Source organism: Henckelia pumila, chromosome 1, assembly GCF_033568475.1.
Source record: "Henckelia pumila isolate YLH828 chromosome 1, ASM3356847v2, whole genome shotgun sequence".
NCBI lineage: Eukaryota > Viridiplantae > Streptophyta > Magnoliopsida > Lamiales > Gesneriaceae > Henckelia > Henckelia pumila.
In genome coordinates, this window is record NC_133120.1 from 117,560,581 (window position 1) to 117,622,792 (window position 62,212).

At 34.6% G+C, this 62,212-nt stretch overlaps 2 protein-coding genes and 1 long non-coding RNA gene across 3 annotated transcripts; 1 reads left to right on the plus strand and 2 right to left on the minus strand.

The window, feature by feature from the left end:
• Window positions 1-3,594: 3,594 nt before the first annotated feature.
• On the minus strand, window positions 3,595-8,196 carry LOC140879939 (nicotinamide adenine dinucleotide transporter 1, chloroplastic-like). The gene is made up of 9 exons (XM_073283934.1): window positions 7,923-8,196; window positions 7,730-7,825; window positions 6,579-6,685; window positions 5,676-5,724; window positions 5,408-5,520; window positions 4,906-5,000; window positions 4,612-4,700; window positions 4,438-4,532; window positions 3,595-4,270 (listed from the first exon to the last, which is right to left on the minus strand). The coding sequence occupies exons 1-9, from the start codon at window positions 7,990-7,992 to the stop codon at window positions 3,869-3,871; spliced, it is 1,116 nt and encodes a 371-aa protein (XP_073140035.1). The 5' UTR covers window positions 7,993-8,196; the 3' UTR covers window positions 3,595-3,868.
• A 27,117-nt stretch (window positions 8,197-35,313) lies between these two features.
• Window positions 35,314-38,527, plus strand: LOC140874785 (probable leucine-rich repeat receptor-like protein kinase At1g68400). The gene is made up of 2 exons (XM_073278180.1): window positions 35,314-36,736; window positions 37,713-38,527. Exons 1-2 carry the CDS (start codon window positions 35,401-35,403, stop codon window positions 38,378-38,380), a joined length of 2,004 nt encoding a protein of 667 aa, XP_073134281.1. The 5' UTR covers window positions 35,314-35,400; the 3' UTR covers window positions 38,381-38,527.
• Window positions 38,528-45,204: 6,677 nt separating this feature from the next.
• Window positions 45,205-47,020, minus strand: LOC140876162 (uncharacterized). Its single transcript, XR_012148691.1, has 3 exons — window positions 46,880-47,020; window positions 45,498-45,722; window positions 45,205-45,416 (listed from the first exon to the last, which is right to left on the minus strand). It is a non-coding gene; the product is annotated as an uncharacterized lncRNA (long non-coding RNA).
• Between the last annotated feature and the right edge of the window lie 15,192 nt (window positions 47,021-62,212).

Here is a 62,212-nt window from a genome sequence, read left to right on the forward strand (position 1 = left end):
TTTTTGTTGAGAATTTACCCAAAAAAAATACAAATGGACGTCAGCCGGTACCTTAGCTTGCACAATGCACACTGGTGTGCAGAATATCATTCTTACATTCGTGCATGCGCACACACATATATATATAAGTTATTAAACGAGTTATTTGCATCAACCACCCCTATGAAATATTAAAAATTCATACTTCTCTCATGTGAAATTTTAATAGGCGTCTTCAACCCTGACCTTTTAAAAAATTAGCACACTCGCCCCTTCAGATCAGTGATTGTTGCGCACGCGCCCCTCAATCGACTGGGCAAAAATTTTGATATTTTTTTTGCGCCAAACCCCTGTGAAATATTAAAAATGCATATTTTACCCATGTGAAAATAATTTTTAAATCTATTCAATCCATAATACACAATTTTTATTAAAATCTAATTATAAATATTTAGCAAATATTTTTCGTTTTATTAATTTAATTTTTTATTTTTAATTTATAATGATTATATAATTGTTTTTTTAAAAAATATTATTATTTTATCTTGTTATCATTATTTTATTAAAATTTCTTTTTGTTTCCAACTTTTTCATTAAAATGCATTCATAAACTAGATTTAAATACTTAAAAATACAAAAATATTAAATCAAAATGATAAGTGAATGATAAGTATAAAAAAATTTTAATTTTATTTATTTTAATTTTTAATTAATTTATTTTTAAAAAAATAATTATTTTATCTCATTATCATTATTTTATCAAATCATTTCGTATTTTCAACTTCTTCATTAAACATGATTCATAAATAAGGATTTAAATATCTAAAAATACCAAAATATTGAATCAAATGATAAGTTCATGAATGTTACTTTTTCGATTTAGAATTATATAAGCATGTTATTTTTTTTTATTATTTATTACAAATTGTGCAATGCATATTTTCGAAAAATTAAATTTTGGTTCAATAATATATAGTCCTCAATCGAAAAAATATATGTTTGAACTTATCAGTTTAGTTCAATTTTCGGTACTTGAAATTATTTAAATATTTGTTTATGAATGCATGTTTAATGGAAAATTTGAAAATATGAAGTGAATTTAATAAAATAATTATAACATGATAAAGTAATAATATTTTTTTGAAAATAATTAATTAATGATAATAAATTTAAAATAAAAAATAAAAATTTAATAAAACAAAAAATGTTTTCTAAATATTTATACTTGGATTTTATGAAAAATTGTGTATTATGGGTTGAATAGATTTAAAAATTATTTTCACAGGGTCAAATACGAATTTTAATATTTCACAGGGGTATTTGGTGCAAAAAAAATATCAAAATATTTGTCCAATCACATGAGGGGCGTGTACGCAACAATCATTCATCTGAAGGGGCGAGTGCGCTAATTTTTTAAAATGTTAGGGTTGAAAATGCCTATTAAAATTTCACATAAAAGAAGTGTGCATTTTCAATATTTCACAGGGATGGTTGGTGCAAATAACTCGTTATTAAACTAAACAAGTTTTGTTATTAACTGATTTATAAATCTCGACTTACATACTTTGAAGTGTGTTAGTCGGAGTGCCGTGATTTATAGGTCAATTGTTTTGAAATTTTTTCTGCCCCGAGCGTATCAGACCAAATTGAAGATCACAATCACGTACATATCCATAAATTTGACTTTAAAATGTTAAAGTATTTGAATAAATAGTACAAATAGTGAAATATTGGGTGGCAGTGATGAATCTGATAATGCCAAATAATTTATTCCATCAGCTATAAATGCACGATAATTATTATTATAATACAAAAATGTCGGATTTATCCGGCACAAAAACTCTATTTGTCATTAATAATACATAAATAAGTAATATAATATAATAAAAAATAAATAAAAAATGATAGTAAATATAGTATTGCATTTTATTGATAGATTATAGTTTATTTGATTTGATTGATTAAATTTTATATAAAAAATGTGTAAGTTAAATGATTAATGATTTGATTGATGTAAAATTAATAATTAATAAATGGATAAATAATATGGCGAGAAGAACACGTGATTGAATGAGATAAATTATACATTGATTAATAGTACAGTGTACCAAACGGTACCTAAGTTATACAATTTCACGAGTTAATTTTGATCTCCAATCAAACTCAACCAATATAAAAATATTTTTATATTGGAAGTATTACTTTAATTCCATTTTAGATATTTAGGGATATGGCGAATATAAATTATACTTACTTTTTACTCATACCTAACCCTATCCATGGAAATTATTTGTGGTATATTTTATGTAATTATTGTAGGATTTTGTAATAAAATTATATTTGTTTAAATTCATTGAACATAAAATTCTAAAGAGACCAGCATTGACTTGAACACTTAAGTGGAGAGTGGAAGACAATCAAGATTGGATCTCAATTATATTTATGACACTTTAAGACCCACATCAAGCTGCTGGTACACTTCTGTTTATTTTCTAATAATAAATATTAATAATAATAATAGTAACATCAACAACAATAATAGTCAAAACAATGAGTTACTAACTCCCTAAATCGCGTTAAAAAATCGTTACATGAGGAATCATTTTGAAAGAAAAAAAAAAAAGAAAAAAAAAGAAAGACTTTAAAATAAAATTATATTTAGAAAAAGAAGAGAGACTGACCCCTAACAATAAAGACTAAAATAAGAAAAAAAAAATGTTTAAATATATAGATACATTTTTTTATGACGATAAAACTCACCACCGTTATTATTATTCGATTCGTATTTAGTAAATCCCAAATGACGCATAGATATACATATTTGTTTATATACGTGTAACACATTAATTTCAAGTTTTTTTTCACCATATTCAACTGGGCTCACTCAATTATTTAAACCGGATATTATATAAAACAAGCCCTACCTTTAATCTAATGCCACCCAGTATTCCATGAGTGGCGTATTATTTTTTAATTGGTCAATTTTGTGGGTCCCAAAAACTGACACGCTGCATTGAGGTACTACCCTCATTGCAGCATCGATTTTTCCCTAAGTTGGATGGCGCTCTGCCGACGAGAATACTCCATTGGATATTCTTCTTCCTTTTTTTATTAAGGAATATTACATTTTCCCTTTTTTTTAAAAAAAAAAATCCATATTTTCCACAGTTTAATTAATTCCAAATCCATAAAAATTTGTTTGCTTGTTTGTTTGTTCCATTATTAATTTATTATACTTTATAAACACGTGTCTTCAACAGCATAAAATCGAAATGCCACGTGCGTATGTCTGTGTGTGTATATATATTTATATATTCCAATTTAATTAAATATTTGTATACATGTTTTATTATTTATTAAACATGACAATACAACTTATTCTATTTATTAGTAAATAAATTAATTGATAATAATTGCGAAATGGTTTAGAAGTTTTGAGAATTCGAAACTGAAAATATGGATAAGCGACACAGATTCTTAATTTTATCAAGTGAATGAAAAATGCTAATCAAACTTCATTTACTTTTAGGAATGTAAGTAAAATCTTGATAACATATTACATTATATATTTATTTAAAACAATACATTCAGCCAAATTTTTGAATAACACAAATGTAAAATTAAAAAAAAAATGACATAAACAATTCAGTATTGGGAAAATTTTAAGACGAGTCAGTCGGCTACATGTATAACAAAAAGAGTTCTCCTTTGCTGACCAGCAAACACGACTGAAGCTAACAAATGGCGAAATCTTCAAAACAAGAAAGAAGCAAACATACAACACATTTACCAGTGGGGGCAAAAGAATTTAAAATGATTCAAGCTGTTGCTTATTGAACTTTAATCTAACAACAATTCTAACCGATCATGTGGTGGCAGCAAACTCGACTCAATGCTTTGCAGTTAGATTATCTGGTTTACCCTGTTTATGTAGAGGAATACACGGAGTTCTATGATTAGGAGATGGGTTCAGGGTTTGGTGTAAAGTCTTGTTCTCTCCTGGACTTTCAGATCCTTTTTGGGATTTGGTTCGAGTATCAGGATTAGAATTCGGTTTTGAATGTTTTCCATCAGGAGGCGAAAAATGTAACAAGAATCTATGTATCATCTCGTAACTGGTAAATGTTATCACAGCAGATGGAGTTGTTCTAAAGAGATTAATAGCACAACCTCGATAAAATCCGGGAATGCCTTCCTTCCTTGATATCTGTTTAATGCAGTCAATGACACCTGCGTACTGCAATTCAGAATTCCGAACTTGACCTTGTTCTTGTAGCCTTGAACGAACAACCTGGTGGGGAGTTGATGTGTTACAAAAGGACAATAACTGGAGGTCATCTGACAAGATTAAAATCGAAAGAAACAGACCTTCCAGACTCCAGACAACAGATCATTATGAAAACCAAATTGTGATGGCAATTGAGAAATTTAGATCGTGAGGCGAAAAGAGAGTCATACCTCATGAGGGTAAGTCAATAAAGAAGCAACTACTTTTGAGAATGACGAAGCAATCGCCAACTCCCATAGGCTGAGCTCGTCGCTGCTTTTATTATCTTCAAATTTCGGGAAATTATTAAAAATTGTTGGGAATAACAGCAGAAGAAGCAGCAGCATAAATGTTCATGATCCTACCTCGGTTTGCCAAGTAGAATTTTATTCTTTCGTACGTAGGGAACTGGATAGCAACATGACTGATCCCAACAAGAGAAGGAAGAAGGCCACTGCAAAGGAAATTGAAGGAAAAGATTCATATACACAATGGACTGTTCATCTGAAAACTAACATTTCTTGCTTCCTTAAGACAAATCAAAATTATTGTGTCAAAGAGTTTAACCAAGAAAGCTGAACACAACAACAAATTGTTCAGTGACTCCTCAATGACAATAATATTTGTTAAATGCCTTGGTCACTGAAGCAAGAACTAACCTATACCATCCTCGAAATCCTTCTTCATGTACAATCCGTCTCAAAGCAGAAACTATATTTGTATAGGGAACCACTCCTTGCCTCATTCCCTGTGTCTAAACAAACGGATGAAGTTTAAATTAATTCAACCAAACCCAGAGTTAAATATAACATCTGAAAAACAGAGTGTAAGTTAACCAGTCAATACCTATGCGGATAGCAGTTCACACATGAAGTATTAAATCAGATGTCCTCAGAGATACCATATAAAAGTTCTAAACTTGAAAAAGGGTATTGTACCAAAAATTACCAAACATATTTAGATACTTAGGTGAGTTGTATGAATCATAAGGTGATTTAGGCAAACTATGAATCATAAGGTGATTTAGGCAAACCATAACCAGTTTTCAAAAACTTAAAAACAACGATTTTTAAATTACCGTTAAGCATGGAAAGATCCAAAAGACGACAGAGATTGTCAAAATCTCCTACGCAATTAGGTTAGGAGGACATTCCAGCGTACCTGAAGTCTTGTCTTAACAACCCATAACGGATTTGTTGCAATAGATGTTGCAGCACCTGCTCCCGAGGCGGCTATCATATTTGATGTAAATGAAAGCTGGTCACTGCTACCCTCTGTATCCATGAAATTTAACAAGCATATGTCTAAAGGTTAAGATGAAAAAGATCACAAGTTTTCAGTTTTTTAAAAGCTTTCACAATCTACAGTTACAAAAAATAAAATAAAAATACAACACAAAATTTTCCGGATATGAAAGTGGGAAACCTACCATATGAATGGAGCAGCTCTTTGAGATGTCCATAAACTGTGAAGTAAACCTATAAAATATTTATATGTTATCATTATGGAGGAAAAATGATAAATGATGGATTTTCATGTGTTTATTCAACTGGAAAACACTAAACCACTCTAAGTCTTTAGTATGAATTAAAACCAAAATTTGTAATGCATTTTTAGGGTACATTGAAAAAAGTATTTTGCTCATTTCATCAGTTGTAAAACCATGCAGAAAAGAAGTCTATTAGCTGTATCATAAGAAGGAAAGGCAATTAACCTATCTGAGGGATAAAACACAAAAAACTTTAGAAGTATTGCCACTCACTGAACTTAAATTCCAGTCATCATGAGCTTAATATGGAAAGACGACATTTTAAAAGGCAGCCCAACACATGCAACTGTTACCGTCTTATGCATTCACAGTAAAGGACGTTACTAACCAAGCTTTAAGATATACTAATAACCTATGTATTTCAATTTTTAGGATTAACCGTGTAAAAAGTTTATGCTAACGGGGGCTTATGTTTATAAATGAATCGCGATAGGATATTAATATTTAAAAGTTGAGGTGTTATTGATGAAGTAATGTCACGCGACGTAATAATTATATGAAAATAGTGACTATATATGAATAGTTGAAAATAGCAGAGAGAAAAGATATGGTTCTGACTCACCAAATATAATTTGTATCAAGAAAAATTCATTTGAAATATAAGTGGAAGCTCCATTGAAAAGCCTAACCGACCCAAGTTTTAACCTCTTGATTGTGAAAGAAATCAAAATGTTGTCTAGGTCATTTGGAACCATACCAATCAACTGAGAAAAATTATCTGAAATACAATGTAAAATGGAGGTAAATAACCCCAAAGGCAAATGCATTTAATGCAGTACTCACAGCCCAATTTGGAAGTAATGCTGCTAGGGTCGGTGTAAGGCCACGGTAAAGTCCCCTGAAACCTTCATTTCGGATAATGTTTTGCAGGATTGTCAAAACAACACTTCCTGATTGTTAGGTGGGAAACGACGAATGTTAGACGCTTCCCTGGTACTGAAGCAGAGTGAAAAATGTGTAATATAATCTAACAGAGCTTAACCCTTTTAGATGCAGTGTCAATTGTCAAATGCAATGCATGCAGAGACTTAAAGCTTATGGTGCATGGCTATTCCTACTCTTGATTTCCTTTATAACTTAAGGGGCTTATAACAAAAGCTCAACTTTTCCACGAAAAACATTGTAAACGATAATGATAATACGAAAATAAGATGTAGGAAAACACAACTTGAGTAAAACACTTCGTTTGACACATGAAGTATTCTTTGGCTATTTCAACTTGATCTCGATACCACATTTCGGTGAGTCCAAATATGTTCATGCAACAAAAGGATTCAAAGCATATATTTATAAAGTTTGATCATGGCCGGTGGCCCAGAGGGGGGATTAATAAAATGTTTATGCTTCAGATTCGACGTGGGCCAAGATTGATTATGCTGCACTTCACCTATTAAACTCAATTACTTAAAAAGAGGAGCTTACACACGTTTATTTTCCTAAAGTATCGACAAATAGTGACCGAGTATGGGTACACACACTATGCAGACAATGGAGGAAACCAAATAAAGTCCTTGTAGCTATGTCGTTCAATTTCACGATGAAGTAACAAGATATCAACGGAGAAAGAATGCAAAAATTAGCTAAAAAAATCCCTCCCTTTCTTCATTCAAGCAAGTTAAAAAAATCAACACAATATGCAAAAACTCAAGAATAATTGCACGCACACAGCGTCCTGTTTCTACCAAACTCAAGAGATCCTACATTCTTTAATCCGATAGTTTAAGATGCAGTAATATTAATAAGCAAGCAAGCGAAAACAATAACACATGGCACACAATATCAAACCACAAAGCTTTGAAATCCACCCCCATCACAAGCATGAAACTCTTGATTCGCAGAACCACGATAAAAGATCTGATGGAAAATTCAGTTCCATCAATCTACTTAAGCAAAAGCTAAAAAGAAAACAGCCTGATCGGCATCAGCACACAAACCTCTGTGGCCAGACGCATGAATTTGAGGCAGGCCATGAACTTGAAGCCTCGTTTTAATCACGTCCAACGGGCACACAAAAGTCGCCGCAATAGCACCTGAACCTCGAAACAAAAAAAACACAAATCAACAAACCCCCAATGTTAAAAAAATATTAAAAAAAATCGTAAATTGGGCAAAATCGCAGTCAATTACCAGCTGCGGCGCCGGCGGAGGCGTCATACAGGATCTCTTTGCAGCTCCGGCAGCCGCCCGCGGCGGCCATATCAATAGTTACTTTCCAAGATTCCAATTCCAAAGGGAAAAGAAAAAAAGCTACCACGCAATCAAAATCTGACAGTAGAATTAAATAATTCCAGCTAAATGCGCTCGTAATTGTTGAATAATGCAATATCGAGTCGCGGACGGGATTGACACTCCAGTTGAATTGAACAAATTGCTTCAGCAGCTTGCTTTTATGACCGCCCCATCCCCCATTCCCATTCCCATTCCCATTCCCTGTGTATATATATATACATACATACAACTTACAAGATTCAGAATGTGACTTGCGAAGCCTGATTAATATTTTAATTCTATTTTATTATTATTAATTAATAATTTCATTTTTTTAATAACGATTTTTTTATTTAAAATATATATAATTTATGCTTTTCGCAAAAATCGATCGTCATCGAGCTACTTGATATGATACCGATGACATACGTTGAACAAATAATTATCATTGAGTGTGACAAAAAAAATATTAAAAATAATTGGGGAAATGAATTTCATATTTTTGACTATTTCCTGATAAGTGATGAGCCAAACTTGCGCGGCTTTTCGGTTTTCATAATGGAAACACTTTCCACGAGATTAATTAATCTCAAATGAGTGTTAACTATTGACTAGATTAGTGTTATTAAATTAACACCTGCTGATTAGTTGTTCGAGTATATTCAAATCTCTACTAGTGTCACGTGGCATGTCATGTGTGGATATATATTAAAGTTTTTTGTGTTTTAAAATTTTTTGTATAAAAAGTAGTATATTATTTTATTAAAATATCGTATTTACAGATTATATATGATTTTATCGAGATAATTTAAACTTTAAGATACAACCAGATAGGGGCGGAACCAGGATCACGTAAGAGAGAGGCCAACAAAAAAGAAATTGAAAGCGTAAACACAAACAGATAGATTTTTTACTTTAAAAAAAATATTATTAGAAATGAAAAAAGAAAAACATGAGAGGGGGACTAGACCCAAACCTCTCTCAAGATCTAAGCAATTAAATAATTTTCAAGTGAGTTCTGATATAAGAAAGTTGTCGAACATGATCAAAATGCTCAAATTGGATTTGTAATTGCAACATCTCATGTTCAGCAAAGTTTTTTGGATAAAACTTAGTAAATAAAACGAGATTCATTGCATTCAATTTTCTGCTAATTTATTTAACACTATCTACTCTATCTTTATCAATTAAATTACATTATGATTCATGAATATAGTAAAAATACATTGCTATCCACAAATATTTTCGATCAATTATTCAACAGATAGAAATAGTCAAACAAAAATAATCAAAGACGCAAAAATTAACAATGTTAATTTCATTTTTTACAATAAATTTTAGTATTTCTAACATTGATATCAAATTAATGTGTTGTCCCATAATTAAATGAAACAAAGATTTAAAACAAGAAAAAAAATTAAGAGAAAAATTAAGAAATATATGCTCTCAAGAAACCAAAACCTAATTTTTTTGATAATTTAAAATACACGATATGAAGAAAAAAATTACACAAAAAAATCTGAAATCATTTACGAAATGCCCTTAAATTTTTTTTTAAAGGCAAAACGACCTTAAATTAATCTTAATTGGGTGTTTTGTGTCACTGTGTTGGTCGTCCACTCGAAAGAGTCGAAGAGAAAAAATTAATCAAATATTTCATAAAAAAGAGAGTTTGATCGCCACTTAAAATAAATTACCTTATTTTATTTGAGAAGTCAATGTATTATATATTAAAAAAAAATGGAACACGACCCATTAAAAAGAAAACGTGCTTCTCTTTTTTCTTTCTTTGTAGAAAATATTTCATCAAAAAAAACGAATCATATGATTATTTTGTATTTGTACAGTCGCAATTCAACTACCGTCATACTTTCGGTTGAAACTCATAGCATACGCTCTCACGACTAATTTGCTACCCAACCGGCAACCAAATATACTATTGTAGTCTGTAGTGTTTGCAACTTTTAAATATAAGTGATTATGAATTTTTTATTAACAAATTTTTGAAGAAGAAATCCATAATCATTTATATTTAGAGGTTGCAAACACTACCTACATACATACATGTTGATCTACTACTTCTGCAAGCACTCTTTTTCTATTGATTTTTTTTTTTTGGGAGCATCTTCTATTGATGGATGAAACAAAATGTGGTAAGAAGATTGAAATACTATGCAACAATGAATCATGTAATTCTTATGATCTGATGAAGAAGAATACTGTTTTAAATGAGTGGATAGACACACGATCGAGTGCTCAGAACTTAAAACCGATGAAACAATACCGAAATTTAAGGAAATTTTAGGCCCAAAATGCTTGGGCTTTGTATCTTTAAGTGAAGAACTCATCCAAAGCAAGATTTTTCCCATGGATTCGAATATGGACCCATACTTCAAGTCTTCGATTTCATAAAAGGTTCCATATTAAAAACAAATAGTGCTGTAATATTTGGTCTGGATCTAACGAATTCGACCATTGGCAAAGCCCATGTTCAAATTGCGCTGTAATATTTGGCCTTTGGCCCACCAGCCATTTGTATTTTTCACTTGCGTAGAAACCTTCTCCAATCCCAATTTCCACACAAGCAACAATTAATTATTTGATATGGATAATTATATTTTTTTATAAATATTACCATAGTGAACTTTATCGTATCGATATAAAAAATGCCTTTCATATTCTAAAACTCAAGTTTTTAAAAAACCATTAAAATAAAACTATTTAACCGATATATGTTTTGAACTCATGAGGGCCCCCCAACTCTTACAACCCCCAAAGGCCTCGAATATATTTTTTTTGACCGGAAAATCAATTCATGGCTCGCTAAAAGTGCGAAAAAGAAGAAAAAAACCTGTCTTAAATCTTAAGATTCACTCATTTTAGACCAAAAAAAGGTAAAATGCAAACCCATAATTTGAAATAGTACGACATTAAATAATTAAATAATCAGATAATCTTAACTTTGTCTCTTTTGTCGTTGGACCAAATGATTGCCCCTAACAATTAACAACAGCATTTAACAATATTTAAATCCCATTCAACGTTAATTATACTGCACTTGTACTTAGCATTACCAACTTTATTGCATGCATTTTAATTCGCACTCTTTTTTTCAATTTCCCAAGCATCAAGAAATCCCATATTTTAGTATATTTGTTAATAGAAATTCTAAGAAAATAGGGGTTGCACATAAACTATTTGAGGTGTTGTCATAAGATGTTGACCACACCTACAATAACACCTTGAGTAACTTGCAGCGGAATAAAATTAAAGCTTAAATAAAATAAACAAGCAACCAAATAAATAGACTCAATATGATTTAAGCAAGAGTATAAAATACTCTTGCAGCGCCTCAGGGCAAAACTTTACTAGAAAACAAATCAAAGAGTTTTACAAACCCTAACACTATTGATTATTGTAAAATTCAATTTCTCAAAACAATTAAGAAAATAAACCATAAAAATAACTCCTAAAAATTCTATTCAAGAGAGAATAAATAAAATAGAGTAAGGAGTTAAAAATCTTGATGCCAAAAACTTGTATAGTCGAAACACTCTTCAATCAATGATCTTCAAGTGTTCTTCAAGAATCAAGTAACCTTGACCGATTTGAGCTTTCAAAGATCTTCAATCCTTCTGTCAATGTACGTGTATGAAGCTCTTGGGAAATCTCACGGTCTCTCTCTATCTCTCCTTTCTTGTGAACGCCTATCTCAAATAAATAGACCAAGAATCCTTCTTCAATATATTTCCTTGTAGGCGTAGGATTCCTTTGATTTGATTATATCAAATCTACACAAATAAAGAAAGATAAATATTAGATATGATATGTTAAATATTCTAATCAGCTTATCAATATCGCAAATAGAAAATAAATCACATAAATAAAGATTACTTCATGTCCAAGAAAGGTAAAAGATATTTAATAAACTCTTTTTCAAAATAGGATGATTTTAAGGAATAAAATATTCCTTTCAATCTTCACTTTTTGCCTTTCTGGACAAAACATATTTAATTCACAAATATATCAACTAAACTCCCCCTTAATCAAAACTCCCCCTGAATAGATTCTTCCCCTAAGTATATCCAGAGATGTTGTCGCAAGATGTTGGCAACATCTAGCTTATGACACCTTAAATCAGAAACCATAAGAGCAAGGAGAAACACAATCAAGAAATCATATCAGAGTTAAAACCACATAAAAGACAGTTTTGATTATGATCAGGAAAAAACTAAACAAATAATAAACAAAAATCTAAACTAGCAAAACAAACAAAAAAACTAAAAACGAAGATTAAAATTGATTGCTCTCAGATTCAGCTTCTTCTGCTTCACTTTCTTCTCCCCCTTTTTGTTCAAAAGGGCCAGCTCCGCTTAGTAGTGATTCATAGTGAGCCTTTAGCCCTTCATAATAGGTTAGGTCAGCCTTTGCTTGTGCAATCTTCTGCTCAGCATGCACCAATTGAGCTTATATGAAAGCAGGATCAACATCATGAGCATTAGAGGGGAGTATAAAAATAGCAGTGGCAGAGGAGGTGTTGGCAGCACCTGCCACAACACCTGCGGCATCAGCAGACTCAGACCAAGGAAGGTCTATCTTCCGATTTCCTTTGAGCAAAGCAGGTGCGATCTTTAGCAACTCTCCTTGAGCAATAAGTGCTTCATCATCATCCTTCTCAATCTCTTGAGATAGCAGCATAGAATAGATGAGTGATGAATAAGGCAGCTTCAATGTAGGTTGAACACCATCTGCAAAAGCCATGACTGTGTCAAACACGAGCCGGCCGTAGTTGAATGCAATTCCAGTGCCAATAGCATACAAGACAGGGGCTTGATGCTTGGTAACCACACTGGAAATTCCGGATGGAGTACAAGTCTTCACAGCAGTTTTATGGAGGACAGAGTAAAATGAAGTGAGCTTGGCTGCTGACAATTTCTTAGGATGAGCTGGGTAAACAGTGACATGTCCTCCAGTGATGACAGATGTCATCTCATCAGTAGTAGGCAAATAGACTTTCCCATACTTCATGTATCTAGGATCCTTCACAGCTTCAGTGAGATTGCAGTAGAACTCACGCACCAGTTCTCTGCAATAAGGACCAGCAGTAGTAACAGTAGATAGTATGTTCCTTACCTCGAAAAATCTCACCATGTTCTGAGCTCCATAGCTCTCAACATCAATGTTATGCTCCTTCAGAAACCCTCGATCAGCATAGTTCTCCCAGCAATCAGCAATCTCCTTGGAGTAAAAAGCAGATGAATAGGACGAGTTTACCTGGTATTCTTCGCCTAAGGTGTTGTCCAGAGTGTCGGTAACACCTTCCTCAGCACCTTCCTCTTATTGTTCAGAGTCATCAGAATTGGACTCTTCTTCCAACTCCTTCTCAGCACCTGAATCTTCACTCGAATCATAGCTGGAAATATCAGAAGGTTGAGGGCGGTTGTCAGCAAATTCTGCGAGCATCTCCTCGTCTGGTTTATCTTCAGATTCTGGGACAGAAGCAGTACCAGTGGATGTAGGCTTCTTGCCTTTAGAATTCTTCATTTTAGCCATGAACTGGGCTATTGACATTTTTTCTTCATCGGACAGAATATGAGGAACAGTAGATGTCCCCACAACAGTAGGTACAGATGCAGGTGCATCTATCTCAACAATAGTAGCATCAACAAGTGGAGTTCCTGATTCAGTGGACTCGCTCTCAGAGGAATCACTTGATGATTTACTTTCAGCGGCAAAAGGAACCGGAATAGCTTCTCCAGACGGTTCCTGGGTACTTGAATTTCCCCTTTTTCGGCGTACAAGCTTGAAGTCTTCATCAAAGCTCTCATCCCCAGAGGTGAATTCAGTGTTCACCAGAGATGGTCTTGATGGTTGTCCTTTTCCATGGAATCGTTTGGAGGCAGTGTAATCTGGGTTGTATCCAGCTTATCTCTTGGATCGGCGAGTTAAGGGTTTCGTGGGAAACACCTTATTCACCACGCTCATGTCTGGTAAATTCTCTACATCGATGACATTGCCAGGCTCTCCTGGAGCGATGGAGTCCAGAGGCACAGGTTCCTCGGCAACAGGAATGATTGCTTGCTCAACCACAGGGTGTGGTGATGTAGGTGTCGTGACACCTTCCGCAGCATCTTCCGTATATCCCATCTCAGAACGAATATCATGTGAATCAAAACTTTTTCCTGCCATTAGAATGTGAAAGAGTGAACAAAGAAGAAATTTTAGGCAATGGAAAAACAGGGAGTACAGAAGATACAATGGTGCGAAACAAAGCAAGGAGATAATATATTTCCTTAAACAGATAAGCACACAAACATATAAGGCACCAAATCTTTTCCTATTCTAACTCGGATTCTGAGTAGGCCCCAACAGTAACAAAATCTCCAATGGTAACTATGAGGAGAACGGTAACAAATCCGATTTAATTTGGCAAAAAATCTCTTCGATTTTCTCCGATAATTTCGGCTCAAATATTTCACCAAATATTTCCAAATTTAACTCCTCATCAGAATATAACACCACTAAAACAAAATCAATCACATTCAAATTCAAAAATTCAGAGGATATGGCAAAAATCACAAATTTTGTTCGATCAGAATTTTTAACCTTTTGCCTTAGTATATTCACAAATATGCATGCCCTAATTATGTCTAAAAACAGAGTGTGACATAAAAAATAAAATGAAATTTTATGCACAAATAAATGTTGACAAGTGAGGTGTTATCCACGATGTTGGCAACATCTCCCAACAACACTTCAGGATTCAAAAAAAATTATTATATCCAATTCATTATTTTTGCAGAAGTGGTAGCCTGCACACTAAAAAAACGATCTTCAAATGGACCCCTTTAGGTAGCTTTTTACATTTGCTTCTGATTATCAATCAAATTTGATGATTGATTCAATTCAAGCTTCATCATTTTTTTTCTTTTGTTATTCTGAATTTACAAAGTCACTTTTTACTTGGGACAAGATCATGGAATATACGAACGTCCCTCCACTACTTCGTGACAAATTCAAAACTCTTTTTTGATTAATCCACATTAAGCTGTAAAATTTTTTGATGAGAATCCTGAGTGAAAACTAGTCAACACTTACAAAGTATCAACCACATCACAAAACAGAATGAATGCATGAATGCAGTATGCCTAAGATCCTAAAAATGCACATGCATAAAAAGGTGTTGTCACAGGGTGTTGGCAACACTCCTAACAACATCTCGGTTCTATCTATAATGCACACATACTGAGAGACTTCCTTAGACTAGAAAATCTCTCGAAATCCAAAGCTTTTGTGAATATATCAGCTAATTGGTTATTAGTTCCAACAAACTCAATTAAGATTATTCTTTTCTCGACCAAATCTCGAATGAAGTGATGTCTAATGTTAATGTGTTTGCTTCGAGAGTGTTGTACTGGATTTTTGGATATATCAATAGCACTTGAATTATCACAGTACACAATAGGAGTATCACTCTTAACACCATAATCATTTAGCATTTGATTCATCCAAAGGAGTTGTGAATAGCAACTACCAACAACAACATACTCAAACTCGGCAGTAGACAGTGAGACACAATTTTGTTTCTTACTATACCAAGATACTAAGTTATTCCTCAAGTAGAAACATCCTCCCGAAGTGCTCTTTCTCTCATATAAATCCCCAGCCCAATCAGCATCACTAAATCCTACCAAATTAGAATTGGTTTCTTTAGTGTACCACAAACCCAAATTCAAAGTTCCAGCCACATATTTCAGTATACGTTTTATGGCCTTCAAGTAAGTAATTTTTGGGTTAGACTGGTATCTATCACATAGACAAACACTATACATGATATCAGGTCTAGTAGCACTTAAATATAAAAGACTACCAATCATGCTTCTATAGAGGGTGTTGTCAACACCTTCGGCAACATCCTCCCTAGACAGTTTTTCATTAGACCCTATAAGTGTGCGCATGTGTTTAGTGTTGTCATTCTGAAACTTCTTTACAAGATTTTTAGCATACTTGCTTTGACACAAAAATATACCATCTTGCATTTGTTTCACTTGCAAGCCCAAGAAATATGTTAACTCACCAACCATGCTCATCTCAAATGTAGACGACATGCACTTCACAAAATCATCAACAAGTTTATCATTTGAAGCACAAAAAATTATATCATCCACATAAATTTGGCAAATTAATATATTACCTTGAGACTTTTGCACAAACAAAGTCTTATCAACTTCACATCTTTTGAAGCCAATATTGAGCAAGTACTCAGTAAGTCTCCCATACCATGCACGTGGTGCTTGCTTCAATCCATACAATACCTTTTTCAACTTATACACATAGTCAAGATGATTTGGATCCTCAAAACCCTTAGGTTGTTTCACAAAGACTTCTTTTAGGATCCCATTCAAAAAGGCACTCTTTACATCCATTTGAAACAGTTTCATTCCCATATAACATGAAACATCAAGCAAAAGTCGGACTGACTCAATGCGGGCTACAGGAGCAAAGGTTTCATCAAAGTCCACCCCTTCAACCTGTGTATACCCTTGAGCTACCAACCTAGCTTTATTCCTAATGATGTTTCCCGACTCATCAGTTTTATTTTTGAAAATCCATTTAGTTCCTATGACATTTTCATGAGCAGGACGCGGTACTAAGTACCAAACATCATTCCTAATAAATTGTTCTAACTCTTCATGCATAACATTGACCCAAAATTTATCTTTTAAAGCTCCTTCTTCCTTTTTGGGTTCAATGTTTGACACGAAACAAGAGAATCTTACCTGAAAATATGTAGAACTCATGCACAACAAACCTGCCATCTTTCGATAATCCACTTTCTCTTTCCTTCGAGTTTGCAAGTCTCCATGCACATCTCCAATGACCTGTGAGGTTGGGTGGTTCTTTTGAATTCTGCTTGGAACGTTCTTTCCAGCTTCATTTACCTCACTGTTCTCATCAATATTCTCATCAGTAGGCTTTTCAACTTTTGATTCTGGATTTTCTATAGGAGGTGTTGTCAGAGGTATTGACAACACTCCTTTGACAGCATCTAAATTTCCAGAATTTTCAAGCAGATCATTAACTTCATCCTCAGCTGTTTTCTTCTTTAGATCTGCAAAGTCATCAAAAACAACATTAATTGACTCAAAAATAGTCCGTGTTCTCAAGTTGTACATCCTATAGGCTCGGCTATTTGATGAATATCCCAAGAACATACACTTATCACTTTTTGCTTCAAATTTAGCAAGATGATCCCTATCATTCAAAATGTGACATAGACATCCAAAAACATAAAAATATTTAAGGTTTGACCTCTTTCCCATGAGAATTTCGTAGGATGTCATAGTAGTACCATTCCTCAAATAAACTCTATTTGAAATATGACATGCAGTATTCAAGGCTTCAGCCCAAAAATGTTTTGAAATATTTTTCGAACTCAACATCACTCTTGCCATTTCTTGCAAAGTCCTATTTTTCCTTTCAGCAATTCCATTTTGTTGTGGAGTTTTAGGAGCAGAAAATTCATGAGAAATACCTTTCTTATCACACAGACTAACAAAAGAAGAGTTTTTGAACTCCTTACCATGATCAGTGCGAATACGGATTACCTTCAGATTATGTAGATTCGTAATCTTAGTGAGCAGTTTCTTGAAGGCATCAAATGTGTCTGATTTTTCTCTCAGAAAATTTACCCAAGTATATCGTGAGTAATCATCCACACAAACAAAAGAATATTTCTTACCTCCAAAGCTTTTAACATTCATTGGACCCATCAAGTCCATATGTAAAAGCTCAAGGCAGCGTGTTGTCACAGATGTTGGCAACACCTCGTGTGACACCTTAGTCTGCTTCCCTTTCTGACACGCTTCACACACAAATGGAATACCAGATTTTAAGTTAGGCATACCTCTGACAGCATCTAACTTACTTAAGTTCTTTAAAGTCTTGAAGTTTACATGATCCAATTTTTGATGCCATAGATCAAACTCATTCAATTTTGTGTGCCTACAAGCCATCTTGTTACGCCTTAAACGCATATAAATATCGAATTATGAGATTAATGTTTTTAATGCATTAACAAGTCTTATTTCTCTATGTTTTGATGATTAACAAAACTAGGTTAAAATGTTACTAATATTTACATTGAGCTTATTACAGAGTTAAAATTTTCAAGATGAATTAAGACTAAATTCATACTCAAGATCAGAAACAAAATTCGAAGAAGTATACTGCTACGGGATCGGAAGCTCCGATTGGAGATCGGAACCTCCGATCATGATCAGAAGCATCTTCGGAAGCTAAGGGTAGATCGGAAGCTCCGATCATGGTTTGGAAGCTCCGATCTAATTCAGGGAGTTTTATATTGTTCGAAATGAAGAACGGAAGCTACGAAGAACAAGTTCGGAAGCTCCGATCTATGATCGGAAGGTCCGATCCTTTTCTAAGAATATTATATTGTTTGGAAGCAGATCGGAGGCAACGAAGTGAAGCAGATCGGAAGCACCGAACGTGATCGGACATTCCGATCTTGAACGGCCGCCTGATAATATTGTCCGAAAGACTTTTGCTCGACAACACATTTATTGCGCCGATCGGAAGCTCCGAAGTGGATCGGACGTTCCGATCCAGTACACCCGCGTGTCTCAGAATTCAAATTTCGGAAGCTCCGATGCAGGGATCGGAAGTTCCGATCGATGCCGAATTTTCAGCTATAAAAGGAGACATTCCGAGACCATTCAACATATCCCAACATCTTCAAGTCTCTCAATCCTCTCAAGCATTATTCAAGCCATTTTTTGAGCAATTTGTAGCCCCTTTTGAGTGTTCAAAATATATTCACATATCGAGTTGTATACGGGGTTGTAAAATCGAGGGTTGTTTGTTTGTGAGTTGGTTGCTCGGTTTTGTAAACACTTGTGTGTGAAGCCAAGTGTATTTTACGAGTGTTGAGGCTATCCTTGGAGCCCTTAAGGCCAAGAGTGTTGAGTTGTATCGGCGCGGTGATCGTGTCAAGTTGTAAGGCTATCCTTGGAGCCATCAAGGCCAAGACGTTCGAAGTGCTAGTGGATCCTTGGTTAATCGACTTAACCAAGAAGGGGAGACGTAGACGATTTATCGTCGAACTTCCATAAACATCTCTTATCCCTTTTACTGCTTTATTTACATTACGCATTTATTTACCGCACTTATTATTTGATTGTTTAAGTCTTCCGCTTGCGTACTTGCATAATCGCTTTAAATTGCTAAAGTTGCCAATAGAACTTAAATCCCCCCCATTAGGTTCTAACAAGTGGTATCAAAGCCACCTTTTTTACAAAATATTTTCAAAAAGGCTCTATGGCAAATCTAGCGAGCGACTATGCTCAAGGGCAATCAACAAATCGTCCTCCTCTTTTCAATGGCATAAACTACGGATATTGGAAAAACCGAATGTCCCTATATATCCAATCCGTAGATTATGATCTTTGGAAAGTTACTGTGAAAGGTCCCTACATACCTACTAAAGAGGTTGAGGGTGTCAAAATTCCCAAGGGAATGGACAACTTTTCCAAGGAGGACATGCGATTAATTTCTCAAAATGCTAAAGCCATGAATATTCTTCATTGTTCCTTAGATATGAATGAGTACAACCAGATCTCAATGTACTCATCAGCTAAAGAGATATGGGACAAGTTGGAGATATGCCATGAAGGGACTAATCAAGTAAAAGAGACGAATATCGATCTACTCCAACTCAAATATGAAACATTCGAGATGGAATCAAACGAAGATGTAGATACTATGTTCCGAAGGCTTACTCAAATTATCAATGAGCTAGCCCAACTCGGGGAACAATATCCAACCAAACAAGTGTGGAGGAGAGCTCTACGCGCCTTACCCAAGGAGTGGGATGCCAAGAGGACGGCCATCATCGAGTCAAACAAAGGCGACACCGCATCCTACGATCTTGATCAACTACATGGGACTCTAAAAACCCATGAGATGGAATTATCAACAAGGAAGGAATTAAAAAAAGAAGATACCAAGGCAAAAGGGATTGCTCTATCTAGCCAATCCAAAGAAGATGATGATGATGATGATATGGCGCTCTTCGCAAGAAAGTTCAAACGATTCATGCGAGGAAACAAATTCCAAAAAAAGCCGGATAAGGAAGTTACTTGCTACAACTGTCAACAACAAGGCCACTATGCAAATGAGTGTCCTCTTAAGAAGAAAGTTGACAAGGGAAAGAAAAAAGCACTTCTAGCCACTTGGAGCGATAGCGACGATGACGAGGAGGAAGCCAACATCTGCCTCATGGCTAAAAGTGATGACATCGTCTCCGACGATGATGATGAGGTACCTTCCTATGACGAACTACTACATGCATATAAAAACATGTTTGATATGGCTAAATCTCTTAGAAAAGAAAATAGAAAGCTCAAACATGAATTAGAAACTAAGGAGCATGAAAACCTAAGATTAAAGGATGACATAGCTCACTTAAAAAAATCTTTTGATAAATTCAATGTAAGTAGTAATAACTTGAATAATTTACTAAGCATGCAAAAATGTAGTTTTGATAAGGGTGGAATAGGGTATGGTAAGAAATCTATAGATTTCACTAGTCTAATTGCTAAAGCAAAAATGAGATCACCCCCTGCATGTTCTTACTGTTGTAAAATAGGACATGCTAGAAATAAGTGTAGATCCTTAAAATATCAATATGATAAAAAGATCTATATGAAATGGAGGCCTAAGAGTACTTAACAACTCATCAGTTGGCATTATGAGATCATGATCTAAGGGAGTTCATCATAGACCGGTTTAAATTGTCTTGATGCGACTGGTCTTCCTGATGAACGCTGCTCTGTCCAAGAAAATAGGTTTTTAAAGAGGCATAGCCCTACCTACTACTGGGAGCACTCTTAGAAAGTGGCGATGATGTCGCTATGAGAGACTGAACTCTTGGAAATCTATTTTGTATCTTTCTTTTCTAACATTGTGGACCCAAAAGAACTAAAGGGTACCAAAATCTCTTCTTGTGGGGAAATAAGAAAATTGTTCTCCCTAGCATATGGTATCTAGACAGTGGATGTTCTAGACATATGACGGGGAACAAGGAGCTACTTCAATCAGTCAAACCAAAGGAGAAGGGAACTGTAACCTTTGGAGACAACAGCAAAGGAATCATTGAAGGAATCGGCTCAATAGATATATCTGAATCTTGCTTGATTGATGATGTACTCCTAGTGAAAGGGCTTAAGCATAATCTTCTAAGCATAAGTCAATTGTGCGATAGAGGTTATGAAGTCAAATTCACTCCCCAACACTGCACTATATCACTCACGACTGACAAATCCATAAATTTCAAAGGATATAGAAGTGAAAATGTTTACAAGGTTTCTTTAAATAATTTATCTTTATCAAATATTAAAAGCCTTGTATCCTTGAATGTTGATGACAATATTCTTTGGCATAGACGACTAGGTCATGTTGGTCCTAGTACCATAGAAAAACTTTTTAAACTTGATTTAGTTGTTGGTATGCCAAAACTCAATTTAAAATTAGATTCTATTTGTGATGCATGTCAACTTGGAAAACATACAAGGAAATCTTTTAAAAGCAAAAATTTTATATCAACTTCTATGCCCCTTGAACTTCTTCACCTAGATCTATGTGGTCCCTCGAGGAACGCTAGCCTAGGAGGGAAGCTTTATGCATTTGTCATTGTGGATGATTTCTCACGATTCACGTGGACATTGTTTTTAGCCCACAAAAAATGATGCCTTTGATTATTTTAAAACTTTTGTGAAACGTGTTGAGAATGAGAAAAATCTTTCAATAAAGCAGATCCGTAGTGACCACGGAACTGAATTTCAAAATGAGAGTTTTTCAAACTTTTGTGAAGAGAAAGTCATCGGTCATAATTTTTCTTGTCCTAGGACTCCTCAACAAAACGGGGTCGTTGAGAGGAAAAATAGGACACTTGTGAAGATTGCGAGGACCATGATATGTGAGCATTCTCTACCAAAATATTTTTGGGCTGAAGCAATGAACACTGCCTGTTACATTATCAATCGCGTATCAATAAGACCAATTCTCAAGAAAACTCCATATGAATTATGGAGAGGGAGAAAGCCTAACATTTCTTACTTTCGAGCTTTCGGTTCCAAATGCTACATACATAACAATGGTAAGGACAACCTTAGCAAATTTGATGCCAAATCCGACAAAGGTATCTTTCTCGGATATTCTACCTCAAGTAAGGCCTTTAGAGTTTTTAATAAACGCACTTTACTTGTTGAAGAATCTATGCATGTTATTTTTGATGAATCTATGTCTACTATTGTTCGCACTAACATTGATGATGTAGAATTACTCGAAGAAGAGTTGGCTTCCTCAAGCCTAAATGATATAGATGTTTCCGTTGAGGAAACACCACTTCCGAAGGATTGGACGCTTCACAAAGATCATCCTATGGATTTTATTATTGGAAGTTCTTCGAAGGGAGTAGCCACTCGTTCTTCTCTTAATAATATTTGTAATCATCTTGCCTTTGTTTCGCATGTTGAACCTAAATGCATAGATGATGCTTTGTTAGATGATGCATGGATAATTGCGATGCAAGATGAGTTGAATGAGTTTAAACGCAATGATGTTTGGTTTCTTGTTCCTAGGCCGCATGATAGATCTATTATTGGTACTAAATGGGTGTTTAGGAATAAACTTGACGAGCATGGCACTATCACTAGAAATAAAGCTAGGCTTGTTGCTAAAGGATATAGTCAAGAAGAAGGCATAGATTATGATGAAACTTATGCGCCTGTTGCTAGACTAGAATCTATTCGCATGCTATTTGCTCTTGCTTGCTCTAGAAATTTTAAATTATTTCAAATAGATGTCAAGAGTGCATTTCATAATGGTGAATTGAAAGAGGAGGTGTACATTGAACAACCTGATGGCTTTGTTGATGTATTATTACCTGATCATGTGTATAGACTAAACAAAGCTTTGTATGGTTTGAAACAAGCTCCTCGAGCTTGGTATGAAAAAACTATCAACTTTTCTTATTTCAAATGATTTTTCAAGAGGAAAGATTGATATTACTTTGTTTACCAAACATGACAAAGATGATTTATTAATTGTGCAAATTTATGTTGATGACATAATTTTTGGTTCTACTAATGAAACTCTTTGTCAAGAATTCTCTAAGTTGATGCAGGAACACTTCGAGATGAGTATGATGGGGGAACTTAACTATTTCCTCGGATTACAAATCAAACAGTGCAAGGATGGGTTTTTTGTGAGCCAAAGCAAATACATCAAGGAGATTCTAAAGAAGTTTGGAATGGAGAACACAAAATCATCATCTACACCGATGAGCACAGCAATCAGACTCGACAAGGATGAAAATGGTAAATCTGTTGATCAATCTTCCTTTCGTAGTATGATTGGCTCCTTATTATATGCTACTGCTAGTAGACCGGACATTATGTTTAGTGTTTGTCTGTGTGCACGATTTCAATCATGTCCAAAGGAATCACATTTGTTCGCCTTAAAACGCATTTTTAAATATCTTTCAAATACTCCAAATCTCGGCTTGTGGTATTCGAAAAATTCTTTCTTTGATTTAAAAGCATATTGTGATGCCGACTTTGGTGGATATAAGGTGGACCGTAAAAGCACTAGTGGAACTTGTTTCTTTTTAGGAAACTGTTTAGTTTCTTGGTTTTCAAAGAAGCAAAACTGTGTTGCGTTGTCAACGAACGAAGCCGAATATATGGCTGCCGGTTGTTGTTGTGCGCAAATTCTTTGGATGAAGCATCAATTGCTCGACTATGGCGTCTCTTTTTCAAAAATCCCTATTTTCTGTGACAACACTAGGGCCATATGTCTAACAAAGAATCCGATTCAACATTCGCGCACCAAACATATTGACATTCGTCATCATTTTATTCGTGACCACATCGAACGAAATGAAGTTGAACTTCAATATGTTGACACGACAAATCAAATTAACGATATTTTTACAAAACCACTAGATGAAAATACTTTTATTCGTTTGCGTGGTGAACTTGACATGATTGAGTTGTAATCACTTGTAGGCATAAATTAAAATTTAATGTCATATTAAGGGAGAGCTTAATATTAAATTCGAGCAAATTAATTTTGGATAATACAAATCAATTGTATTTATTTAAAATTAAGAAGCTCACATTTTTATGTGAATTATTTGCTTAAATGTTAAATAAAATAAATTTTAAAGAGTCGAAATCATGCTTTCTTCCTAAGGCAGATCGGAACCACCGATCCAGATCGGAACTTCCGATCTGTATCCCGCCACTTTTCAACTTGCGCGGTAATTTTTCCCTCCAAGATGAGGATCGGAACCACCGATCACGATCGGAAAGTCCGATCCCCATCTGATCCGTCTTTTCAAATTACTTTTTACCGCCTTATCTTTAATTACCGCCTCAGGATCGGAACGTCCGAAGCCTGTTCGGAGCTTCCGATCGACACGTGGCCTTACCTCAGTGGACCGCACGATCGGAACGACCGATCCGGATCGGAGCTTCCAATTGTTCCAACCCCTATAAATATCAGATCTCTCAGTCCGATTTCTTGCACCTAAATTTCTTCTCTTTTCTCTATTTCATCCGATTCCAACCTATAAAAATTCCTGTCAAACACCGTCGCGATCAAGCGAGTTCTAGTCGCCCTATTATTATCCGTGATCCTACACAACCAGCTGTTTCTAGGCCCATTCCTGATGATTATTTGCATCGTCATATTCATCCGGGTCGTATCTTAGATACTACCTACTTGGCCCAATCCCATCTCCTTCTGTTGAACTTAATCAATGCTCAACATTGGGAATCCTTTTTTCAGCCATCTGTCCCCGACCGAATCTTTTCTCCACTGATTCACGAGTTCTATGCAAACCTTGAACTTGAATTAGGGCATGGTAATATCACCATTGCCACGATCGTTCAAGGAAGGCATATCATCTTTTCTTCTGCTGATCTGTCCTCCTGGTTTGATCTTCCCAGGAATGGACCCGGTGAATACTTTTCCCAAACTTGGCCACAAAATGATCCAAACTTTGATCGTAATCTCTTTCTTACTACTATTCTCGGTCGACAAGCCACTGCTGCTGACGATCGAATCCATCTCAAGAGTCTTTGTCCTGATTTTCAAATCATTCAAAAACTCATTACCACATCCATAGTTCCCCGCAGTGGAGACCTCTCCACTTGCAAATATCTGAATTTGTATATCCTTTTTCATATCATCTCCTCTCGACCTTTTAACCTTCCGCGCCTTATTATGCAGACTATGCATCACACGGCAACGACGGCTAAAAATGTTTCCTTTCCTTTTGCCCGGTTTATTAACCGGATTTTGAGTCGTTTTGATATTGATTTTGAGGGGATCCCTTCTCTTGAAATCCAGTCGAGTCATATCATCAACCATCAGTCTATTATCAGGATGGATTTATCTTGGAATCCTGTGTATTCTCGATGGGTTGATGATCCTAGTCGAGCTTTTTCTAGATTTTCTCTTATTTCTGATTTTCATCGAGACTTTTCCTCTCTTCCTCACTCTATCCAAACCAAAGGTTTTCCGACTGGTCCTCCCAACACTGATATTCCATCCTCTTCCAGTTTTGAGGCCTTTGCATCTACAATTGGTGATCTTCCTTTCCAAGCTCCTGAGGTTCCTCCTACACCAATAAACCAATTTCCTAGCGACCAACTCTTCGAGACTCTTCATCGCATTGAGACGAGTATGCACTCTCATTTTATCGAGTTGACTGCTAGAGTTGCCTCTCTGGAGACTCGATTTGATGACTTCGCCGCTCGCTATCCTCCTCTGCAGCATGATGATGACTCTTAGATTTTTATTTTATTTTTATTTGTATTTTTTTCTCTTGCTTTGTACTAAAAATTATTATTGTAATGAAATTGTTGCGTAATTTTAATTCTATGTTTCATTACTTTTTGCTTATCACAAAGGGGAAGAATTAATTGTTAAAATATTAATTGGGATAAAATTTGTTTATCTGATAAAATTTGTTTATCCGTTAAACTCTGTTGCTTATAAAAATTGTTTATGATTATCGTATATTTTATCTCCTGTTTTTAACCAAGTTTTGTGATCATCAAAAAGGGAGAGATTGTTACGCCTTAAACGCATATAAATCTTGAATTATGAGATTAATGTTTTTAATGCATTAACAAGTCTTATTTCTCTATGTTTTGATGATTAACAAAACTAGGTTAAAATGTTACTAATATTTACATTGAGCTTATTACAGAGTTAAAATTTTCAAGATGAATTAAGACTAAATTCATACTCAAGATCAGAAACAAAATTCGAAGAAGTATACTGCTACGAGATCGAAAGCTCCGATTGGAGATCGGAACCTCCGATCATGATCAGAAGCATCTTCGGAAGCTAAGGGTAGATCGGAAGCTCCGATCATGGTTCGGAAGCTCCGATCTAATTCAGGGAGTTTTATATTGTTCGGAATGAAGAACGGAAGCTATGAAGAACAAGTTCGGAAGCTCCGATCTATGATCGGAAGGTCCGATCCTTTTCTAAGAATATTATATTGTTCGGAAGTAGATCGGAGGCAACGAAGTGAAGCAGATAGGAAGCACCGAACGTGATCGGACGTTCCGATCTTGAATGGCCGCCTGATAATCTTGTCCGGAATAGTTTTGCTCGACAACACATTTATTGCGCCGATCGGAAGCTCCAAAGTGAATCGGACGTTCTGATCCAGTACACCCGCGTGTCTCAGAATTCAAATTTCGGAAGCTCCGATGCAGGGATCAGAAGTTTCGATCGATGCAGAATTTTCAGCTATAAAAGGAGGCATTCCGAGGCCATTCAACATATCCCAACAACTTCAAGTCTCTCAATCCTCTCAAGCATTATTCAAGCCATTTGTTGAGCAATTTGTAGCCCCTTTTGAGTGTTCAAAATATATTCACATATCGAGTTGTATACGGGGTTGTAAAATCGAGGGTTGTTTGTTTGTGAGTTGGTTGCTCGGTTTTGTAAACACTTGTGTGTGAAGCCAAGTGTATTTTACGAGTGTTGAGGCTATCTTTGGAGCCCTTAAGGCCAAGAGTGTTGAGTTGTATCGGCGCGGTGATCGTGTCAAGTTGTAAGGCTATCCTTGGAGCCATCAAGGCCAAAACGTTCGAAGTGCTAGTGGATCCTTGGTTACTCGACTTAACCAAGAAGGGAAGACGTAGAAGATTTATCGTCGAACTTCCATAAACATCTCTTATCCCTTTTATTGATTTATTTACATTATGCATTTATTTACCGCACTTATTATTTGATTGTTTAAGTCTTCCGCTTGCGTACTTGCATAATCACTTTAAATTGCTTAAGTTGCCAATAGAACCTAAATCCCCCCCATTAGGTTCTAACACATCTCTTCTTTGAGTTGATAGCAGTTATCCGATGACCTTGTACCTGTCATGACACACAAATTTGAATCATCAAAAACTTTGCATAATTTCTTATCAAATTGCACATGCAAATTATCATCACAAAGTTGTCTTATGCTTATTAAATTTGCAGTTAATCCTTCAACATGAAGCACATTGCGAAGCTTGGGCAGACCAGCAACATCCAGAGTTCCTTTTTCAACAATGTTTCCCTTTGAACCTCCACCATAGGTTACTTTTCCACTTTTCTGTTCAACATAGTCAGTGAGAAACTTTTTGGAACCTGTCATGTGACGAGAGCTACCGCTATCAAAGTACCATGCACCTGAAATATTAGTTCTCAAAGCAGTATAAATCATATGACATTGAATATCAGATTTTGGTACCCAAATATTTCTTACATAAGATCTGTTTCTAGGGATGTTGTGGGGAGGTGTTGGCAACACCTTAGGCAACACCTTCGATGCAGATCTATACCTGTAGTCTTCCTGCAGCCTAAAACAATATGGTTTTATATGACCTGGTCTATGACAGTAATGACAGATGTACTTACGTTTCCTTCTAGATTTTGAAGGGGCAGCAGGCTGTGGCTTTGGTTTTGGAGGATCACTTGGTGAGGACTTTTTGCTTGAGCTTTTTGCACTGCTACTTTTCTTGACAAACACAGGACCTTTCGAACTTTCACCAACCTCAAATATGTTGTTTTCAAAACCTAAAACATCCGTACCATCTCTTCCCATCATGAGTAACGAATCGAGCTTGGAAGTGCTTGAATTAAACTTGGCCAATGTAGCATTTGCTTTTCCGAGTTCTTTCTTCACTTGGCTTAGTTCCATGTCTTTCTTACTCAGCATGACTTCCAGTCTTGACACATCAGCCTTTAGATCAGAATTTTTCTTCGAAAGAATAGTATTCATCTTATTCCTTTCAACCCAATCAGTATGAAGTTCTTCAAACATCATCCGAGCTTCTTCCATAGACATTGTCTCTTCACCTGTATCATTATCACACATGTTATCAGTAATGAAGGATTCAAACAAACTGACCTTTGGGAGATGTTGCGGCCAGGTGTGGCAACACCTAAAGGATTGACTTGAAACTTTTTCTTGCTCTTCAGTAGGGCAGATAAGGCAATATGACTTTCTTCATCTTCTTGTTCTTCTTCTTCAGACTCTCCATCACTCAAGGACGTGTTCATCCCTTTCCTAAGCATGTTGGCACACTCATTTGCATAGTGTCCTAAATCTTGACAAGCATGACATTGAACAGTGTCCAACTTCTTTGACACAAACTTCTTCTTCCCTTCCAACATCAGTCGAGGCTTAGGAGTATCAACAGATTTCCTTGGTGATTGTTCTGGTCCAGTAATCCTTAAAGGCTTGTTAGAGAACATTGGAGCCTTGAGTTTTTGATCCGTCTTTCTTGACTTTTTCATCTTCTTCAGATAATCATTGAATTTCCTAGTCATAGGAGAGATCGAATCATCTTCCAAGTCAGATTGATGAACTTCTTGATGAAATTGAACATACTCCTCGTATGAGGGTTTCGAGGCTTGAAGGGCTATTGATTTTCCTTTATCATTATCTTGTTCTGAATTGTTCATCTCAAAAACTTGAAGGATGCTAATCAGTTCAGTCATCTTCATCTTTGAAGTGTCTTTAATTTCTTCAAGCGCCCAAATCTTCCCATTAAATCTTTTAGGCAAGGATCGAAGAACCTTGTTCACCATAGTTTCACTAGCAATAGGTCCTCCAAGAGCATGTACCTCTGTAGCTATCTCCCTAAGTTTCTTATCATAATCAGTAATAGATTCATTCTCATCCATCCTGATATTTTCAAATCTTGCGTTTAACAATCTCAATCTTGTTCTTCTCATGCTATCAGTCCCTTCACAGTGTTCTTGAAGAGCATCCCATGCATCCTTAGCAACAGTGCAATCAGCTATGATTCCATACATCCTCATATCAACAGTTGCAAAAATTTCATTGAGTGCTTTAGCATTGTAGCTTGAACTTTGTGTTTCCTCGGCAGTCAAGTTTCTTCTTGCTTGATGATGTAGTCTCCATCTTCATCTAGCGTCTTTGGAGGAGTCCAACCAGTCAGAATAATTTTCCAAGCAAGAACATCCATAGCCTTAATATTATATCGCATTCTATTCTTCCATAGTGCGTAATTCGTGCCATCAAGGACCGGAGGTTTCAGGAACGAGTTCGCAACAGACGATGAGTCCATCTTATTCCCTGTAATAAAATAAACAAACCAAGATCAGTTCTTAGTGTATCAAGAAATGGCTCTGATGCCACTTGTAAGGGAATAGGGGTTGCACATAAACTGTTTGAGGTGTTGTCACAAGATGTTGACCACACCTACAATAACACCTTGAGTAACTTGCAGCGGAATAAAATTAAAGCGTAAATAAAATAAATAAGCAACCAAATAAATAGAATCAATATGATTTAAGCAAGAGTATAAAATACTCTTGCAGCGCCTCAGGGCAAAACTTCACTAGAAAAAAAATCAAAGAGTTTTACAAACCCTAACACTAGTGATTATTGTAAAATTCAATTTCTCAAAACAATCGAGAAAATAAACCATAAAAATAACTCCTAAAAATTCTATTCAAGATATAATAAATAAAATAGAGTAAGGAGTTAAAAATCTTGATGCAAAAAACTTGTATAGTCGAAACACTCTTCAATCAATGATCTTCAAGTGTTCTTCAAGCATCAAGTAACCTTGACCGATTTGAGCTTTCAAAGATCTTCAATCCTTCTGCCAATGTACGTGTATGAAACTCTTGGAAAATTTCACGGTCTCTCTCTATCTCTCCTTTCTTGTAAACGCCTATCTCAAATAAATAGACCAAGAATCCTTCTTCAATATATTTTCTTGTAGGCGTAGGATTCCTTTGATTTGATCATATCAAATCTACACAAATAAAGAAAGATAAATATTAGATATGACATGTTAAATATTCTAATCAGCTTATCAATATCGCAAATAAAAAATAAATCACATAAATAAAGATTACTTCATGTCCAAAAAAAGCAAAAGATATTTAATAAACTTTTTTTCAAAATAGGATGATTTTAAGGAATAAAATATTCCTTTCAAAAGTGATCATATCGTGAAGCATAATTTTGTGTATCAGTCATGTATTATATCGTTTGGAACTTTGGATCGTGAAGCGAAATAAGAAAGATTTATAATATATTTAATTAATACAATAAAAGATATGAATAACACGATAAATTTTAACTGCCACCACCCGAACACTTTAAAAATTTGAGGATGTAAAATTCTTATTTTTCGCAAGAAACACTTGCAAGTATTAAGATGACAAATTCTAATTTAACAGTAGAAATAGTGAGTTTTTCTTTTAAATATTTCCCTATCATATAATACAATATATGAAATAGCTCATCATATGATTTAGACAATCAAGAGTGTGAAAGATTTTGAAATATTATTGGCAGAAGACATGAAATTGAGTCAATCATAGCTTCATGTGTTGCTTTCAGTTTCGAGGATTCCTAAAGATAATGGACGCTTTATTATGGGACACTAGCAAATCAATGGATCTTCATTATTTCATGGGCTCTGGGATGTGTTAAAGTTAAATATATATATTTTTTTGTTTTATGATTTACATCTTGCCATTTAATAAAGCATCAACCCTTTATAATAACTGATTTGGTAATTTATATGTGTAGATTAAAATATCATTCAATTTTATTTATTGATAAAAATAATTGAATGACAATATAATAATTTACATGACTGATTTTAAATCCAATTTCTCATCTCAAGTCCCATGTTCTCTCCACTTTTCCCACTATCCTTTATTTTCTATACATTATATAAAGTACACACAAGACAAATCAATCTGATTCATATCTATAGTAAAAAATTAATAGTTTTCGACATAAAAAATAATATTTTTCATGGATCGTGCGTGTCGAGTCGGATATTCGTATAATAAAATTGACACGTAAGACGATCTCATATATATATATATATATATATATATATATATGTATATATATATTTAGAAAAATACTCAATCCCAAACCATTTTTCTCTTGGATGACTAATAATTAATTACCTCATAGATAAATAATTGAGGAATTATCATTATTTTGTATATAACTAGCTAGATATTTCTTTAACCAATTTGATATTCAAGAATATAACAAAATTGTTTGTGTGTCGTAGGGTGTAAGAGAAAATAACTAGAATACTTTCAGAATGTATTTTTGTACGCGCGCACACAGACATATAATTAAAAATGTGTAGCTAAATGACATATATATATAATAAGTTAACAGCATATTCATAACTATTTAATAATTTAACAGCCTTGTCCAATAAATATTAAATATATTAATTACTGGATTTTTTTATAATATATAATTTATTTATATGTTGTATATACAAAATAACTAGCAATATATGCAACTGCTCTGAGCACAATAATAATTATGACACCTGATAGATATTACACAAAATATAAATGAGCATTATTGCCAGCTTTTTTCCGTTATCAGTCACAGGTGCACCTCCCTCTTTGTGGTCCATCACATTTGTACCTTTGGGACAAATTTACCCTTTTGTCCATTCCCCCACGAACTTGGCATTATGCCTGTCTCCTGCCGAGCCCGGAGTGTATTATTAGAAGTGATTTTATGAGTGTTTTTGCTTCAATAAAGAGACTGGTGGTCATAACCCAAATTAGTATGGATCATTAGAATCAAGTCTAATATTTAATCGATGAAGTTTATTATTATTTTTTGAATGAAAGATGTATCAACCAGAAAATCAAACAAAAGGGATCAGTGAGGAAATAACTAGAGCTATCATACATGATCAAAATTAGGGATGAGAAAAAATATCAAAATGTCGAAATATCGTATCGAAAAAATACCGAATTTACCGAATTTTCGGTATGATAACGGTATGACATTTTAAAATTTCAGTATATACGGTATTCCGAAATACCGAAATTATTGTTAAAAAATAAAAATATATAATATTTATAAACAATAAATTAAAATTTTTTTAAAAAATATAAGATTTTTTTCGGTATAAAACGGTATATCGGTATACCATAAAATTTCGGTATAATCGGTATGTTATTTATATGTACCAAAAATTTTGGTATACCGATTTGTATGTCATCCCTAATCAAAATACCGAATTTTTGGCATATTGTACCGAAATTTTTTTCGATATACATACATTTTTTCGGTATAAATAACGAATTTTTTTCGATATCTATACGGTATCAATATGGTTTTTTTCATACCAAAATTTCGGAATTTTGCTATCGGTATCGGTATGAATTTTTTTCATACTAATATTTTTAGTACGATATACCGAAAAACCACCCCTAAAAATAACAAAAGAAGGAAGCGAGTGAGCAACACCATTATACATAAGTGTTCATTTTGGCATTTCAAGTTTTCGCTATTAGCTTTTGTTTTTGAGTTGGGTTGACTTGAGCGTCAAAGAGAATTTTGTTGGGTAAACTTCGACGCATCCGACATTCACTATTTTTCTGTGCTTGGATCCAACACTCTCAATCCCCTCGATATTGCACGTTTCAAGCGACGTATTATTTTGGCCACATGAAAGATGACAGATCGTCGTCCATTAGGTTTAGTAGATCTATCGATCTTAATCCTAATCCGGTTCAAATTAAGTCTCAAATTTATTCGATCAAGTTGGATGATATCGACTCCGGAGCCCCTCCATTTCACTTCATAACTCTAGCTACTATTATTGTTTCTTGTATGGGTTTTCAGATATCGGATGTAGCGAGGATACACAAACAAAAAAATTGCATCCTGATTTAGATAGGATGACATACAAAAATAGAATGGAATTGATAGTTTTTTGTTTTTTTTAAAGGGTATAGTTGGGAGAGGATTTGTCATGTCTCTCCCAATTTATAGCACTCCTTTTCATAGAAAGTGGCAAACATGGATTGCCAGTGTCTTCCCCAACCCTACTACATTGAACACCGGTACGACCAGCTTATATGGCTTTTGGTTTTTCATGTTTAATCGTGGAAGAAAAAAAATGATGATTTAATTAATTCCCATATAATTGATTATTTTCATAAATTAAGTACTAATTTTTTTTCAAAATATCGAATAACTTGTCAATTCGATCCTATTTCAATTATTACTTTTTTTTTTGTAATCAGAAATATGGAATAACTTGAAGAAATCAAAGTTTGGAATCATTTTTTATACACATTTGGGACCGTTGGGTTCAAGTAGTTCAATTGATTGGATTATTTTGTCATTTCGATTCATTCATGTCAGTTTGTAAGAATTCAATATTTCATACATTTGGGCGAAAATTAACCACTTGATTGTGAAATATCTGGTATAATACATAAGATATTGTTTTTTTTTTTTAAAAAAAAAACTATAAAAGATAATTTTTTATGATAATGAAATCCACAACCGTTATTTTTTGATGCTCTTTGTTACGTAAAATATTAGTCAAGCACTCACCTATTCCTACAACTAGACACTAAGGCACCGTTTTGTTCACCATATTACTAATATATGTATAACTCATTTCATCTCATCCCACGTTCTTCTCATCATATTATTTATCCATATATTAACTATTTATTTTACATCAATCAAATCATTAATTATTTATCTTATATCAATCAAATCATTAAATTTAAATTACTATATTATCCCTTATAAATAATAAAATTTTTATTTTATTTATTGTTAAAAGGACAAAATAGTTATTTAACATTTTTATATAAAATTTAATCAATCAAATCAAATAAACTATAATCTATCAATCAAATCCAATACTATTTTAATTATCATTTCTTATTTATTTTTATTACATTATATTATTTATTTATATATTACTTATACCATACCCCAAATCAAACGATGCCTAAGAGAAAAACAACATAATTTTAATGCAATAAAGAAGAATGTGGTCTATGTAATGTAATTATTTTCAACATTTAATGCATTAATTCAATAATTAAGTAACGTTATAATTAACTAACATTTCAGTCAGCTATGGACTCCATTTCTCAAGGACCCATCAATAGTGTACAAACTCTAACATTTCATCTCCTCGGCTAGAGAATGTAGGCCGGAGTAAACCACCAAACTTAATGCTCAACAATATGTATGCAGCAGTTTTTCTAGATCCTTCTTGCATGGGCTATGGATATATTGTAAGGGATTCTCGTGGTTTAGTCATTCATGTTTGTGTTTGTCAAAATTTTTTGGAGGTTATCAACCGTTAACTGTGGAAACTCTTTGTATTCGAGAGACTCTTACTTGCTAAAGAACATCAATCTCTCGAACATAATTCTTGAGTCAGATGCGTTGGTAACTATTGATGTTATAAAGACATCGTCGATGGATGCTTCGAGAATGGGTTTGATTCTAAAAGATCATAGATTTTTTGTTTTGGAACTACCTTTGGCTTTTGTTTCTTATCTTTTGTCAACGAACTAAGCGATCAAAAGACGACTAGTTTTTTGAGTAGTTGTGAAGGACAAGTTTTGCTCTGACCTTCTTTAATTTATGATGTATTTTTTTACGACTTAATGCAACTAATCTTGTTTTTATTAAACAAATACTACAAATGTCGTTTTATTCAAAAGCGAGTTTTCTTAACCAAAGAATTTTATCAAAGCATGGAACTGCAGTCAGAAAAAAAAAATTCTCAAAGGAATAATATTTAAGTTTTTTTTAAAATAAAGTGGTCACTTTATTATTTCTTCACTAATCTCACTTTCCATTCTTCACCCCTCTTTCTGTTGGATATAGATATATTATATAGTATGATATCAATATATAAATTCTCTCCACAATCCTCACCTGCAAAACAGCCTTCACTCTCTCTCTCTAACACTCATTCACACAGTCAAGCACACATCTTTACCAACAATGGCAGCAAACCCTTTAATGGCCGCGGCCTTCTTCCTCCTCCTCCTCATTCACTGCGCCGCCGCAGTGAGAAATTCCGACATCCAACCCCTTCTTCTGTTTAAATCCGTTGCTGACCCCAACGACGCCGTTCTGACCTCCTGGAATTCTTCAACCGACCCATGCAGGAGCTCGTGGGTCGGGGTTTCATGCCTTCGTAACCGGGTTACCCGTTTGGTTCTTGAGAACTTCGGCTTCAATGGCACCTTCCCGCATTCCCTCACTCTTTTGACTCAGCTCCGGGTTCTGAGCTTGAAGGTAAACGGGTTCTCGGGTCCCATTCCGGATCTTTCGAGCCTCACCAGTCTCAAACTGCTCTTCGTTTCTCACAACAAGTTCTCTGGCGAGTTCCCGGTTTCAGTCGTCTCGCTCACCAAACTATATCGCCTCGATCTGTCTTACAACAATTTTTCGGGTGGCATTCCTTTGGGCTTAAACCAGTTGACGCATTTGCTGACGTTGAAGCTGGAAGAGAACTTGTTCACGGGTCCTATTTCGGGTTTGAGCCTGCCGAATCTGCAGGATTTTAACGTTTCCGGTAATAGGCTAACGGGGGAGATTCCCGTTTCTCTGGCTGGTTTTTCGGCATCATCGTTTTTGAATAACCCCGTTCTTTGTGGGCCGCCGTTGGAGAAATGTAAAGTGGTCTCCAGCGACCCAAGCCGCTCCGGCGGGGCAATGGCGTCGCCGCTGAGCCCGAGGACGACTGTAGCGTCATCTCCGACGGCAATGCCGATGGAAACTAGGCCACCAATTAAATCTGGAAATAATCATCGGAACAAAATCAGCTCGTTGGCCATAATAGTCATAATACTCGGCGATGTTTTGGTTCTGGGATTGGTTTCCTTGCTTCTGTACTGCTATTTCTGGCGAAATTATTCCCACAAACTGCTTTCTCGAAAGAACAGCGGGTCAGACGCAGAGAAAATAGTGTACTCCTCGAGTCCATACCCAAATCCTGCACAGCAGGGGAATGAGAGGGGCAAAATGGTGTTCTTTGACGGAGAGAGGAGGTTTGAACTGGAGGATTTACTGCGGGCTTCAGCCGAAATGCTTGGAAAAGGCGGATTCGGGACAGCTTATAAGGCTATATTGGATGATGGGAATGTGGTGGCAGTGAAGAGATTGAAAGATTTGAATGTGAATGGGAAGAAGGAATTTGAGCAGCAAATGGAGATTCTGGGGAGGCTTAGGCACTCAAATTTGGTGAGCTTGAAGGCTTACTATTTTGCTAGGGATGAGAAGTTGCTTGTCTACGATTACATGCCCAATGGAAACTTGTTTTGGCTGCTCCATGGTAAGTTTTTCTACCTCTCATACCATTCTGAATGTGCAGATTTGAAATAAATTTTGTTGAGAAATTTGTATGCATGTATTTTAATGTAACTTGCCTGAGTTCTTCTTGAAAATGCAATTTAGCTCTCTTGGTTGAATTCTAGACCTGCTTTGCTTCAATCAAGTAGAGGAAGATGATAGTTGTCTTTCAAAACTTGTTGGAGACTAAGAAATTTTTTTTGTACCTTTTGAATTGATCATACTAGTTAAGCTTTTGGTACTACAAAGTTATGATCTTGATACGTACCTATGGGTCATGGGGAGATGATAAGCTGCTTGATATGATATGTTTTTTCATTTCACTCTCATGTTGTCGAAATTGGCTTTACAAGATAATTGATAGTTGCCACACAGTGTTATGTTTCAGCAATTCAGTCTATATACTTTGGACTCAAGATGTTTCTAAAAATATCCTATTATTAGACTGAACAGTAGGCATATTTCTGTAGGAAAAAAGTTAAAAATTTTGATCGAGGGGTTAGTTGTCTTTGCTTATGTTGTGTAGCTATTCTTGTTCTTTCTTCATGGCATCTTATAAGGTTAGTGTTCCACTTTATTGGGCATCGTGGTCTTGTTTGAAACCCCCCTTGATAGCTGAATCTTGCCTCATTCTTGGAAACTTCTGCTGTTTGATTCGCCTCGCCCTGTATGGAACAATTAAGGCAAGCATTTTAGTTTGTTTCAAAATTACATGTAACCTTTGTCTGCCTGGGCTTGCCTGAAACACCTTTCCTGGTAGCCGTTGATTTGGGGGTTTTATTTATTGTGTGCACAACCCCTATAGTTATTATCCACAGTTATTTGGCCGTTTGTTCTCATGCTTTTTGATGGGGTCGGATATCCCAAGAACCATGTTGCAGCCGTTACTACGTAATAAATGAGATACCTTGGTTCATCATGCATCATTGTTTTTGTGTGTGTGTGTGAATGTTTTACAGGCAACAGAGGGCCCGGAAGAACACCATTAGACTGGACCACAAGATTGAAGATAGCAGCTGGAGCAGCTCGAGGATTGGCCTTCATTCATAACCCATGCAAGTCCCTTAAACTTACACATGGTAACATCAAATCTACGAACATTCTTATCGACAAAGCTGGCAATGCCAGAGTATCCGATTTCGGCCTCTCTGTCTTTGCCTCACCTTCTCTGGTCCCAAAATCCAATGGCTACCGTTCCCCGGAAGCAGCTCTTGATGGTCGTAAACTAAACCAAAAATCTGATGTTTATTCGTTCGGAGTACTGTTATTAGAGCTGCTGACAGGAAAATCCCCCTCAGCTGTTGAAAATAATGGTCCTGCCTCGGGTTACAGTGGGGTTGTTGATTTACCTAGGTGGGTTCAGTCTGTCGTTAGAGAAGAATGGACGGCTGAGGTGTTCGATTTGGAGCTTATGAGGTATAAAGACATCGAAGAAGAAATGGTGGGGCTGTTGCAGATAGCATTGTCTTGTACACAAGCTACCCCTGATCAAAGGCCGAAGATGGACTATGTGTTGAAAATGATAGAAGAGTTGAGGGGATTGGAGGTGTCTCCTTCTCGTGAAAATCTCGATTCGGTTTCAGAATCGCCCTCGGTTTCTGAAGACACTTGCAGAGTGAGCGAATGAACAACTATCAATGCCTTGCCGGATAACTTGTTTCCACTGGTTCGGGGTCGGGTTTTGTGCATTTACTTGGTTTAGATCAGATGTCTAGTTGCATTTGGTTTAGAGCTAGGAAATAATTTATAACTTGGTTTATCAAATTTTTTTGCTCTAGTGTGATATTATATATAATTAGTATTCCACCCGTGCGATGGATGGCGTATTATTTTTATTAATTAGTTGTAAAAAATTAGTGTTTGAATAAATAATTAAAATAAAAATAAATTAAGATTAAATTTAGATAAAAAGATTTGAAATATATGAATTTAAATTTATTTTCATTGTTTAGATAACTTACACACACAAAAAAAAAAAAATTCAAAATCATCTTTATATTAATTTACACTAATGTTTTCATAACCGAACGCTGATCGAATCGGTATTCTTAAAAAAATGATCCGACCGATCATACACTATAATTGAGTTAATCACAATGGATTTCAAATCCTTAGAATATTGAAATCATTTGAAATTCATTGTTTTCAAATCCTTAGAATATTGAAATCATTTGAAATTCATTGTTGTTAGAGAATGTTGACATATATTATAAGCGCTTAAATTTTTTTTTTAAAAAAAACATTTTTTAAGATGTTGAAATAAGTTGTTTACCATCTTATAAGATCAGTTTTTTGAAAAATTTTTTGTTTCACCACTACTTTTTTTTAGAAAGATCTTATTTACTTTAATTTTCCATATTATCTTTGTATATTTTGTTAAATGTCCTTCACCCATTATTTCTTGATAAACAACACAACTATTAAAAGTAAAAATTTAATTTTACTTGATCACAATAAAGTTTATTTTAAATTTTGTTTAAATTCAATCGTATTGTTATATATATTTTAAAATATTTATATAAAATAGTCTATCACTAATAATATCAACTATTTTTATAAAATATCTTCTACGTAGATCTATATATGCATCAAAACAACCACTTTATTCAAAGCAAAAATTAATATTTTTTTTGATAAATAAAAATACTATTTTAAAATTTGTTTAAATTTAATCATATTTTTATCTATATTTTAAAATTTTTAGATTAAATAGTCTATTAATAATAATATCATATTTTCATATAAAAAAAATAAGTATTATCATAATTTATAATTTTAAATTCGATCATATTTTTATTTGTATTTTAAAATTAAATGATAATGTCTCTATTATCTTTGGAAATAAATTTTGAGCAAGACGTTAGGGATAATATCATCCGACCCTCCCATGCGTCAACATCCCCTATGCAAAATCAAAATGCTAATATCTCTTCGAACTTTAAAAATTTTATCTTACAACAATTATATCCAAACATTCACATACTTATCATGTGGACGACTCTTTTATAGATCGACTATTTATTTTATTGTATTTCTAATGTACCAAAAATTTTAGCACTATCCCAAAATTATATTTGGATGTAAAATATTTGTTCATATAAAATAAATTTTCGTGTCAACTATATTATAACAAGATTAAAATAATTTTAGAATTTAATATTTTATATTTTCTTTTATTGCATTTTATTTTGTTTCGTTAAAAAAATAATGGTATTGCAAGAAAAGTATATTATGGGGAAAACATTTTGGTCAAGATTCATCTGCTGCACATCACTCTATGCTACATATATTAAATGGTTGACACATGTATCTTTGATTGATTTAATAAAAAATTTTATTTTATGAATATTTTTATTTTCTATTTTCTAGCAAGCAAAATCTTAGTATTCTACCCATTTATTTCCCTACCTATTTACCAAATCAATCAAAAGAAATTCATATTTCCCATATTTGAAATATTTATGTACACCAACTTAAAACATAATAATTAGAAATTTAAAGTATATATATGTTAGGATCGAAAACGGTGTGTACAGGGGGTTAATACTACTTTTAAATATTTTGAACTACAATAGATCGGTTCTTGAAATATTGAGTACCGATGAATTAAATCGAGTTTGGTTTTCAAACAAAATGAAAGAAACTCGAAATAATATCAACTATTTTTATAAAATATCTTCTACGTAGATCTATATATGCATCAAAACAACCACTTTATTCAAAGCAAAAATTAATATTTTTTTGATAAATAAAAATACTATTTTAAAATTTGTTTAAATTTAATCATATTTTTATCTATATTTTAAAATTTTTAGATTAAATAGTCTATTACTAATAATATCATATTTTTATAAAAAAAAATCAGTATTATCATAATTTATAATTTTAAATTCGATCATATTTTTATTTGTATTTTTAAATTAAATGATAATGTCTCTACTATCTTTGGAAATAAATTTTGAGCAGACGTTAGTTTTTATTTTTAATAGATTTGTACCGGTCAACTCATCTATTGTACATGGTGGGTATGAAGTGGGCATATAGTGTTGGGCACCATAAAAGAACTATCTATATATATATATATATATATATATATATATATATATATATATATATATATATATATAGAGTCAAAACAACAACTATATTAAAAATAAAAAAAAAATTTTGTTTAAATATAATCGTATTTTTATATTATAAAATTTTTAGATTAAATAGTTCATCACTTATAATATCATCTTTGTTTTTAAATATGTGTTTTACATTCTTTAAAAAAAAAAAAGTGTTGTACATATATATACATACATATAGGCAAAACAACCACCATATTAAAAACAAAAATTAAATTTTGTTTGATCACAAAAAATACTTTTTTTAATTTTTTTTAAGTTAATTGTATTTTTTATCTTTAATTTAAAATTTATAACTTCAAATTTCAATATTCTACGATTCATAATATCATTTTTTATTCTCTGACATGTATATGTATATATGTTAAACAATCACCCTATTAACCAAAAACTAAATTTTTTTTGATAATGAAAAATACTATTTTAATTTCTGTTTAAATTAAACCTTGATTTTATCTATATTTTAAATAAAAAAATAATTTTTTTTAATTATGAAAAAAATATTTTAAATTTTGTTTAAATTTAATCGTATTTTTATTTATATTTTAAATCTTTAGATAAAATTGTGTATCACTCGTAATATCATATATTTTTCCAGATTTCAATACTATCTTTATCTATAAATTTAAATTTAATATTATCTTTATTTTTATTTATACATTGACTACTTTTTGAATGAAATTTTGGGCGAAAAAATTATACTTTTCATTTTTTAAGTATATTATATTTTTCTGTTTATATATTTATATATATTTATTTTTAATTTTGATACATGGAAAAATAAGAAATTTCCTTTAGCATTGGAAAGATAATAAGGAAACAATTATATTTTTGAATTTATATCTTTTAATATTCAATCAATAATTTTTAATTTTAAGAAAAATTAAGAAAAGTAATTACAGCTTGTATTTCCTATTTTAACCAAACATATAGGCGAAAACTTTCTAATTTTGGCAACAACTCCGCTTTTATATATACTAGTATTCCACCCGTGCGATGCACGGTGTGTTTTTTTTTATTAATTAGTTGTAAAAATTAGTAAGAATGAGTGTTTGAATAAATAATTAAAATACAAATAAATTAAGGTTGAGTTTGGATAAATTGATTTGAAATCTATGGATTTAATTTTATTTTCATTGTTTAGATAACTTGCACAAAAAAAAAATTTCAAAGTCATTTTATATTTATTTACACCAATGTTTTCATAACCGAACGTTGCTCAAATCGATCTTCTTTAAAAAAAATGATCAAACCGATCGCACGTTATAATTGAGTTAATCACAACGGATTTCAAATTCTTAGAATATTGGAATCATTTGAAATTCATTGTGGTTAGAGGGTGTTTGGGAGATCTTATAAGCTCTTTAAATTTTTTTTGGTAAATATTTTTTTTAAAAAAACACTTTATAAGATGTCAAAATAAGTTGTTTGACATCTTATAAGATGATTTTTTTTAAAAAAAATTGCTTCACCCCTACTTTTTTTAGAAAGGTCTTATTTTAATATTTACTTCTCCATATTATCTTTGTATATTTTGTTAAATGTCCTCAACCCATTTTTCACATTAGCCTAAAAAATTAACAACCACCCATTTTTCGCATTAACCTAATATAATAATAATAATAATTTTATTTTTAATATAGAAATTTATGATAAAATTATAAAATTATTTTTGTGTATATGTAATTACTTACATTACCTTTATAATATTATATTTTTTTGATAATTTTGACAATAAAAAGATCTCACAATATTAAACATATCAACAACTTTAAGTTGTTTAAAAGAAGTTCATCCAAACATCTTAAAAGTTTATTTTTTAAAAAATAATACCTAACTGTATAGACGCTCCTAGAATAGCTTATAGATGTTACAATAAGTTTGATACATGTATTTTTAAATGAAATAATAATGTCTCTACTATCTTTAGAAAGAAATTTTGAGCAGACTTTAGTTTCTATTTTTAACAGATTTGTATGCTTTTGTATAGATAGATTATAAAAAAATTTCATAAATTGTTTATCCCACATAATATCATTTTTTTTTATATTTGTTGCGTATATATATATATATGGTCAAAACAACCACTCTATTAAAAATAAAAAATAAAATTTGTTTGATTACGAAAAATACTATTTAAATTTTTTTTAAAATACAATCGTATTTTTATATAAACTATTTAATCTAAAATTTTTGCAATATCACTCATAATATCATCTTTGTTTTTGAATATGTGCTGCCCATATGTATATCTACATATAAGCAAAACAACCATCATATTAAAAACAAAAATTAAATTTTGTTTGATCACGAAAAATACTATTTTAAATTTTTTTAAAATTTAATTGTATTTTTATCTATCATTTAAAAATTTTAAATTCAATAGTCTATGATTCATAATATCATTTTTTATATGTATATATGCTAAACAACCGTCTTATTAACCAAAAACTAAATTTTGTTTGATAATGAAAAATACTATTTTAATTTTTGTTTAAATTCAACCGTGTTTTAATCTATATTTTAAATAAAAAATTTAATTTTTTTCATTATGAAAAAACTATTTTAAATTTTGTTTAAATTTAATCGTAATGTTATCTGTATTTTAAAATCTTTAGATAAAAATGTCTGTCACTTGTAATATAATTTTTTTTTTCAATATTCTCTTTATCTATAATTTTAAATTTAATATTATCTTTATTTGTATTTATGCATTTACTATTTTTTGAATGAAATTTTATGCGGAAAAATTGTACTTTTTTTTTAAGTATATTTTTCTGTTTATATATATATATATATATATATATATATATATATATATATATATATATATATATAAGAGTTATATTTACACTCCATTTTGTGTTATCTACACTCCACTTCATGTGTAAAAAATGTGTCCAATTTACTCACAAGTGGAGTGCAAATAACACAAAATGGAGTGTAAATATCAACTCCCTATATATATATATATGTCAATACATGAAAAAATAAAAAATTTCATTTAGCATTGAAAAGATAATAAGGAAATAATTGTATTGTTGAATTGGCAAGATTATCTTGAAAACGTGTATAAGCCTTATTTTGGCATATATCTTTTAATATTAAATCAATTATTTTTAATTTAAAAAAAATTATTACAGCTTGTATTTCCTTTTTTAACCAAACATTTTGGTGGGAACTTTCTAATTTTGGCAACAACTCTGCTTTTATATATATATAGATATATATATATAGATGTTATTATATATATATATATAGATATATATAGATATGGATATAGATTTCTTATGTTAGCATTAGTTTTTTTTACAAAAACTTACAATATATAACAGATAACTATGTTTTAATTTTGAACCAAAAAAGTACCGTTTGGTACATGAGATAAAAGTGGGAAGAGACACAAATTTTTACTCATCTCATGTTTTTCTCATTTTTTTGTTAACCCAATGATATCCCATGGTCCGGTATAAGATTAGATGTAGGTTTGATGACAAATACCTCTTCGTCCATGGTATTAGTGGAGGATGAGTGTCATATAAGTGACATTGTATGAAATTGACAATGATAATTAAGAGAATAAACACAATAATCCTACAAAATAAAAAACATACAAAACAACATATTATTCATAACTATGTGTTGCTTATCCATATCTAATCATGTTTTTATTCATCTATCGTACATCTCATCCATGATACCAAACGGTATCATGGATGAACCATGTTAACTCAATTTTGTTTCTAGTGTTTCTATAGAATATAAGTTGAACCAAATAATCATTTTTTAAAAAAATAAATATCAGTTTTTTTAATATTAAAATTTTATTTTAAGTAATAAAAAAAATTATTTTTAGAACAAAATTTTTAATTCACATACAACCTGAAATAAAATTTTTTAATACAGTTCAATTTGTTTTAAATTAGAATAAGAAATAATACGTTTTAGTCTAGTAAAAAATTGAATATAATTTTTATATATAAATTTTAAAGCATTATAATTTTATTTAAATAATTTATGAAAAATAAATATGAAAAGATTGAATTTTATTTACAAAGTCTGTTTGACCGATATTTCATATTTGTAAATAAGTAAACCTAAACATTAAACGATGTTGTTATTTTAACAATTTTTTTAAAGACAAAAATAAAATTTTATTATTATTTTGATATTTATTTTACATTATTTTTTTTCTATATATTCATAAATATAATTATTTTGCTATAATCGTAATAAAATACTCAAACCAATTCAAAACTCATTATTACAATTATAATTATTAAAATCAATAAAAAAAATGACTAAATGCTTAAATCGTCAATTATAATATTTAGAATGAAATAAAATTGTATCATCAAATTCCAAACGAAAACGCTATTAACCATTATATATCATACTTATACATCTTGCAACTCTCAAAAAAGGATGACCGATGACATAAAGCCACAAAATTGTATAGCAAATTCAATCTCCTCCTCTGAAGATACCAAAGACCCAAGTCAAAAAATTTTTCTTCCTCTGCTGCTCCATAATCTAAAATAAAACATAATCTATTAAAATAAAATAAAATAAAATAAAATAAAAGAATGATTTAAACATATATTCAAAACCAACTTGCAGCCTTTTATCATTAATATCTTGTCTCATCAGGACTGTCTCAGTTGTAGTCTCGTAAACCTCATTCTTGTGTTGAAGCCTTTCAGCAGCCAATCTCTCTCTCTCTCTCTCTTAACAAGAAGAGAACAGCAGCAGCAACAGCCATCGCAAACGAGGAAGGAAGTCCTTTGTTTTGTTGGGGATTTTGCAATCAAACACAACATCAAGAAACCCAAAACAATCCTACAAGACACCAATCAATGCATCAACCCACAACCATAAACTAACAGCAGCCATTTGTTCTGTTGGGGTGATTGACAGATTCTGCAATCAAACACAACATCAAGAAACCCAACACAATCCTACAAGATACCAATCAATGCATCAACCCACAACCATAAACTAACAGCAACCATTTGTTCTGTTGGGGTGATTGACAGATTCTGCAATCAAACACAACATCAAGAAACCCAACACAATCCTACAAGACACCAATCAATGCATCAACCCACAACCATAAACTAACAGCAGCCATTTGTTCTGTTGGGGTGATTGACAGATTCTGCAATCAAACACAACATCAAGAAACCCAAAACAATCCTACAAGACACCAATCAATGCATCAACCCACAACCATAAACTAACAGCAGCCATTTGTTCTGTTGGGGTGATTGACAGATTCTGCAATCAAACACAACATCAAAAAATCCAACACAATCCTACAAGACACCAATCAATGCATCAACCCACAACCATAAACTAACAGCATCCATTTGTTTTATTGGGGTGATTGACAGATTCTGCAATCAAACACAACATCAAGAAACCCAACACAATCCTACAAGACACCAATCAATGCATCAACCCACAACCATAAACTAACATCAGCCATTTGTTCTGTTGGGGTGATTGACAGATTCTGCAATCAAACACAACATCAAGAAATCCACCCATCTTATCGAATCGAGAAAAGGCCATGCAGGGGTGATTGACCGAATCGAATCTGCAATCTAACAGATACAATCCTACTAGACCAACATCAAAAGCAATAGACCACCCATCTTAACGAGAAAAGAATCTGCAATCGAACAGATACAATCCTACTAGAAACATCAAAAGCAATAGACCACAGAAATCCACCACAATCTTACTAGACCAATATCAAAAGCAATAACATGAACCAAATCACCAAATTCGCAGAAAACCCCCCAAGACACCAAAATCAATGCATCAACGCAAGAACACCAACGCCACAACCATAAATTAATTGATCGCAAGCTCGAAAAACTACATAACCCTTGCGAGTAGGGGAAAAAAACATACTAGATCTAGTGTTTGGTGCTACCGATCCAATGTAAAAAAATAATAAAGCAAAGCTCAGATCCAGAATATATCCTTACCAACGATAGAATTCCAAGCCCTGGCTGATATAATTATATCGAGAAGAGGAGATAAGAACTGGTAAGCACAGAAAGAGAACGGATTCCAAGCCCTGGATGATATGGAATGCAAATTATATCGAGAAGAGGAGAGGAGATAAAATAAAGATTGAGATTGAGATTCATATAGAGATAAAATATATAGAGATAAAGATTTTGTTTTTTTTTTAAAGGATATTTTAGATATTTCATCTTGATATTCACCAAAATAATTTTAATTCGGTTAGTAAGTTATGTTTTTCTTTAATAAGATAGTAACATAATAAGATAACATAGATAAATAGATTATTATAATTTTGTTACAAATAATTTAAATGATGCCTCTTATTATTTAAATATTATATCGGAATATTTAGTTTTGTAATCAAAATAGTAGCATACATATACACGCACATTGTTGAGGTTATATCAACCATATGTCTACTCCACAATGCAAACGAACGAAAAAAAAAATAATAAATAAATAAATTAGAAGAAGAGAGATTGTCATTCTATTTTTTGGCCAACCAGCCACCTCATGTTCCTACTTAAATAATTATTTTTAAGATATTCATTTTTAAAAAAAACTAATTAATTATATTGAAAGACTTGGGTTTGTTTGCTGATTTTACTTTTAAATTATTATTCCTGTGACATGTTTGATATACACGTAGAATCTAAAATTTTAATCTACTAAATTGCATACAATAAATTTAATAAATGTTAAGATTTATTATTTTAAAGTTTAATTGATTAAAATTCTTTATTTGAATTACGTGTTAATAAAATATTAATTATTTATTTAAAGGGCTTTATTTTACTTACTATTAAATTAATTTTTTTAATTGTGTAAGTTTACTCATTTAAATTATTCTACTATACTACTAATTTGTTTTAAAGATTTTAAAGATTCAAGTATGCTTATTTAAATAATGTTAGTTATTTAGTTCATTCATTTAAATAATATTAACTATTTCATTTACTTATTTAAAATTACTCGAGTTTATTGGATAGTTATTTAAATGATTTTAATTATTAAGCTTATTTATTTAAATATTTCGATTGTATAATTTATTTATTTTAAATAACATAAATTTAGCGGTTAGTTGTCTTAAATTATTTTAAATGTCTAGTTTATCTAATTAAAAACTTTTAAATGTTCGAGTCATTTTAAACGTTTTATTCCACTTGTGTATTTATTTGAATGACTTTTAATCGTTCGTCAAGTTTGTTTAAATTATTTTATTTTAATCGCTCTGTTTATTATTTAAATATTTTATTTATCGATGTGGCATCAAAATATCTAAGTATTGAAAATTAGCATTTTCAAACCCGATAAATAGAATTTAAGTATTTAACTCTTAAATTTTCAAATTTGAGTATTTGCGAAATCTGGGTCTAACATTTTTACGCGCACCATATAAAATACTGCATTTTATATAATTTATTCCTACACACTTAAAAATATGTGGACCGACCCAATAGGGATTTGCACTTACCCAATTTCATCGGCGATTAAAGATTCTACTCATGCCCAATCCCGACCCATATGCATTTCCCCCCATATGCATTTCCCCATCTCGTTTTTCTTTTCCTCCATTTCATTCTCGCGATCGATCCTTTCTTCCTCTTCTCCTTGAACCTTCGGTCGCCGCAGCAGGCCATTTTCCCGGCAAAAACACCCCTCCAGGTGAGCTGCTCGAGTTCCCCTTTTTCCAGCTGAATTTCCACACGACCGAGCTCCCCTTTTTCCGATTTCAGTAGCGAGGCAATAAAATGGCTTCCTTGACCCACCAAGTGGATTATTATGATTGTGTGCTTGTGTCTTGCTTGCATTGCGTTTATTTTGGATTTATCATTAGCAACTCGTTTATTCTTCTGATTTTTTGCGTGCCGTTCGAAGTCTCTATTTTCTCTATGCATCGTTCCAGGCCCATTTTTGTTGTGTCGTTTTTGCACATGATTGATGTGTATTATGCCCCATGTGTTGTATGGGTTGTAGTGTGGTTCTTGGATTTCTTGCCTTGTTGATGTGAATGCCCCTCCCCTGTTCGAGTTTCAGTCGTGAGCTTGGGGTATACGTTGTTTGAGCTTTATTGTTTGATTGGATGGTGATATAGGGGCTACCATGGGTGAGAACTTAGCTCACATGGTAACACCTAGGTTGTGAGAGTTGGCTAGCAATTTGAGGTGAGGGGCGGATGATCGGATGTTGTAGAAGCTGGGTTTTCTGGGAATTGGCATGGGGCAGGACTCTCGCGAGCTGGGTTTTGGCTCGAGTTCAGGGACTGCTTCGAGCAAGGCATTTGGTTTGGGGTGAGGATCAAGGGTCGGTCTTGGAGGGTCAGGGGCAGGGCCTGCCATTTTGAGTCTCTAGGCTCGGGAAAGGCAGTTTTAGTGGTTTAAGTAGGGTCTTGGGGAGGTCAAGTTGTTAGGTTATAGACTGGAAATTTAGAGGAGTTTTGGTTGAAAGTCTAAAAGAGGATCCTAGTGGGAAGGACATGAGCAGAATTTTGCTACGTAACAGGGCTGTCCGGGAAGGGTGTTATAAGATGGGGTTACAATAATGTTTTGGTTAGGGTCACGGGTTTGGGAATAGCCTAGGATGCTAGGAAAATGTCGTTTCAAGCGGGAACTAATTCGATTAAATTTGGGTTGAGTTCTAGGCTATTGAATGTTAAGGTGAAGGACTTTAGGTGTTAAGTGTTGCTGCCCAGAAACACTATTACCAAAAACTATTGGGTAAGTATGGTACATCGAGGATGTCCTTTTAGTTAAGTATAGAGTGCATGGGAACCGTGTCTTCTTGGGAAAGCCGTTTTGTTCAAGGGTTGAGTGAGTTATAAGCTTTGAAAGTGGATTACTCGGGATACATTCTAAGTGCCTAAAAGTAAAATCTGGATTCTTAGCTATGGTTTGCCACCTAAATCACCATCCTTGTCAACCATCTTTCATCATCTATTTGTGAGTCGAGTAATCGAGTAATCATTTTGAAAGAAAGTCATTTTCATACATTCAGTCTAAGTCTTTGAGTCGAGTCAAGAAAAAAAAATATTTTGAACAAGGAGACTTGATTGTAACCAGACGAGCAATGTTGTTTGAGGGATGTCTTGACTCACTTGCCAAACTGACGGGTAGAGCGCGGACGGGAGACATCTCGGAACCCCTACCAAAACGACGGGTAGTGTGTGGCCGGGAAAAATATCGGAACCCCTACCAAACCAGTTATAAAGGGCAATGTCGCGTCGGGAGAGATCTCGTCGTCTTGCCGGCATAGTATACTGCAACCATTGATCGATCAAAACAAAGGGTTACAATCAAGGATCTAAGTTCACAGTTCAGTTTATCAGTTTACATTTCAGTTTAACAGTTCACAATTCAGTTTATCAGTTTACAGTTCAACTGTTTGCAGTTCAGTTTATCAATTTGTTTAACTGTTTAAAGTTCCGTTTATCAGTTCACAGTTCAATTTATCAGTTTACAGTTCAGTTTATCTGTTTACGGTTCAGTTTACCAGTTCACAGTTCAGTTTATTAGTTCTCAGTTCAGTCTTTTCTGTCCACATGTTCAGTCTTGCTATTCATTTACAGTTCAAGTTCAAGTTCAGTTTCAGTTAGATTCAGTCTTGCATGTGATATTTTCAAGATACTCTCTTTGCTAGAGGTTAGGTTAAGGAAATAAAATGTATTTTTAGTATAAGCTATTTTAATTATGTGTGCATGTATATTTATTATTCGTTATTTCACCACATATTCTTGTTGAATCTTTAGACTCACTGTATCTGCTTGGTGCAGGTGAGGATGATTTCCATGCATGGGACTGAGGGGCAGGACCTCCAAGATTGATTGCATCTGACGGGGCACACCCAATGACCGTTGCTTGCTTTATTTTTTCGCATTTGAGATATTTGTAATAATGAATAGTTCACATTTATTTAACCACTAGTTGTTAGCAGGGTGTGCTTCTCTGCGATTGATACTTGACGGCTTATAATGTTTTGGTTTTTTTTTTTCTTTGGAGAGTCTATTTTATTTTGAAATGCTGATTTGAGACGGGTCGGATTTGAGTATTTACAGATAGGTTATGACAAAAGTTTTTGAAAATTTTTTCTATAAACAATTATAATAATATCCCGAAATTTCTTTTTTCTCATTTAATTAATTAAACTACATGTAAGGGTGTTTTCATACATGATTTAGATATATTATTACTTAGGAATAATATCATCCGACCCTCCCGTGCGTCAACATCCCCTATGCAAAATCAAAATGCTATATCTCTTCGAACTTTAAAAATTTTATCTTACAACAATTATATCCAAACATTCACATACTTATCATGTGGACGAGTCTTTTATAGATCGACTATTTATTTTATTGTATTTCTAATGTACCAAAAATTTTAGCACTATCCCAAAATTATATTTGGATGTAAAATATTTGTTCATATAAAATAAATTTTCGTGTCAACTATATTATAACAAGATTAAAATAATTTTAGAATTTAATATTTTATATTTTCTTTTATTGCATTTTATTTTATTTCATTAAAAAAATAATGGTATTGCAAGAAAAGTATATTATGGGGGAAACATTTTGGTCAAGATTCATCTGCTGCACATCTCTCTGTGCTACATATATTAAATGGTTGACACATGTATCTTTGTTTGATTTAATAAAAAATTTTATTTTATGAATATTTTTATTTTCTATTTTCTAGCAAACAAAATCTTAATATTCTACCCATTTATTTCCCCCCTATTTACCAAATCAATCAAAAGAAATTCATCTTTCCCATATTTGAAATATTTATGTACACCAACTTAAAACATAATAATTAGAAATTTAAAGTATATATATGTTAGGATCGAAAACGGTGTGTACAGGGGGTTAATACTACTTTTAAATATTTTGAACTACAATATCTCGGTTCTTGAAATATTGAGTACCGATGAATTAAATCGAGTTTGGTTTTCAATTCACCCGCAACAATGTTTGGCATCTAGTTCCTCGACCGGAAAATCAAAATGTGATTGGAACTAGATGGGTGTTTCGTAACAAGCTCGATGAACATGGCACTGTTGTGCGTAACAAAGCTCGACTTGTTGCTCAAGGATTTAGACAAGAAGAAGGCATAGACTTTGAGGAATCTTTCGCGCCAGTTGCAAGACTAGAAGCAATCCGCATCTTTCTTGCCTATGCAGCTTTTAAGGATTTTAAAGTTTATCAAATGGATGTCAAGTCTGCATTCCTCAATGGTCTACTTCAAGAAGAGGTGTACGTTGAACAACCACCAGGTTTTGTCAATCCTACTCATCCTCAATATATCTATAAACTTGACAAAGCTCTTTATGGATTAAAACAAGCACCACGTGCTTGGTATGACACATTACTAAAATTTTTACTGGAACATGATTTCCAAATTGGAACGGTCGATAAGACCCTGTTTAAATTTGTAAAAGGTGATCATGTGTTACTAGTACAAATTTATGTTGATGACATTATATTTGGGTCAACTAACCCCAAGTTGTGCTCAAAGTTCTCTAAGCTAATGCAGGAGAAGTTTGAAATGAGCATGATGGGCGAGCTAAATTTCTTTCTTGGACTTCAAGTGAAGCAACTTGAAACTGGAATATTTATCAATCAGTCCAAGTATGCCAAGGAATTGGTAAAGAAGTTTGGAATGGAACAATGCTCAACTGCATCTACCCCCATGAGTACATCAATCAAGCTTGATAAAGATGAAGGGGGAATTCCGGTCGAGGTAACCATGTATCGAGGCCTTATTGGCTCATTGCTTTATTTGACTGCCAGTCGACCGGATATTATGTATTCAGTCTGTCTATGTGCTAGATTTCAAGCAGCACCTAAGCAATCTCATTTCATTGCTGCCAAATGAATCATTAAATATATTAAAGGAACTACTAATGTGGGTCTTTGGTATCCCAAAGATTCAAATCTTAATCTTATTGGCTATTCAGATGCAGATTATGCAGGGTGTAGAATTGATCGCAAAAGTACAAGCGGCACATGTCAATTCCTTGGAGATAGACTGATTTCGTGGTCAAGTAAGAAGCAGACATCAATTGCTACCTCGACCGCCGAAGCAGAATACCTTGCTGCTGGCAGCTGTTGTGCTCAAATACTTTGGATTCAACAGCAGCTTAAGGATTATGGAATCCGGTCGAGTGAAGCTCCAATCTACTGTGACAATACAAGTGCCATAGCCATCACTCACAATCCAGTGATGCACTCTAGGACAAAGCACATTGATGTCAGGCATCACTTTATCCGAGATCATGTCTTAAAGAAAGAAATCAAGCTGGAATACATCTCTACCGATCAGCAAGCAGCAGACATATTCACCAAGCCTCTACCGGACGCTAAGTTTTCTTATTTTCGAAATATTCTTGGCTTAGTAGATCTGAGTTAGTATGCATGTGTTTAGGGGGAATAATTGCCATTATGACATTAATAGCTTAGCTTTTACATTGCCATAAATAGTGGCATATCATCCGCCTTAAACTAGTGTCTGACAGGCTTAGTACTAGCAGCCTTGTGCTTTGAACCAGTTGACATTAATTGGGCGCGGTGATTTTTCTCCTCAAAATTTTTTTTGAATTTCAAAAACACTTTTTCATGACGTCACCCTATGGCCCATAGGTTCCTATATATACCTCTTTACACTCGTATATCAACCTTTCACATTTGCTAAAGCTTTCATATTGCACTAAACGCTCCATCGAATTACTCTCTAGATTTTGCTTACTTTCTGCTCTAGTTCCTATCTACAGCTATCATGTCGATCCAGAAGACCTGCCTGGCAATCAACTTTGACTCCGTGGTTAAGGCAAACAATGCAGGAATTACAGAGGTCTTCACCATGCTTGAAGCCTCTGGACTGAAGAAATTTCTGGAATGCAGTGCCATCTGCGATTTGCCTGTTTTGAAGGAGTTCTTCACTACCGCTCAAATCGAGCATGGGACTATCAAATGCGTGATCAAGACAGAAGTCTACTCTTTCAATCAGCAGTTCTTCGCTAGCACTTTTGATCTGCCCTCCAGGGGTTTGACAAAATGCACAGATCTTCCAGACGGTAACTGCTCTTACTGGTTGAAGGAGTTCTCAACCACTGATGCTCCAATCAAACTGCCGGCCCAGAAGACATCTCTCAAAGCTCCATTCAGGCTCTTGACCAACATCGTAGCCAAGAATCTTCTGGCCAAGGCTGGTTCTTACGACAAAGTGACACTGGAGAAATTTCAATACATGGCGTGTATTGCCTCCAAGATCAACATAAACTGGTCAGACATTCTGTTCAATATTCTATGTGAAATGATCAGGGGCAAAGGGCAATCCGAGGGATTTGCTCTGCAAATTTGCCACATTTTGAGCATCCTTGGAGTGGACTTCTCCAAAACTGAGCCTCTGCATCCCACCAAATGGCTCAACAAGTCCACGATTTACAAATTCCTGAACAAAAAGGAGACTGCGGTCGACACCTTGCCCGCTACCGCAAAGGTTATTGCTATCCCAAAACCGCTTTCAACGGTTCCGGTCGTGGCCAAACCAGTCGACACCAAAAAGTCTGCCAAGCGCCAACTGATCATCGAATCTGACTCTGAAGACGAATCACGTGAGAATGTTCCACTGATTCAAGCTTTCAGCAAATCATCTCCTTCTCTATCCAAAGCAGCTGTGTCATCTACGCCTGCAGGCGAGAAGAAGAGGCAGCACAAGAAGCTAAAGTCTCTGTCTGGCCTTGCTCCTACCCTGCCAACGGTCGAGACCACTACCGCTGCTGCTTCTACTGCTCCTCATCCTACAAAGGGTGTGACAATCCGGGAAGGTGCCTTATCAGCTCCTAAGGTCACTCTAGCTGATCCCAAAGACAAAAGGAAAGGTGTGATGATCTACACACCCAAGGCTCAACCAGCAGCTACGATGGAGCTCAATCTGATCATCTCACACGTCCTCCGCACTGTCAAGCGTCACCTACAACGCTTTGACAGATGGCATCACTCCCGCACACTCCTGACTCTGGCTCAAATATTTCCTAAATGGAAATCTCTAAACCTTATTGAGCAAAAGATGCTTCTATTTGCTGATACTAAAGACATCGTGGAGGCTTTGGGAAGAAGACAGCTCATAGACTTGAAGCTTCGAGGAAGCCTGCTATCTCTGTTAATTAATGAGCGTGTCAAGAATTTCAAATCTAAGAGTTCTACCGCTGCCGATGACTTTGTGATTTTGACTGGACTACAGGATAGTCTACGTCAAATCACTCAACTGCTTCAGCACTATCAAGCTCTCAACATTGACAACACACCAGCTTCAGCAGCCTGTTTACAAGCTTATGTGCTGGAAGGACAAGTGATGATGAAGACCTTTCTCACTCAAGATCAGGGTGAGGAAGACGTCTATGCTTTTTCTTCTTCAGATGGGATTCTGACCGATCTCATCACTGCCGACCTCTTTCAATCATCTGCTCTAAAATCGAGTGTGGCAGCCTCTTCATCGGTCGACCCCTCCTCCACCGCAGTCCAAGCAGTCACTCAACCGGAAGTAGTTGTGATTGCTCACTCCTTTCCAGTGACGACCGCTCTCACCTCTCCAAGTCATCCACAAGATGTTTCAGAAGTGGTTGCACAAGAGATACCTGTCACCTCTGTGACAGAGGCTCCTTGCAGTAGTGCAGCAATAGTGCCCCCAATGGAGACACCAAGCACTATTGTATCACCTGCATCTCCAGTACAGCAAGTGACTGATGCTGATCAAGCACATCAACCGTCTCCATCCACTGAAAAGTTTATGGAAGATCTCATTATGGATGAACCAAGTGCTGATCCTGATACTCCACCAACCATATTGGCTGCAGTCGAGACTATTACATCTCCAACTGTACCATTATTGGAGGGTCCATCATCTAGCTCTCCAGCCAGATCACCATCACCACATCATCGTGAGTCTAGCCCGGTTTCACCAAGAAATGACCAACAAGGGCAAATGCTTCAGACTGATGAGTCTTTGATTGACGCCATGGCCGCAGCTCTAGATCATACCTTGATTAATAGGCTACATGAGCTCACGCAAACGGTTAGGTCCTTCTCTCAAGATATAACTAACTCCTCCTTCTCCGTTGATAATTCACGCCAGACGATGATTCGGCATTTCGAGACCGTGTCTCGAGACCTTGCTCGTATGACCACAGAGATCACTAATCATCATCGCACTCAAATCAACACGCTTTCTACCGTCTCTGAACAAGTTGTCCGATCCGAAAATCGCCTTCACAAGCAGTTGAATGATCGGATGGACACTATGCAAGCTACTCTACTTGCTCAACTCGATGCAAAGATTGACAATATGCAATCCTGCCTTGGCACTCAACTCACTGAGATCATCGTTTGACTCAACCAAGGTGATGCCAAAAAGGGGGAAGAAGAGCAACGTAGAGCAGCAGAGGCAAGAAGACGATAAGAAGAGTCCAGAAGAAAGGAAGAAGCCGACAGAAGAAGAAGAGAAGGCGACAGGTGTAATAAAAATGTTTATTGTACTTAATGAAATTCATTCTCTCAATGAAGTTCATTGTACTGCTTTCATATTGTTCTTGGGGCACTTAAGTTTTGTCATCACCAAAAAGGGGGAAATTGTTGAATCCGATATTTTGGTGATAACAAACAACAACTCATTGTATAGGAATGTGCTGCCAACCATTGTATTTCAGGAATCTACTACAACTTCTACCGGAAGCTTGTCAATCGCCCTTGCTCTCGATCGGCTGAAGACACAAGGATAAATCCATCTACCGGAAGCTTGTCAACCGCCTATGTCTCTCGACCGGTTGAAGTCTCAAGCCTATCGACTGGTTATTCAAACCAGCAGAGGACAAATATCCCTACCGGTAGAATGCCAACTGCCTATCAAGATATCTCGAGACAAGTACCTGCACAAGGATAAATCCATCTACCGGAAGCTTGTCAACCGCCTATGTCTCTCGACCGGTTGAAGTCTCAAGCCTATCGACTGGTTATTCAAACCAGCAGAGGACAAATATCCCTACCGATAGAATGCCAACTTCCTATCAAGATATCTCGAGACAAGTACCTGTGACAAGATGTTCTTTGCAGGATCCTTTATTAAAAGCAGAACCGGCGTATCAGAAGATTTGTTGACTCCTGCAAATCAAGACAACAGGTTGTACCAAAATGGCAAAAACACAGAATGACTGCAGATAAAGCACTCGACCGTTTATTCCAGTTTTGGACCCTGGAAGTTGTCTGCAGTGTACGATCCTCATGCAGAATCATCAATGCATTTATGAGCATTAAATGTGCATTCAATGCAGCATCAGAACGTTCAAAATAAAGACGTTGATGATTGACCTATTTAAAGGGAGGATTGCTCAAGAAGTGACATAAATAACAACAAAAAAGGAACAACAACAAGTGATACGAGACAACGAAGAGAGACATTTCAATCACTTGAGTAATATCAGAAGTCCTCATCTGATATACTTGAGCACACTCACAAGATCATTCATCTGCTGCTCAAATAAACCCTCGCTTATAGTTCACGTATCTGATCATCAAGGATCATCCTAGGGTTTCCAAGCCTCTCGACCGCTCTGCAGTCTGAGAAGCTCAACTCAACTATACTCAGTGTTGAAGAGACTTGAAGCTGCTCTGAAAGCTTCCACCAGTCTGATAAGAACTGAGAATCTTATCTGTGTTAATCTAGGAGTTTCGGATTAGGCATTGGATAAGTCCTAAGTCTGAAGTGGGTGTATTACAAGACGTTGTAATAACCAAAGTCTTCTAGTGAATTCCTTCCTAAGTGGAAGAAGGGGAGACGTAGAAGGATTAAGCCTTCGAACTTCCATAAAATCGTGCTTTAGCCTTTACTGCCATTTATCTTACATCCTGCTCATACATTGCTTTATAAACTTTGCATCACTAAAACCTCTGAACTAGTTCCGCACTATTTAAGTTGTTCAAAACGTTTTAGAAGTTGAGAAAACAGATTAAGTGAACTAAACCTCACTTGATCATTTTAAAGAAGAAGAAGAAAAGTTTCAGAGTGTATTCACCCCCCCCTCTACCCTCTGAACCGATCCCAACAAGTGGTATCAGAGCGGGTTCCTTTTTCTCAACTGTTGATCTAAAGTTTTAAAATCATGACTTCTTTGAACAGAATTCCTATGTTTTCTAAAGAAGAGTATGATGATTGGAAAATTCGCATGCAGGCACATCTTGCAGCACAGGATGATGACATGCTATATGTCATAACAGACGGTCCTATCAAAATTATGAAGGTCAACCCAGCTCTAGCCGATGGTGCAGGACAAATGATTGAGAAACCAAGAGCTGAGTGGACCACTGAGGACAAAAAGAAGGCCAATCTTGACAATGTGGCCCGGGACATCCTATACAAAACACTGGACAAGAATATGTTCAGCAAAATCAAGTCATGTTCCACAGCAAAGGAGATTTGGGAGAAGCTCACTCAGCTGTGTGAAGGGAATGACCAGACAAAGGAAAACAAGCTCACCTTGGCCATTCAAAAATATGACAACGCCAAAATGAAGCCAGGGGAAACCATGGCTGAATTTGATGAACGGTTCAGTAGTATCATTTGTGATCTTATTGCTTTAGGTAAAACTTATACTAACCGTGAAATTGCTGTGAAGGTTATGAGAGCTCTGCCCAAAGAATGGGAGATCAAGACAGTGGCCATGAGAGAGTCGAAAGACTTGAGCAAGGTTGAACTGCATGATCTCTTTGCAGATCTTAAAGCCTACGAGTTCGAGCTCAACATGAGAACAGAAGATGAACCATCTACCTCTCAACCAACCAAGGCCTTAACCTCAACCGTGATACGTCCACCGGTCGAGGAAGCTCCAAAGAGATCAGCTGAGCAAATCAGCAATGAAGCCATGACACTCTTTGTCAAGAAATTTGAGTGCACCAAGCCTAAGAGCAATGATCAAAAGCAATTTTCTGAAAGAAGAAGGGGCAAGGAGGACAGGAGGACCCTTAGAAAAGGAAGAGACCAAAGGGTTCTAGTAGCAGACGAAAGCAAAAGCAAGTGGGCCGAGTCTGACTCCGACAACTCCAATACCGGAAGCTCTTCAGATGACAGCGATGATGAAAAGGTGGAATGCCTTATGGCTGACATCGAAGAAGAAGCTGAGGAGGTATTTGACTTTGGCTCACCTGAATTTACTCACAGTGATTTGGTTACTGCTTTACACGAAATGGCTAATGAATACAAAACATTATCCAAGGAGTTCGAGGAAGTAAAGGCAAAAAGAGCCGACCTAAAAGATAAGTCAAGCGAATCAAGCTGCATGCAGCAAAAAGAGCTTGATGGTCTTAAGGTCAAGCTAAGTCTGCTGGCTACTGAGAACGACACCTTGAAAAGAGTATTCCAAGCTACCTTGATTGAGAATAAAAAACTACTTCAAACCATTAAGGCTTGGAATAAATCTTCTGTAACCATTGACAAGATTCAAGAAATCCAAAGACCGGTACATGATAAGACCGGTCTAGGTTTTGGAACAAATGAACAGTCTATGGAGTCCTGTATTCAGTCAAGCCTGGACAAAGGCAATCTTAACAAAATAAGATTTGTCAGGTCCAGCACGATATATGAACACGATAAGTGCAGCTTTGACAAAAATCAAAAAGTATCTAACGAACGAAGTTCTAAGCATAGAGGGCTGGGATATGTGGATCCCCAGATCTCTAATCAAAGAGGAACTTGGATCAAACCTAAACCTAATGAAAGAAGAAAGGGAAACCAATCTAATTTCAAAAGGCCATGGAATGAGCCAAACTACTCTAAGAAAAGATGGTCAAAGGAGAAGCCTTACCAGTACTTTAATTGCAGGCCAGTTCAAAAGAGGTACAGGCTAACTGATAAAAATCAAAAAGGCAAGCAGCACACAGTAACCTCACAAGCACACACATTTACTGCCTATCGACCGCACAGATTTCTGGACACACACACGGGCAAACCTGTAAGGGTGTTCCAGGTGTGGGTCCCGAAAGGGCTAATCCGACCTGGACCCTACTAGATATGGGTACCAAAAGTTCTTCACCCTTTGCAGGTACTAAAAGTTCAAACAGGCGAGAAAACCACTTCTATCAAGGACACTACCTGGTATTTAGATAGCGGTTGTTCACGACACATGACAGGGAATCCAGAACTTCTAACAGAAGTGGTGTTGTGCAAAGGACCAAAGATCAGCTTTGGAGACAACTCCAAAGGTAAAACCATGGGTAAGGGTAAGATTATCCATGGTAACATCATTATTAAAGATGTGTTACTTGTTGACAAACTATGTTATAATTTGATAAGTATTAGTCAACTATGTGACAATGATCATTCGGTCAAGTTTCACAAACACACTTGCCTCATAAAAAATGACAAAGGTGAGACTCTTATGACCGGTGTACGAGACCTAAACACCTACAAGGTAAACTGGTCTTGCTCACATATTTCCTCACCTACTTGTCTTACTGCTCATCATGATAAACATTGGCTGTGGCATAAGCGATTAAATCATCTAAATTTTAAGTCCATTTCTAACTTGAGGAAGCATGATTTGGTTTCTGGACTGCCCGAAGGAGATTTTATAAAAGACAAAGTTTGTCCTGCTTGTCAACTAGGAAAGCAGGTGAGAGCAACTTTTAAAAATAAAGGGTGTATGTCTTCTTCCAAATGTTTAGACTTACTTCACATGGACCTATTTGGTCCTATACCAGTAAGAAGCTTAGGGGGAATGAGATATGCTCTTGTTGTTATAGATGACTTTTCTCGATTTACTTGGGTCATCTTTCTCTCTTCAAAAGATCAAACTGCACCTCACCTGATTAAGCTTTTTAAACGCTTGCAAAATGAACAATCTACTGTGATAGATAGGATCAGGAGTGATAGAGGGACTGAATTTTTAAACACCACTCTTATGACTTATCTAGATGATCAGGGAATCAAGCATGAGTTGTCAGCTGCTAGATCCCCACAGCAAAATGGGGTGGCTGAAAGAAGGAACCGTACTTTAAAAGAAGCAGCCAGAACTATGATTGCTGATTCAAATGTTTCTCAAAGGCTTTGGGCAGAAGCAGTTAACACAGCTTGCTATACTCAAAACAGATCTATGATTAATAAACGATTTAACAAAACTCCATATGAGATCTGGAATGGCACAAAACCTGATATTTCATACTTCAAAATTTTTGGGTGCAAATGCTTTATCCACAACAATGGCAAAAACCATTTGACAGCCTTCGATGCCAAAGCAGACGAAGGAACTTTTATTGGTTACTCAGCCGTTAGCAGAGCTTATCGAGTGTTCAATCAAAGATCACTAACGGTCGAGGAAACCATTCATGTTATTTTTGATGAATCTACTCTTTGTACAGAACAAACTCAAGGGAGCATAAATGATCTGAGTCACAGATTGGAAAACACAAATCTACAGGAAGAGAGTGACAGTGATCTATATCCTCCAAAGAAGGATGATCCAGCTCCCTCTACCGTTTGTGATCAAACAAGGCCAGAAGTGGATCCACCGGTGGATAACGATCCTCCTGCCAATGATGATCCAGTAAACGAGGACGTTCATCAACCAATTGATGACAACCCTTTAGGGAATTATTTTAGGTGGAACAAAAATCATCCACCTGGGTTGGTCATAGGTGACCCTTCTGCTCCTCGAAAAACACGTGGTCAAATGATTAATGAATTCTTGCATGCAGCTTTCATATCTCAGGTAGAGCCCAAGAAGATAGATGAAGCCCTATCAGATGCCAGCTGGATCGAGGCAATGCAAGAAGAACTGAATCAATTCACCCGCAACAATGTTTGGCATCTAGTTCCTCGACCGGAAAATCAAAATGTGATTGGAACTAGATGGGTGTTTCGTAACAAGCTCGATGAACATGGCACTGTTGTGCGTAACAAAGCTCGAATTGTTGCTCAAGGATTTAGACAAGAAGAAGGCATAGACTTTGAGGAATCTTTCGCGCCAGTTGCAAGACTAGAAGCAATCCGCATCTTTCTTGCCTATGCAGCTTTTAAGGATTTTAAAGTTTATCAAATGGATGTCAAGTCTGCATTCCTCAATGGTCTACTTCAAGAAGAGGTGTACGTTGAACAACCACCAGGTTTTGTCAATCCTACTCATCCTCAATATATCTATAAACTTGACAAAGCTCTTTATGGATTAAAACAAGCACCACGTGCTTGGTATGACACATTACTAAAATTTTTACTGGAACATGATTTCCAAATTGGAACGGTCGATAAGAC

Excerpts from the sequence above, each read along its gene's own strand:
- LOC140879939 (XM_073283934.1), bottom strand. The coding sequence starts at position 7,992 with ATGGCCGCCGCGGGCGGCTGCCGGAGCTGCAAAGAGATCCTGTATGAC. Across the intron at positions 5,725-6,578 it reads CATTACTTCCAAATTGGGCT|GTTTACTTCACAGTTTATGG; the intron begins GTGAGTACTGCA and ends AATATTTTATAG. Across the intron at positions 4,533-4,611 it reads ATTCTACTTGGCAAACCGAG|ATAATAAAAGCAGCGACGAG; the intron begins GTAGGATCATGA and ends CGAAATTTGAAG.
- LOC140874785 (XM_073278180.1), top strand. The coding sequence starts at position 35,401 with ATGGCAGCAAACCCTTTAATGGCCGCGGCCTTCTTCCTCCTCCTCCTC. Across the intron at positions 36,737-37,712 it reads CTTGTTTTGGCTGCTCCATG|GCAACAGAGGGCCCGGAAGA; the intron begins GTAAGTTTTTCT and ends AATGTTTTACAG.